The sequence below is a fragment of the Lepisma saccharinum genome, chromosome 1 (assembly GCF_977018435.1).
Source record: "Lepisma saccharinum chromosome 1, izLepSacc3.1, whole genome shotgun sequence".
Lineage (NCBI taxonomy): Eukaryota > Metazoa > Arthropoda > Insecta > Zygentoma > Lepismatidae > Lepisma > Lepisma saccharinum.
This window is the reverse complement of record NC_139229.1, coordinates 166534695-166606783: the sequence shown is the minus strand read 5'-3', so window position 1 is coordinate 166606783 and position 72089 is coordinate 166534695. Positions and strand designations below refer to the sequence as shown.

The window sequence follows — 72089 nt, the reverse complement described above, 5'->3', positions numbered from 1 at the left end:
AAAGTAACGCAAACCTTACTTACACAGTATAGAAAAAATAAAAAAAGGAATCGCCAACAGACACTTTCTGTTCCAGATGTCTGTTGTTTTGCCTGGCAACGCAGCAAAAAAAAGCTTTATTCACCCTTCTTGCTTTTTCTTGTGCAATAACTGTTTCGCAACAAACTCGCGGTTCTTGCATTCTGAAGCAAATTCGCTGTTGGTATTACTCGAGTTTGTTAGCCTAAGAAAAATCTAACAGATCGTCTCGGTTAATTGTTGATGGACAGCTCTCTGGCTTATCTTATCAGTATTTTATTCCCATTGTTGTTTTATAATGTAGCATTTTACAATATGGTTATTTCATGTGGAAAAAAGGGTAATTTAAATAGTCTTGGTTGGAAACGCGTAAATATTGGGGTTTGCTACGCGTACCCTATAGTTCTGATTCCGGACACTTGATTAGAGCGCCACTCTTATATAAGTAGATGCTCAGGGTCGCGGAGCTTGGTTGACTGCGGGATGCCAACTGCCAAGGACCTGGTTCCTGGGGTGCAAGCACCAGATGAACTTCCCCAACCAGGCCCCTGAAATGGATGAGTCCCCCTTCAAGGACTGGTTCCCGGGTTCAAATCCTGGATGAATTTCCTCAGCCAGATCTTCCCGGCCGTTCCCAACTATGGGCGCTCCAACGGACCTCCCCCCCTCTTCTTCTCTGTCCGTTCCTGAGTAGAGGCGCACCAACGGGCTTTCCTTTTCTTCCTACAGTGTGTTTGTGTGTTCTTGCAATGTTAACCATTTCTTACTAAAAATAACAATAGAATCTATGACGAGCTTCAACTTCCCCCGATTATCGTAAATTTTCAACTGATTCAAGTTATAACATTACATATCTACTGGATCTCTTTTCTATGCTATAGACCAGTGGTTATGAAACATTTTTCTCATTGTACCCTTTAGTCGTAACTAAACGTCTAATGTACCCCTCACCATAGGTTTTCTCTGAATAGTGGGTTTTGGAGAATCTTTTTTTGGCTACCTGATTGGTTGGGCATTTTTGATATGTTGGAGGCGTGTATCTGCCTAAATAAATAAACTTTAGAATCATACGTTTATTATTTTATTGGGTATTCCTACGTTTACAATCTTTATGATTAGTTACAAATATAAAAATGAAACACATGTGTGCTAAAGTGTACATAAAAAACTTTAATTTTCATATATTTTTTTCCCGAGTTGTGAAGAACAAATAAAGTTTGTAAACAAACTGTCAAGGACAATTTTGGAGATTTTATTGTAAATCCTCAGAGTTTGTAGTGAGAAGGATGTGCCTGCACAGCATGACACAGTTTCTTGATGTCTGGGTGTGTACTTGAAACTTTCAAGCAGAGACTCGTCTCCAAATAAAGTCTATTTCGGTACTTGTCTTTTAGGTTCACCATGGATGAAAAACAAGTCTCCGAGCTGATTGAGTACCCCCTTAGTTTATGTACCCCTGGTGGTACGCGTACCACAGTTTGAGAACCACTGGTATAGACGGAACTCAATAAACCGTTTAAATAAAACAAAATTGAAGACACGACCTTGAAACAAGAAAAAGAAAGGTTTCTAAAACATTTGCTAAAACTAATACTGCTGTAGTCAACTACTAGTAAAAACAACCAAAAATTTACATAGCACAGTTGAAATCTGAAACTCCATAGGGACACTCAATACACACAAGAACAAACACAGGACAACGCACAGTCTTACGGAGGATTAAACTTGCCGTAATTCCAGACGCCAGAGCCTCGTTTACCTGAAAGAAGCAATTACCGGGTTGTGCTACGGAGAAGTGAGGTTGGGTGCCTTAGCAGAAGGTACCCCTTACAACACAAATACAGAATTGATTGCTGGAAAAAGAAGGATTACCTCTTACGATGGCAAGTGTGTTCGGACGTGAATGGTGTCCAGATGGAGAGCTGGTGGTAAATCAAACCACATCAAACATTAATTTTAAAGTTTCCTCTGTGTAACAAACAATATTATGTTGTAATAAACCTATTACTTTAAAAGTTATAGGTTTCTAAAATCCTGCAGTACTTTTAAAACACTAATCTATACCTACTGCTTTCTCTGGTGCTCCAAAGTTGAGGGAGACTGGTTTCGACATTTTCAGCCATTCGACCAAATCCAAATGCGTAGAGTAGCGCCATGGAAGAACTGATACAGTCATGCTGCTGCTATTCACACCTATTCTTCATTTCTTCCCCAACTTGGATATTTGTCTGGAAGTCTCCATTGCATGTGCTGCTTCCCCATGGGAAAGAGGCATTTGGAGAGGCAGATTGTAAGTAAATTCAAAACGAACCTGCGTGGCAAAACTGGCGCGAAACAAGGAACATTCATAAGGCAGACATTTAGAGTTCACAATTTGTTTTTCTTATGTCCACTCAGATGAACCAATTGTGACTAGGCCTACCGCTTAGATTGATTAACTGAGTTTGTGTACTTTACTTCGCTTCTCTGCCACCTTTGGCTTATCGTGAAAATTAGGATGGGGGAGATGTGATGAAATTGACGAGGGGACGCTAACAAAGAACATCCATGCCCAGGCTAGGAATCGAGCCCCGGACCTCTGGCGGCGATGCGCGCTGTGCTACGTGGACAATGTTGTCGTTCTTGTTGTGTAACGAGTCCCATTCATGTGTACATACTAAGGCTGTTCGGAACTCTGGGCTGGATGCCGTTAGCTGGTTCGGGACTACTACGGAGTGTGCGAGTTAAAGGGGAGATGTAGGGGATCACCCCAAACAACATTTTATCCCCGGCAAAAAAAAAAAAAAAAAAAAAAAATATCCCCTTCAAAGAAAATGGATTTGACAGCATATAATGTATCATTTCTTAACTATGCAAGAAAGACAACTGTAAAATCATTTGTCCATTAATGGTCCAGTCATAAAAGATTTCCATTCCGAAAAGTACGCATCCTTGTGGATTACAGGAGGATACCATTCTTCAACTGACCAACCGCACCGAACATGTATTAAAAGTGTTCACAAGAAACTTGTAAGCAGGTTAAATGGCAAGTTTGAACATGGTAATGAAAATTTGGATAAGTTTTCGGTGTTGCTAGTTCGATAGCTCTTTTTGTTTACAAGTTTGGGTTTTCTCAGAAGGTAAATATAATGTTTCTAAATTACATGTACATGTGTTAAATACTATTTTATGACCTAGGTTAGGACCAACGATCTAAGATACTTATGTTAGAATCGCAAGGCAATAGTTTAGTTTTCTGACTGGTAACATGTAAAAATTTGCATACCCAAAACAACATACACCCCAAAATGAAATCAGAAATATGCCACTGAGTGGGTATGCGCCCCAAAGCAAAAAGCTTAAATCGCACAGTGCTACTAAGTCTTCGATTGACCAATTCTGGATAACGAGTGGGAACATAACTTCTAACACCATATCCTGTTGCTGTGTGTAGAAGTTTCCATCCAAGGTCTGAAACGAGCTCTCAACATGATACGACCCTGGGGTACGTACTTAACTATACAGTTTATGCCACGGCTACAGACATCTTAATCTCAAGGGTTAATGGGTTCTTGGTTCGAGAATAAGAATAAGAAAGCATTCATAGCCAACAGGATATGTTTAAAGGCGGATCTATATTCTGAAACTTAACAAAGTACAGAGAAATAAATGGTAAGTTTGAGTATACATGAATTATATTCTTCTTATATATGGATGATTAAGCTTTTTCTTATTCTTCTTAACGGCTTCTTCTTCTTTCATCAACTTCTTCTATGGTAAATATATGAAAGGCTTCTTCTTCTAACGAAAAGCTTCTTCTTTTTCAATAGCAAAGTAGGAAAAAGACTTCTTCTTCTCTCATCAATTTACTCTATGATAAATGGGAAAGGTTTCTTCTTCTTCTTTCTTCCTATTCTTCTATATACAAAATGGTTATCCCCTTTCATTCCTCGACGTTCTTATTTCCTCCATTCATATCAATTCTTATTTATTCTTACGTAGCAACTCTTAATTTCTTCTATGTTCTGCAGATATTCTTATTTCTTATATTCTCGATAAATTCTTCTATTTATTCTTTCCACTGCAAATTCTTATTTCTTCTATTCTTCTTTGGCAGCAAAACGTCTTATTTATCGCAAATATTCCCTTTATGATATCTTTTCTCAATAATATAGAATATCATTCATTATGCTGCATTCTGTAACGGTGATGACGTGAATCTGTCATTTGTAAGTCCCGCTTTACGTCATCCCATTACATTAAGTGAAAATTTCCCACCCGGGAAATTTCTCATCCATAAAAAATCCTTTTGAGGTTATTTTCCTCATTACCAAATTATACCGATAGATGTCTCCCCAGTCACTTTTCTCCTTTTTTCTTTCTTCGCTAGCAAATCACAGTTCGTCACATTCCATTCAAGGTTCAACGTCGTATTTGTATTTCATTCTTAATTGGGGCAAGTTTTATTGTATCGTGTGCAACCTTATATCGTAAGTTGAGACTTTGTGAACTTTTCGGCATGCATTTCAAATGTTACGTGTTGCTATTTTGAACTTAGATTGTTTCTTGCAACATCGTGTCACGTCACGAAAACATTAGTAAGGAATTGTGCATTGGATCTATTTTTCGAGAACTAACTTTCATTTATATAAAAAAATCTTGCGATAGACATTTTGTGGTAATCGTCACGCCCAGTTGTTTTAATTTTGTGGTACCATTTTTATATATATATATATATATATATTTGCATGACCAGTATTTATTTCGAAATAATTAAGTGAGAAGTATTTAATGTCGGTATGAACTGGAGATTGAATTTTGGCATTGAACCTTGAAATAACTAGATCCGATACGTCTTGCTGCAGTTTCCGCACGAGCACGTGTCGACCAGGAAGTAACGGCGAAATCTATTACGTAACCATAACACTTGAATTTGACCGCATCAATTTGACGACTTGGATATTACGAACTGTCTGGCTAATTCGCAAATAGAACTTTCGAAGGTACGTAAGAATACGTGTGTTATAGTGAATTGAACTTATGTAACAAAACTCAAATTCATACTTGCCTATTTACTGCAAAAAGGGGATTTTTTCTGAATGGCCCATACCTTACTATTCATGCGGATTCTTTTGAGATTCGTGTCCAATTATCGCTGTTAAAAATTGTGAACTTCAATATATTGATGAATTGCGGAAGTGATTTTTGCATTACTAAAAAGACGTGATAACAGATGGGAATTTTGAATGCATCATGTGTATAAAACAAAGATCATGAGTGAGAAATATATATGTACTTGTGCGTGTACTAAGTAATAGTGTAGAACGTCGCCGCAACAGTAAGCCAAAGGTGCAACCGATACACGTTTGACCTAAGATTGCAATTCTATGAATAATCATTCAACCTCAAGACATCGTAATGAAAGCCCTTTTACTAACAACAACAAAAACGAGACGAATAATAACCAACAGTGTATCTAGAATTTCATGAGCATCTAATTCTCTTAAAAAATAGGCAGAAAATTTAAATTTTAAATAATTACAATTTTATGTATTTTATAAATTAGTAAAACTCGTGTGTTGAATGTTGAAATGCTACAAAACTTGAAATGAAGTAAATTTTATCTGTTATGTTGCCGAAGGTGAAAAGGGCATATTTTTTTAAATTGGATTGTTATTTTTGATTATAATTTATTCTGGCTAAAAAATACCAAAAATGAGAATTGTCTGTTCGAAACATAAACTGGAATTTTATTGTGAAAGCTTATTAAAAATTAGAATGAAATATTGAATGAATGTTGCTACAACTAAAATTGTTAAATAAACGTGTATAGTTAAATGTGATACTTTTCATTGGTGTGAGTTATGATTGGCGACGGAACGGATATAAAGGTTTGTTGTATAACTTGCCGAGTTTTGGAAGAGTAAAGAAGGGTGCGGATATACGCACGTATTATTCAAACTGTTGTTATTGTGGGAATTATTCCGTGTACATATCGGCCAACCCCGTAACAAGTAAAATTTGTAATTGTGGTTCCTCGATTTTATATCGTCCACGCTAAACATACCTCTGCGCGTATTGGTCTCTTGTTTCATGCTTCCATTTTTAGGGACATCGAGGAACGGCGTTACAATTCTTAGACGATAATTGAACCAAAAACTATAGAGGATAGTTAGGGGCGTCTACTATGACAATAGCGCTTCCTCCTAAAACAAGCCAAAAGGGAATAATCCAGGATCGCAAATATCCAGCGCGACTAATAAGGAGTGCAACCGTAAAGTGCTTCGGGGTGTCTAATTTGACAACATCGCCACCGGAGACAAACAACCAAAACCTGGTAATGTTCTCCTCGCCAGAAGTAAATAATATCAATCACGATCTAAAAAATCGGGAAAGAACACATTTCTGTAATCATCTCTTCACTTATTAACTTTTCTTAATCTTACGTATATGAATATATCCTTTATCATAATAATTTGCTATTTACATTGTGTCGTTTATTTCTTATGTACGTTTTTGTACTCTTCACTTATTTATCTTCTAATTATTATAATTCATAATAATAATTTTGTATCCTCTTCCAATTCGAGAATCAACTCTCTTTTCCATTCTTTGGCGCGCTGCCATCTGTCGTCGCTTTTGCGAACTCTTCTGTCTCGCCTTCATGATCGTGTCTGCCGTTTGGGCACGTGACAAACATACCTTGTGTAAGAACGTACAGGCAGAATCGTTGGCAAATTACCACAACGCCATCTGACTAGGAAGAAGCTCCTGCTTGCGTGTGGCAGAAAAAAATGGATAATTTCTCATCTGCAGTCGCGAGCCATTCCAGAATCAGAATCATTTGGAGTTTTCAAGTATTGAATAGCTCGGGTGTAAAGCACGATAAGTGAAATTTTGGTCAATTTTTAGTTACAAAGTAAAATGTGCCATCCTTCAATTTTCCAGTGAAATTGCCATGTTGTACAATTTGCACTGGATTCAGTGAAGCCTTCTGAAATTGGTAAACACAACACGAAAACAATTTATCTACAGTATAGCTTCTAGTAACAATTTTTCTTAATGAACTCAGAATTGACCAAAATGTCACTTACCATGTTTTGCACCCAAACCCTTCAAATGATTTACGACCTGGCCTATTCAAACATGCAACACGGATATGTACCTGATTGATAGGCAGATGGGGCTATAAATGCGGGGGGATACACACATAAGCAGCTCTAGGGATTACCCAGCCTTTAAATGAGTTACCTAAGTGTAATCCTGGAGTGTACAAGCTTCTGTAAAGCACTGATCAGAGGTCATCAGGATGTCCTTTTATAACCTTTCAGGGGTCTCATTTTTTGTGTAAGTTTCGTTGTGTCAGCAATAATTATCCAGGAGCAATTTGGTATTCTACAGCTATCTTCGCTTACGTCCAGTAGAGCGTACCCAGGGGTAGGGCGTGGATCGTCAATTGTTAAGGAACATACTTGTCAACATAATGCGCATGAAAATAGAGTTAAAGCGTTACACACACACACAAATGAATACACACAGGGTCACTGTGCGAATTAAGCTTTTGGCTGGGGGGGGGGGGGGTTGGGAATCACACTCAGTGGCGTACTTTGATTTCATTTCTGGAGGTAGGTGTTTTTTTGGTATGTAAATTTGTATATGGTAACAGTCAGTAAACTAACATTGGTCCATACCTAGATCATTAAATCTCATGATAAAATTGAAACGTAATTTACAAAAACTTGGCACATAATATTTACTTGCTAAGAAATCACAGTTACACACAGAGAGCTAGTAACAACGAAAACTTGATCAAATTTCTATCACCAAATTCAAACTTAAGGTTCCATCTGGCCTACCCGATGGTGCAGTGGTATCGTCGTCGCCTTGTAATCAAGGGGTCCTGGGTTCGATACCCGGTGGAGGCACGTAGTGGTTCGGATCCCACTTTAAACTGTAGGTCCAGTCCTAACTAGCGTTACTGTGCATAAAGTGGACTTAAAACACCAAATTAATCAGTTAACGTCCATTTTACCTACCAACAAGTTCCATGTAAACACTTTAATGCATGTAAAATATCAACAACATGCCACGAGAACTTAAACTGAAAAGAGCCTGTTATTTTCTCGGTTCAGTGAAGTTGGTCAGTTGCAAAATGGCGTCCTTCTTTAATCAACAAGGCTGCATACTTTTCGGCAGGGAAGTCTTTGATGGCTGGACCAGTAATGGACACGAATGGTTTTTCAATTACGTTTTTTACAGAGTTAAGACGTAGTGCTTTCATTTTCATTGAAGGGGATAAAAACATCCTTGGCAGGGGTGAAAATAATTTTATATTGCCGGGGATAAAAAAATATGCGGGGAAAAATCACCGGCATCCTCCCCCCCCCCCCGCGATAATTCGCACACTGCACAGGGTGATTCAAAAAACGTGCGAAAAGCAAACAAAATAGGTGTTGCACCACTGAACAGTTGAAGATAAGGAATCTAGTAGGATCGAAGAAACCAGCGTGACTAGATATGGGATGAAACATGCAGCCACCAAGCATGGATTGACAAATAAGTGACATGTATGGACAGGTAGTGGCACTGCTGAAGTACAAAGAGTAGCGACATCTATTGACATTGATTTAAGCATATGAGTTACATGCTTGACATTTGGTAACTAGTGTCATGGCATTGAAAACATATGATAACAACGTACAATTAGCTCAAAACAGATGTTCAAAATGACGCCGACCAACCAGACAGGAGTGAACGTGATTCTGCCTCATTCTTTAAAATGAAAATGGTGTGTAACGAATCACATCACCAGCGGCGACAATCCTGGCACTGGGATCTCATAAATATGTGATTTGAGATATCCATACAAAAATGGAGTAGATTCAGGTTGGGTGATCTCGCAGGCCATGGAATGGATAGAGTCTCTCCATCCAATCCAGGCAGCTGGAAAAGTATAGCATCCGGATGGTTGTGGACATCCACACTGAAGTGAGGTGGTGGTCCGTGTCTCTGGTACTCTCCCTATCTCAAATTATGCAGTGCATTACCTATTTCCTGTTTATTTCTTGCACGCTTTCACTGAATCACCCTGTACATGTATACTTAAATGCAGGTGTATATATACTTGAAATATTAAGAGGTGGATGGGTGTTTTGTATCTTCAGCTCCTTCTCTTATGCTACTGCTTACGTCTGACACATGGGCGGCCAAATCGCAAGTGGAACTGCATTTTTGCAAAAACACATTTCTCGCAGGTTCAACTTGTGTGAATTTCCTTCTGCTCTCAGTCAAGGCGACTGCAGAATTTTTTAGAAGGGAGAGAGTCATAGAAACTTTTATTATTAGGCTGTTATTATTATTATCACTACTACTACTGCTACTACTATTAGTAGTAGTGCTATTATTATTGCTATATATAGTATTAGTAGTACTACTACTAGTACTACTTGTTATGTTGTTTTTTAAATTACACACATTTGAAATTTTCATATTCTGTATATCCATCTATATACAATTTGCATAACTGTATACTTAACATATTAATTCATGTAGGACAAAAAGCTGTTTTTAATAGTTAGATAATCAGTGTAAAATAAACTGTAAGCTTAAATGTAACCCTATTTCAAATAACAATAACAGTGGTGGCGATTGGATTAAAAAACTGGAGGGAGGCGGGGGGGGAGGGGGACAAGGACAGTTATCTTTCCATTGGCAGATAAGATTTAGCATAGTACGGAGTCAAAAGTGGGAAAGAATGTGGGCGCAACTTGCAGTTTGTCACAGAAAACAATATTTTTTGTTATAAAATATCGCTACAATTTCACCAATCGAATTACACTAACTATTTCCAGAAATCTCAGGGGTTGGAAAGTGCCCCCTCTGCCCCCCCCCCCTTGCGGGTGCTCTTGCTCTCAGTGAATGCAGCAGCATTTTTCGTTATTCTTGTTTTAAAGAAAGGACATGAAACTCGAGTAGGGTACAAACAATTCGGTTCCCCCTTCCCCCACTTGGGAGCGACACTCCTTTCAGCCTACCAATGAACCCCGATGCCTTCCTAGGAGGGAGAGAGAGAGAGAGAGAGAGAGAGAGAGAGAGAGAGAGAGAAGATGTCACCGTAACTCAAACCATCCAGGATTATTGGAATATATATTTGAAGCAGGCGAAGTCTAACTCGTAATTAGTGCGGACAAGTTTCCTCCCCTCGCCCCGATTCCTGGAGGCAACTAGTGGCGGCTTCTGGTGGGTCCCCAGGGTACTACAACTCCTGTTTGATTCCAGCGCTCTGCCGCTGCGGCGCCTTGGTCGGCTTTCCAAAAGGTGAGAGCAGCCGAAAAATTTATAGCCATTCTTATAATGTGATCAGAACTAAAGTGAAATTTATATTGAATTATGGATTTCCAGGGTATTATTCTCTTCCCTCGTAGCTCTGACGCCATTTCTATACTTGGGAAAATGATCCTGCATGCGCAAGTTGATAAAAGGCGTAATATGTCAGTTTAAATAACGGTTTCTCTGTTCCAACAGAAATCAATCTTTTCGAAAAAACATTATCATTCAAATCTCAAATGTCGCAAAGTCTTACGACATTCGATACTTTCAATAATGATGATGATAATTCATATTTAATTACTTTTCGATAATATTTCGGTGAGATAAGAATAATCTTTCTCCAGGTTTGGAAAACCAAAAATAGATGGCGCATAAAAAAATCGGATTCGAAAAATGTTGACTGGGAATAAAAATGAGATAGAATCTTGCGCAGTATGAAAATTTAATAGGAACTAATACAACACACTAAATACTAAGCAGAAAAAGGCAATAAAAAAGCAAGAAGGAAATAATAAAGGGAGAATCATTACGCTGACAAATATGGAGAAATAACATGGGTACCTGGGGGAAACCCTGGGGGGTAAAGGCGGTCAGGGGCGTGATGCTGATCACATCACCCCCGCTCACGACCGGATCAAGAAAGTGTGGGGCGTTTCCCCCACACCCCCTATACGTGGCAAGGCGTGGTGCTATGCACAGGGGAGCACTTTACTTCTTTTTTTTTTAATATGGAGAAATTAGATTTGCACTAAAATGACGGGATGAAACTGTGATTTACGAACTATGTGCATTTAACGAACAGATGGAATGTGCCTTAAGCTGCATCAACTATTCAACTTATCGAACCACCTCACACCAATGTTCCATGACGTTCCAGTGGGTTCCACAGTATTCCAGAACTGCAGTGTTCAGAACTCACTGATACAACGTGCGTTCCGGCTTATTCCAGTGTTTCCAGAACTGTTCAGTTAACCCCAGAATAATCCAGTGTATTGTTCTCGAAACTTACAGTGCACTTCCACAGCCCCTTGGCGTGCAGTGAAATTGATCCTGCATATATTTAGGGACGCCTTGCTCCATTCGGTATGGCGTCTGAGTACCATGCGGGAGACCCGGGTTCGATTCCCGGAATGTATCATTTCAAAGGGGGGGGGGGATGTTTCCAGCAATGTCTCTGTATGGAGCGCTATGGTGTTCACCCAGTCTCTGATATATAAGGGTAAAGGCGGCCGGAGCATGGTGCTGATCACATCATCTCCACAAATCGCAGAGATTGCGAATGTGCTGGTATCTGCCTCCATTTGCCTACACGACATATTAGGCTGTAACTTTCGCCTACATATACACATACTTATACATATCCATCCTCCACGAAATGTTCAATTTATGTAAAACGTCGTATTATACCTGTGTTTTATCATTGGCTTAACTATCAAATTAACTCAAATCAAATTCAATACCAAATATATTTTTTAAAAGGTTGTAACAAGTGATGATCTATTTTGTGCGGCGAGCAGTGCATTGCGCTAAGTGACACCACCACCATTTTTTCAGATTTTGCTGAAAAAAAAACTACAACTAAATATTTGAGAAACTAAAACAATTCACCGTATTTGGTGACACAATCGAGCCTGTATATATATATATATATATATATAAAAGCCTTTACCAGACTCAAAGAAGTAAAGGAAAAATCAGGGCCGATACAGTGCGATTAAAGTTGTCAGAATCTCGTTAGGTTGAAATCAAGAAGCTTAAGATAAATGGATACGAACATCGCATAAAATTGTTGCCCGACCCTGTGGCCGAGTGGTTAGCACATCGCGCTGCGACGCCAAGGGTCCCGGGTTCGAATCCCGGTCGGGCTTGGTTGTTTGTGAATGTCCATTCATCAATTTCATCATTTCATCACTCATCCCCATCTTCGCAAATTAGCCAAGAGGCACAAAACGCGAAGTAAAATAAACTAAATCAATCAATCAATCAAGCATAAAATTGTTACACTAATCAAGTCGCGAAGGGCCTCCCCTATAGCGTAATGCTAACGTCGTAGCCTTGTAATCAAGGGGTCCCGGGTTCGATACCCGGTGAAGCCACACAGCGCAGTGGCTCGCATTCCACTTTAAACTGTATATCCAGTCCAGATTAGCCTTTCTGTGCGTAAAGTGGACTTAAAACACAATTTTAAAAAATCAAGGTACTCGCTACGACAATACTAAGGGCGCGAAAAAAAGCCTGAGAGAATACAGTTTATTTGACATTTGTATGCAGCTTTAAACATTTAATATTGATTTATACAAATATACCCGGGTTCAACTCGACTCCCATATTGTTTACGAAGCTTATCCAAAGGTTTCCTTTCGGGAACCCTCATCTTGATTTTCTCGTTAAAATGTCTTCATTCCCCCGACGCAACTTCCGGCTCGGTTGCTACGTCATCTTGAAGTTTCTCTTCGTGCTAATTAATTTAAAACGCGCCATCTGTTAAAGAAATAATTAAAAAAAAAAGAGGAAGAGGAAGAAGTCTACTCTGGTTGCCCGGGTAACGGAGACGAACGCAGTTCCACATTTTGACGCCGGGTGGTGCTAGAGCGCTTGCACGGGGTTGCCCTCTGTGGAGAAACAGAGGAACTTGTTCCAGTTTCAAAGAGCGTTGAGAAAATGTTTGTTTACCGTGAGTTGACACAACCTTCTTGAATGTAAAGAAATAAAAGTGAGAAGAAATTTGTCAGGCTCTGTTTGATTAAAGAGCTTTGGAATGTAATTATTTTCCTCAGCATACGCTTCGAATTCGTACAGAAAGTTTAACAAGACTATTTCTTAGGATTAAAATATGGTTGCAGGAAGGGGACATTGCGCGTTTATAAAGAAAAACAAACATGTTTCCCTTAGGACACTATTCTACATCCTACAAATTTTTAACTGTGTAATTTTAGGGTAAATACTAATGAGAAAAGATGAAAGAAGTACTCTTGTGTACCCGTCGTGTACACTAGTATTGCTCGGCAAATTGTCCATGACTATTTTCATTAATATTTCTCTTACATCCTGTGTGTTTTTAAGCGATTGATTTTAATTGCTGGAAGAGAATTTGTCAACAGCTTGTTTTGAGTTTTCCTTTAATTCTTTAAGCTCTTATTGGATCAAATAATGTGCACGAACATGGTGATGGACAATTTGCACGGTAATACTCATGGATCTCACTGTACATGCGTCTGTCCGTATCAATTATCGGTATCTAACAAATTACGTATATATAAAGTGTGTTAGACCTATAAATGTACCAAATAATCAGGGTAGACGAAGGTATTCGGCGTTAATCTTATGGTTAATTTGACCTTCTGCCACAATGCGTATACTTTGTACTTTCGTTTCGTTCTTATTTATGTTATTTGACCATTTTCACCAGTTTCTTACCGTCAAATTCTTGTCGTTTCACTTGATCGGGAACATAATGATGTGAAGGCCCACCAGTTGATCAGTCTAACCCTCAGAAATGTGAAGATATGGTTGCAGAACACCACGCTGCAAATGACGTAATTTACAAACCTTTCTAGTGACAATTGTGGTAAATTATCAACGAAGTGTTCGAGTAGACAGGTAGAAACAGCCATAGGTGAATTTATTGCTCAATGTAACTAGTACGGTCTTCTGAGTACCCCCATATGTTTCATTTTTAGTGTTATTAGCAGTATTATTAAAGTTATTAACAGTACTATATCAACTGACAATTCACAAAAGCAATATCAACAAGAAAATAACATGCTGCACTGTAGTCTTTACGTTTAAATGCAATCATTAAAATACACGTCTTATATTTTTTGTTTCAACAACGCCTTATATACTGTAACATGCCTCTTTTATGCCAGTTATGGGTATACAATCATCATATGTATATAGGGGAAGGCGGGACAAGCCGGGGAAGCGGGGTACGGGGGTGTTTTTGCCGAACAAGTGACGCTATTCATCTGATATTCTTGTTATTGGAACTTCATCAGCACATAGTACTCTTTGTCTCGAAAGCCGCTGGTCTGTTCGAGATGGCGTACTAGAAATAACTGAATGTACGTATATTTTTCACCCTCTGTTGCAATAATTCGGCAAACTATTTGCTGCTGTAAGTTACAATGGGGTTATTATTGTTAACGCATGCTTATTTTATATGTCCAGCATTCTTGTCGGATATCATAAAACAGGTCATGTAGTTAGTTTCAATTCACACATTCCGTGTCACGATCGTGTAACCTGATAATGTGACGTTGGGGCATGATGGGGTGGGGCATAATGGGGTACTACCCCAGTTGACAGTAATATGTTTAGTGAAGCAGACTTCTTGCCTTCTGCATCAACCGGCATTCAGCCTTCAACCAGTGGCGGCGATAGGATTCCAAACCTAAGGGGGGCAAAGACTGTTTATTTTCCCTCGTAGATAAGATTTAGCATAGTGCTGGGGACAAAGTAGCAAACAGTGGGACAGGGGGCAACTGCCCCCCTCGCATCCCTAATCGTCGCCACTGGCTTCAACCATTTATGCTCTGCCTTCGACATCTCACGTGCCCACGCCTGCTGAGGAACCAGCGTCATCTTCAATTAAAGTTGCAAGTTCTTGTGCCTATTCCAAACGTAGATCAAAAGAACAATGGAAGATCTTCAGTACGACGTGTTCATGTTTGTGGTTTGTGTTAAACTCGATTGTTTGAGTAAGTTTACACAATTCTACAATTAAAACGTCAACTGTGTTTCATGTTATTATTCTAACTTCATAATGTTACAATTAAGTAGTATGCAGAGGAAACAGTTAAACATGTCCAGCATGTGGGAAAACACGGTGCAAAAGCTCTTTTTCCAAAAATCACAATATACAGGGTGTGGTCAAAAGTCTGGACCGGGCTAAATATCTCATAAACCGGGTTTGTGTGTGATCGGATGTCAGTTGGTATCAATGTTAGTGGGAGGGGGAAACGTTATGACGTGGTTATGGTGGTCGTCCGCCATCTTGGTGGCGGCCATCTTGGATTCAACTTTCTTATTTCAAATGGCAACATGGTCGTGTGACATATCAAAAAACATTAGCTTTTTAAGAGGAATCGAATGGCGAAGTTAGTTTTTCAGTAACATCAACGGTGTTGAAGTTATTCGCGAATTTAGGGTATAATGTGTTAGATTTTGGTTATGTGCAATGTGGTTCTGGGGGCGGTTACGAATTGAAGGACAAGATAAAGAGAAGGTCAAAAAAACACCAATACGTAGAAGAAACTCTGTAATCATAAGAGAAAGGCACCACATTAGGATATTACCAGTCACAGGACATGTTCCACATGTCCGCCGTTCTCTTGTATGCACATACGTAAACGTGCAACCCAATTTTCGTGTACCTTACGAAGCACAGCAGGTGTTATTTGTTCACAGGCCTCAATTATTCTCATTTTTAGGTGGGCAAAACAATATCTTTAAGGCGCCCCCAAAGATATAAATCTAAAGGTGTCAAGTCGGGAGACCGTGCAGGCCAATCAACTGGTCCACGCCGACCTATCCAGCGACCGGGAAACTGTTCATTGAGCCACCTTACAACATCACGACCATAATGTGGAGGTGCGCCATCCTGTTGCCAATATGGAGGAAATGTCCCTTCTTCATTTAACAAAAGTGGCATAACAGTGCTTTCCAGCATATCTTCATACTTTGCAGCATCCAGGTTTCCATCGATGAAGATAAGTCCAATAAGTTTCTCACCCCATATACCACACCACACCATAACCTTACCACCACCTTGCATTTTGGTTGCATCTATCCAATTGGGATTTGTGTCTGCCCAGTACCGAACATTTTGCTTGTTCACTTCGCCTGTGACGTAGAAATTTGCCTCATCACTGAAAACAATGTTATGAGGGAACAATGGGTCACGTGCAATCTGGGCCAACGCCCACTCACAAAACTCAATTCGTCTATCAGGATCATCCTCTGACAATTTCTGTTTCAGCTGTAATTTGTAAGGGTTCCACTTTTCCCTTTTCAGGATTCTTTGAACACTTTTGACACTAACATTATGTTCACGTGATAGACGTCTCACACTCTTTGTCGGACTCTTCACCAATACTCCCAATACGGCTGCTGATGTGTTTGGATCAGTAGCAGTTCGTGGTCGTCCTGATCGAGGTAAATCGTCCACATTTCCCGTTGCACGAAATTTGCGGATTAGTTTTCACAGAGCACTGTCCGTCACGGGTTCGCGATTAGGATGCTGCTCGTTGAAGTCAGCTGCTATTACTGCTGAACTGCGTCCTCCAGCGGAAAGGATGATTTCAATTCTCTCGTCACGAGTTAACATGTTATGGTCCTACCTGTGAAAAAAAATGAAACACAGTCAGTTTTTGTGTCATACAACGCTTCACATATCATACAAATGACATACAAAATCTAACACATTATACCATAAATTCGCGAATAACTTCAACACCGTTGATGTTACTGAAAAACTAACTTCGCCATTCGATTCCACTTGAAAAGCTAATGTTTTTTGATATGTCACACGACCATGTTGTCATTTGAAATAAGAAAGTTGAGTCCAAGATGGCGGACGACCACCATAACCACGTCATAACGTTTCCCCCTCCCACTAACATTGATACCAACTGACATCCGATCACACACAAACCCGGTTTATGAGATATTTAGCCCGGTCCAGACTTTTGACCACACCCTGTATATTGCAAACATTACGTATGTCTTTTCAGTTTTCACATTTTTTTTACATTAAAAAGTAACCATTAAAACTATTTGTGGCTATAAAAATCATATATGAGTTCATTTTGTAATTCAAACATGTGATCAAACATTAGTCAACCCGTCTTGCCCCGCCTTCCCCTACAGTTTTCAACACAACAAAAACCGACTCTACCAGTCGGTCCTTCTGGCCGCGGGAGACAACAATTGATAAAAAGTGACCTGCTTGTATTTCGGAAAATAGTAAATGTGAAGATGAAGATCTAAATATTTTATGCAAATGAAGACCGGTGAATTCTAGTTTAATTCGATAGAAATTATTTTGATTCGCACGTCCATCTGTCTGTGGGTCGAAACAACTGAAACTCAGCAGTCCACACATTTTTAATGCTTCTACAACTCCGAATCAATTCTAAATATAAACACACGTTAAAATAACTTTGAATTTTCTACGCGAGAAGCCCACCTTCTCTTTCGGCTCGTCCATTTGCGTGTGGTTTAGTTAACAATCGAAACCAATCGATGCCTATCGATTTCTCAGTGGACAGACACATCTACGTAATACACAGTTAAAGTGATATAAAGGATATCGATGAAACTGTCTGTCTGTCTATGGCAGTCAAACAATCGAAAGTCAATATTCGAAATGTTTATCTTTCGATATCTCAGGATCAAGTAAAGCTACAAAACATGTAATTTTTTTTGTACTTAAATATATACGGGGTGTATCATAAGTAATAGCGCAAACTAATACAGTCGAAGTCCTCCTCCGTAGCCGAGCGGGTTAAGGCGTTCATTCGTTTTGAGATCGTTCGCTGCGGGACGGCGGAGGTTCGAATTCTGGTCGGAATTTATTCGGCCTACGTATAGGGCCGGTGGCAATCCACCATCGTGAGGAAATTGGGGAGCTCCGAGTGAGTGAGCGTAATCCGGTCGCGAAGTCCTACAACGGCTGGGGGTCGGTCGGGCTGACCACCTGTCCCCCTAGTCTGGCTGCAGATCTCCACGCCCCCTTGGTGTGTCGCGTGGGAGGGAGGCCTGCATGCGGTAGGTATACCGCGTTTGTTACAACCTGTCCCGGTTCCCGCGCTAGTTGCTCCCTGGCTTTTCTCGGTGCTGGGGAAAGTCAAAGCCAGGCAGCCAATTAAAATACGCAACGTCGCAACAGCGTCTACGTAAGCGCCTCTCTTCTGGCTTCCATTCGCTCCTCGCTGCCCAGCAGACGATTTTTTTCCTCGTTTCTCATTGGCACCGAAACTGTCGAGCGCTCCCTAGCGCGGGAAAGGGGACAGGTTGTAACAAACGCGGTATAAGCCTTGGCCCGATATTGGGCTGTTGCGCTATAGGATTATAATACAGTTGAAAGTACACGATAATAGAAGCAAAAAAGTCTCAGTAAACATCGGTCCGCAAACAAGCCGTTTTCGAGAAAATTGCGAATGTGTGGTTACAAGCAGCCACTGACTTCATTTTGTAAACGTCGTCCTAGTTTGTAAAATGCTAATGATGTGTGCGAATGTGTGGTTAGAAGCCGTCACTAAGTGCATTTTGCAAACACCGAGTGCTTTACTCCTTGCGCGGTCCGAGGTTTGCTCTTTGTTTACAAAACAGAACATTTCCGAGAGGTGGCGTTGTAATCAAACAGGATGGATAAAGTATCAACTTAATTCTAGAAAATTTTCCAGATTAGTTCGCCACTTTCGTGTTCTTGTCAACAATCAACCATTCGGAAACTATTGCCGATAAAAAATATATTATTTAGTTTACTGATAATACCAGGTGCGAATATATGGATCTATCCGTCCGCTTGTCAATTTGGGTCACAAATGGACAATAGTTGACATTATAACGACCTTTTCCGTAACCAACAAAAGGCAGATATTTATTTTGTTTGTAATAATGTCCATAAGATAACAATTTTAAGAAAACATTAGTTATCGATTTGATTATTTAGGAAACTATAAATGCTATAAAGATGAAATTTTGTAACATGAATTTTGATTGAAACGCTAATTAATTATTATATAGATTATCCTGTTTAGCAATTGGTTAGAAATCTAGAATCATTAAACCGAGGATGTGCCAAGGTGAACATGGTGCACATCGTGGTTACGTAGTAAATGACGGTACAAGTTGCCTTGATTTGGTACATTTCTTGTATTAGTTTTAGTAGGCACATATGCCGGCCTCCGTGGCGGAGTGGTCAGCGTAGTGCTAGTAAGCCAGAGGTCACAGGTTCGAAACCTGGTTAAGGCATGGATGTGTAATAATGTTTGGTCCATCGACTCATTCATTAGTGCTCCTCATCGTCGCTTTTAACCCAAGAAGTAAAATAACCGAAATATAGCAAGAAAGAAGACTGCTATATATTGATAGTCTGTAACCAACATAATAAAGTTTCATGTCCTGTAACAATAATTGTTGATTCTTCTAAATTGACAGTTTCAAAGGCAAAAAAATTTAGGTGGGCCTTATTGCGGTAACTTACCTTATTATACTGCACTCAAGTGCTGCTGCAAGTTCCAATTATTTGGTTTACCGTCTATAACCACCTTCTAGATGCCTCCTCACCGTGTGACGATTCACGAAGACTGAGTAAACAAAGGGGAAGAAAAAGTTTTACTAAATAAATGTTGTCATTGTGTCAGTCATTTGTGAATATTAGTTTTTGGGAAGATGAAAACAGAACTTGGTACAAGCAATTTCACCACAGATAAAAATTTTTTTTGGATGTTGTGGACCACTTACTGAGAGTTATTTTTAGAGAACGCGTATGTTAACAGCTTGAAGTAAGCTGAAAACAAAATTAGTTCCATTTTTTCAAGAACGTTTTGATGATTTCTTGAATGTGAGGGTTCAACACGACTGTGACAAACAAGTGAAATTCACCAGAGGTTTCATTGTGATACAGTAGAAAAGATGCAGATTGAATCCAACCTTCAAAATCTGTTAAAAGGTAGGTAAGATATAAACTTGCAACACTGCCAAAATGTAATAACATGTCCTCTAATTCATTACCAATATAACAAAATTAACTGTGTTCTGTATTTATAAGAATTTCAATAAAGTATTTCTGACTAACATCCGGCTAAGGCTTGTAGTTAAATGTAAGGTATATTCACATTTCGTCAAATAACTGTTCAAAAAGTACAACAGTGCCATCTCTTCAGTTAAATGTCAAAACACAGAAATTAAATATAAAGCTTCGTATAGAATAAGCTGGTGTTACTTACACTATATTGTAAATATAACAAGCAATCAGTGACGTAGCTATCAAGGATGAATTGGCTACACATTCCTTACAAAGGTGTTATGTAGAATATATTTTATATTATAAAAATTAGTTTGACTGCCAAATTACCATGGTCTCGTGGAGTGAGGGGGAATAAGTGTCTGTCCTCTGATCACATTGGCATCGCCGTTTCTTTTCAAGTAATTTTCGGTGGTGAGTGCAACGTATGAAAATGAAACTATTCATACTTGTATAAATTCAATTATAAATTGATCAAAATTTTTACTGAAATCTATTCATTCCAAATACAGTAAAACCTCGTTAATCCGGACTAATGGGGGAATAAGTTGACCTGAATAACAAAAGTCCGGATTAACTGAAATAACCTAAAAGAACAGTAGAAAGTGCATTAAAACTAGCAACAAAACAACAACAAAACACGTTATTGTGGCATTTTTAAAGGGCATAGGCCTAAGTACACTGTGCAGTACAGTAAAATGTAAAGCAATACAATGCAATACAATGGAGTCCGTTACGGAGCAATTTGACGAATGCGATTGTTGACTTCTAGCCACATTTAAAACCTTGCATTATGCTTTTTCTTTTTTTGCCTTTTGCCTGTCCGGTTTGGATTAACGAGGTTTTACTGTAATGTTTAAAATATGGAGACAATTATATGAATTTCTCTTTTCCTTCCCCCGGTGAAAATAAAATATAATATTCATGAATAAAGCGACAGAAATAAAATATATAGGCTAACTTTAAGTGTAGGTCATGATGAGAATATTGTCACAGAAATATGGATACAAAGAATGGGAAGGAAATTGATGAAAAGAAGAGGGTCAATTTTTATTTAAACCGATAGAATTAGACCTAAAACAGCCAAGATAGATTTCGCCCCTTCCCTCTAAATACACTATCCGTACATATTAACTGCTACGAAATTAAATTTGCCTACGTGCGATTCAAACCTCCAGTCCACCAGAGTGACATACCAAACGTGAGAACCGGAAAACCATATATGGTACTATTTCAAACCATCCAAAATGTTTTTTCGCCGTGAACAGAGAAGTAGGTTTCTAACAGGGGAGATGGAATTTGAGAATGGTTTCTGATAGAATCCTCACGAATAAACGTTAACTCACCAGACAATGTAAATAAGCCATTAAGGTCAGTGTTCGGAAAGCTACTTTTTAAAAGTAACTAAGTTACAGTTATTGGTAGTTGAAAATTACAGTTACTTTCTGCTGGAAATTTTGTTGCCAACAAATTAAACACGATCAATGATCATAAACTGTAATAAAATAAACAAATGAGGACTTACACGGGTTTTATTTATATTCTCTTGTATGCACTTAATATAGGTCTTCGGATGTTTACATTATTGCAACAAATAATTGATCAAGGAGTCAACTTTCCTTGAATGATTTTAATTTTCATACACCAGCCACAGTTCTTTGCATGTGGAGGCATCGATCCGCTTGCGCCTGTTTCTTAGTCTTCCATTCAAAGCTGATCAAGATCCACTTCCTGAACAATGACTTCTTAGCTCGACCATAACTTTCCAAATGAACGCGGCAATCCACCTAAAAAGCTGGAGTCTTCGCGAGCAATTAGAAACGCCAGATTTAAATAATACGTGGATATTCTACAGTAAGCATGAAACGAAGCCTACCCTCGTAGCCTTAGGCGATTCCACGAAAAACGCTTCCACCTTAGCATCCAGAGAAGACGCATAGCCAGAGACAGAATTGACAAATCTTGCTTTTCCTCAGTGTTACACATTTTCATGTGAGCAATTCAAGTGTCGTAAAGTAACTCTGTTACTGTCACAGCCACTTACTTTTAAAAGTATCTAATTTAAGTTAGAACTCGACGACCTCCGTGTCGGAGTGGTTAGCACACATCGCTTTGACGCCAGGGATACCACAGCTGGAAAACCCGTGTATTATTTGCCCCTTCATCAATTTCTTCATATCATCACCCATCATCATCTTCGCGATTAGCCAGAAGTGGCAGAAAAGCGAAGTAAAATAAACCAAATCAATCGTTCAAAAAGTAACTGTTACTTGTGAGTTGCATACACTGTCTTAGATCCTCAAATTTTCACTTCCCTGTAATGTGTTCAGTGCGTTGCCTAAAGGTTGGTACTGATCGCTCATCTCCTTAAAGTTAGGCAACCCACATAGCGCAATGCAAGGAAGCGAGCATTGCCGGATCCATGAATGCCAGTTTTATTGCGCGTGACTGTACCTTTGTAAAACCTCTATCAAGATGGCCCTGAAAAGGATAATTTTTATTTACACACACACACACACACACACATACGTACACGTACGAATCTAACGTGCACATCCTTCCCGCCTCTTGAAATTACGGGGCGTTACACATTACAGAATTTATACCCCCATGTCCGGCGTTATTTATTTATTTATTTAACGAAAACTGGGCAGTGTTTGTCCACCGTAAATCGCACGTAGTGGCTTCATATTTATGCCGCGCGGAATATCAAAAGAGAAGGTGGCCAGCCCTTACATCGTCGCCCCCCCCCAACAGCCCCCACTCTGAAACTCTTCCAACCGCCCTAACCGAAAAACTATTCCTCGACCACCCCCTTCCTCCCCGCCTCTCGCGCTGTTTGCTTTGTGGCTTGAATTATCAGTTGTGTCGCAGTCTGTCCTCACCGCTTGTGTAAAGTTGGACGCATCAGATTCAACGTGCTTCTGCATTAATGAGGTGGGGCGTTGTGGATACGGAATTCGCGTTTAATACCAACACCAGAGGCTTTTCCAAGCTTCTCAGCGATAATGTAAATAACAGTTAAAATTTCTCCTCCTCCCACCTACGACCAATCTTTGTGCGAAATTCCTACACCCTGTTTTTGCCTATCAACAGTTTCCCCGTGTTAGTGATGATCGGAATAAAATATCTAACTAAACACTACAACTCCTCGATTTTCATATATATGATTTCTTGTCACAATTAGTGCACTATGAAAGCTCGTTTGTAATTGCAGGGTTTGCTGGAAGAAGGGCATAACTCAGAGAACAATTTGGAGGTAATCGACAGGGGCTGCTCAAGATAAAATTTTCAACCGGGCGAGTTGGAGTTTAGCGTCCCCACCCACTTTCCACCCTTGTCCTCCCCTACTTTCCACCCCCAATTGAATCTTGACCATGTTACATATTCACCGTTTTAAATAATAATAATAATAATAGCCTTATATTAAAATACTCTAAGTATTACTGTTATAGGATACGTTTATTGCAGGTTCGTATTTATGATATCAAAGTAACAATAATCTCTTAACTTAGATTGCTACATGAGTTTGCAATGCATATAATATGTTATGAAAGAGTAAATTCAAAACTCTCTTCCTTGGAAGGAAGGTAGCAGTGAAGACAAAATCTATACTGAATTATGCTTGTGAACTGACTGACTGAGTTTTCTTGACTTTTGGTGTTGTGGAGTATTGACTTGGCTCCAATTTGATCTGCCTTTCCTTAACCTCTGCTCCTGTCGCTTGAAGTGGTGGTCTTAAAAAAGGTTCTCAAAGACTACCATTTGTTTAAAGTGCGTGTAAACGTGTTGACAAGTACGAAGCACTTTAAAAGACGTACATAACTAACATTTTTATTGCTTTTAATTGTTCCTTGTTGGTTTTCAGCTCTTCACCAGCAAGCACCAGACCGTTGCACACCGTAGTCATAAGGTAGACAACACCCCCTTCCCCCTCTCTCCCAAACTCAGGCAGTGTCGTTAAAACAGCAATGCATTTGCTTAAATAACCTATACGAGAGAGAGAGAGCGCGCCAAACGTGGCAACGCAGCAAACATATGTGAGCTCAGGTGTGCAGCCGTGCTACGACGATATGAAGCGAACATTGTGTCACTAGATATTGCGAGGAGAAATGGAGAAATTAGCTGGTGTGGATGCAGAGTTAAATTGTATTGTGCGTCGTGGTATATGGCGGTCATAGATGGGGTGTGGTGCAAGCATTGCCATTATAGTTATCTCGGGAAAGAGACTTTGCTGCGTGGCTAGACGCTATCTCTCTCACATTGTTGTTGTAATTATGGGTGCCGTATTGGATGTCTTTTCAAGGAATAAGCAAGGAATATCACCATTCAAACGAAATAAACTTCTGCATGAATTCTACACGTTTTTCGGTAAGTTTGTTTACAACGTATAGGAATACTTAAGATAACCAATCGCAGTTTCGGCCTTTGGTTGCCAGGCACTCTGTACATCTCAGCACCCTTTGCTTTGCTTTTCACGCATACAGGGGTGGAAAATATGCTTTGCGAAAATTTTGCTAACTGGGAGTTACCATCCCCACGTACCCTCTCACTTTGAGCACTGTACAGGTGAGCTGGGCAAACTTCTTAAATTTTTCTGGCAACCTCTCTGCACGGAGCTGCTCTGAGGTTCACTCAGCCTCTTTAAATGGGTAACTGGAGATGAGGGTAAATGTGGGCGAAGCGTAGTTACGTCGCTTTACTACCTCTTTGGTTAATCGCGAAGATGGTGATGAACTGATGAAATGGACAGGAAGAGTGAAACATTCGTACCTGACAAGGGTTCCAATCTGGTACTCGTATTTCTGGCTTTGTAGCGGGTTACGCTAACCATTCTGCCTTCGAGGCTGGGCATAGATACATATTGATGGAATGTTGCAATGAAACAGTGGGTAGTTTATATCAGGGTTGTTAGAGGTCCAGGAATTTTAAATAAATGCAATTCCGGTCCAGGAGAGAAAATCAGTAAGCGTAAATGGATTCTGGACCGTAAGGAGCCTTTTTATCTGTAAAGAATTTCAATTCGGTCCAGGAACATTTTTTCCTGATCAATTTAAATTCGGTCCAGGAACCTTTTTTCAATGAAACAATACGCAACTTAGACCGAATTTAAATTGTACGAGAGAAAAAAAGTTCCGGTCCGGCAGCGAAACCCAATAGAACTTATTAGAATTTATGGGTACCAAGATCTTTAACAACCCTGGTTTATATACCTAAGAAAACGCCAGCATCCGTGGCGGAGTTGTTACCACAGCGCGCTACGACGCCAGGCGTCCCGGGTTCGAATCACGGCCTGAGCCTGGGTGTTCTTTGCGAGTGTCCCTTCATCATATTACCGTCACTCATCCTCATCTTCGCGATTAGCCAAAGGTGGCAGAAATGCCAAGTGAAATAAACCAAATCGACGTGACTCTGCATAAACACACACGTATAGAGAGAGGGAGAGAGAGGAGGGAACAAAATGAAAGATAGAGGAGATGCAAGAGCTCTGTAAGGGAGAACAGGAATAGAAAGAGACAGGAAAGAGAATTGATAAGGAAGAAGGAATAGAGAGAAAGAACGGAGCACAAGGGAAGGAATCTTAGCAACATGTGTACCGAAGCAGACCCCACCTGGATGTCAAACCTTAAGCAAAAATTTTCTTTGTCGACGCCAGTGCTACTAAGCAACCAATTTCCATTGAACAGGCAGCACTTCCATAGTAAGCCTTCCCTTGTTTACCTTCCTCGCAGAAGATTGAGTTCATCAAGAAGACACGGAGGTAAAGAATGTCACGGCAAAAGAGAGAGAGGGGGGGGGGGTAGACTGACTGAGAGAAAAGACCCAGTAAATTGGCTGGTCGTTTTCGCTACTTTAACATTACCTGAGCTGAAATAATTTGATAAATTGCACCTTGTCAGAATCATAGTGGGATGGAAGTTTGCTGCTTTCTTGGGTGGATGGGGAAATGCTCGAATTCATCTTGAGGAAACGCTGGAGTCCTTTTTGGTCTGTCCTGACAGCATTTATTAAGAGAGAGTTATAAATTCCGGGCAAAAAAAAAGACAGAACCGCTCGCATTTCGCCGATTAAGTCTCTTAGGGAGAAATATAATGTATGGCGACATGCACCGGCATGCATTGGGAGGCATTTGTCACGTCAGGTGGAACAGAATTAGATCCAAACGAGAAGTGTAATGCCATCTGGTGAATGGCTGTTTCTACATCCCCAGTCCCGGAAACAATTCCGTCCGGGCTAAGACAAATGATGGATAATTTTTGCCCTCGGTTTTGGTTCGAAATATTGCTGAATTGACGTGCTGAAACTAGTTGACATTTTTCTTTCAGGGTTAGATGAAGAACTAGTAGTATGGAAAATGTGGCCCATGCCACGCAGGATTTTATTTTGCAGTGGCGGCGCTACTGTGGGGCTTGGGCGGCTTCCACCTTCTTTGTTATCAGTATTTAATGACTTTTTTTTTTCAAAGGGGGTTTCTAATGAAGATTAATTTCATTCCTAGGTCTTAAGGTGTATTTTCAGCATAAATGAGCTACGAAGCAACACTTTAAAATCATTTAAGGGTTACTTCCATTATCGTAGTGTCCTTGTGAATGGGCGACCGCAGGATGTTTTCCAGGGAGGGGCAAGCATGGTTATTTTTTCACAGGGGGGGGGCAAACGAGACATATTCCCCCCCATAATAGTGTTGCCCTCAAAAAGCACTTATTCAGATTTAAATTTTTAATGTTTCTGCAACATGCTTAATTAATATAAATTACTGTGAATGAAATGATGTATATGTGTATTATATATAAGTTTATGGTAACATCCCTTCCCCCCCCTTTCGGGACGCCCATGTCCTTGTGGCACATATTTCGTATATTTCCCTCGTTCTATCCCCTCCCCATCACACTCACAGCCTCAGATATTTATAATAATGTAAAACCGTACTCCTCAAATGTAGAAGTCTTGTTTTAATGTTTGGTAAGATTGTCTCTCTTTGTATAATTAGTTAATTCAGGTGACCTGCTCAAAATGATGATATTGTTTAGGGGGGTGTCAAGTTTCAATGTCAAATTTAAGTATAACCATTTTCACATCTCTTCGCATCTGTCAACTCCGTGGTGGTTAGCACATCGCGCTACGAAGCCACGGGTTCTGGGTTCGAATCTCGGCCTGGGCATATGGGTGTTCATAATATCACCCGCATTGTCGCGAATGGCCAAAAATGGCATAAAAGCAAAGTAAATAAACCAAATCAATGATGCGCACCAACAAAAGATATGAAAATACTAAATTGAATTTTAACAGTCTCTCTAATGTTTCTAACCCCATGTAGCAAACAATCATTTGGGAGACATTGGAATAGATCATACACATAGTACACTCGTTTCAAATCCATCTTAAAGTGTTTCTGTGAAATGTAAACTAAAATATCCGTAATCATTTTTGAAGTTAATACCGAGTCCATTGACTTCTTCATCATACGGTACCAACCTCTATGCCGAAGTGGCTACCGCAACGCAACCTAGTTTTGAATCTTGGATAACGCATGAGCATTGTATTGTCTTTATATCTTTATCTACTGTATATATTCGCAATTTTTCCCCATTGTGGTTAACCTACAATGCTAGAAGTGACAGTGGAATTTACAATATTCAACCGTTAAACAATGAGCCTGCTAAATTACAAAAACTGGACGCAACCATTTTGTACTTAAATTTGTAGCTATAGCTTACCATGCATAAAGATATATAATGATTATAAATTACAGTTGTGCGTGCCTAGAATCACATTATTGATTGATTTGATGTTTTAAGTCCACTTTATGCACAGTAAGGCTAATTGGAACTGGACCCACAGTTTACAGTGGGATCCGAACCACTATGTGCTTCCACCAGGTATCCAACCCGGGACCCCTTGATTACGACACTACCACTGCGCCATCAGGAAGGCATAAAATCATATTAATTAGGACAACTATGCAATGGCCATAAACGATTCCAAAACTCCAATGGTCATTCCTAAAGTAGTTGGATAACAGCGGAAATTAAGGGTCTTGGACGGCCAAATCCTCAGTCAACTTTGTACAGTGTGAAGAGAGATAAACATTATGGAAATATGATTGTATCATTGGTGCTTATTTCCCATCCCTAATGTCTTTACTTTGAGAGTCAAGAATCTGATTAACTGCGAGATAAATTTGATGTCTACATGTGTTTTTAACGCAGATACCAACAAGGATGGTTCTTTAGATGCCCAGGACCTCCGCCTTGCCAAAGCGAGGATATGCCGCATGAGCGGGTTGAGGCCAGGCGACCAGAAGTACCAACACTTCGAGGAGCTCTTTCATGAAATGTGGAAGTCGCTGAGCAACGATGCGGACATGGACCACGACGAGAAAATCACGGTGGACGAATGGGTACGTGTGAATGATGCACTGGGTCTTAGGGCTTAAGTCACTGAACAAATACCGTGTTAATAGTGGGTTGTTATGAGATTCTTTGCTGCATCGACAATGAGGGTATGCACCTGATAAACAAACAAAAATAGAATATCATAGGATTTATTGCATAGTGTTGATAAACATACCGTTTAGAAGTAAAACTAAAAAAAATATCACTGTTTCTACGGCGTTAAATAACAACAAACTATTTATCCGGGAACACTTGTACTTCGTTTGTGTATACAGTGGCACTTAGACGTGTTCCAACATCCACTCAAGTGAAGTGGGACTTTATAAGTGTCACTTAACGTTAAGAGAACATTGCACAACTGCAAAATGGTGTTAAGTGTGACTTAAGACGTTAAGTGGAGATGGTGCAACCGGTCCACAATGCCACAAATATGTTTATATCGTCGTCTTTTGGCACTAAGCCTGGTACATATATCACTCCACCGCTACTACCTCCTTTCAAACTCTGAAGGTACAATGGTGCATGACCTACTAGGATCCTGCTCTAGTTTCCGATTTGCCTCACCGCAAGCCATCAGGTAAGAAGTCACGTAGACACAGACTTCCTCGCGAGTTCAGTCCGCATTCAATTATGGATCTTACTTGTGTTAGCGAAAGTTAGTGTGATAGCTGTAGGTGGCAGCTGTGCACCATGAACAGACAGGTATTGGTTTTCGTTGTGTATGAATCCGACGTGGTTCAGTACTTGAGTATAGTTCCCGAACATCTTTGGCGTTCACCGCCTCAAAGAATTCTGTACAATACATTAGTCATCCAAAGGTGATCATATTCATAAATACGTACAATACACGTTACGTAGCTATCAGTGGCGTATGTTAGGTTCGAAACCTAGGCTATTTCATAATTCTGTAACGTTAGAGTGGACAAAAATATACTGAAAGAAGGGGGTAGTTCTTCCCCGTTTTTGAGATTCTGAAACTATTCACTTTTCAACCTTATACCAGTTTCCCACACATTTACTCAATTGTTGCAAAAGGTTTATTTGTATTTAGTCAGGCAACAAACAACCCATGGTAGATGAACACATTTTAAAACGTTTCTCCCTTTTTCCAGAAAATTTCCCGTTCCTGGGAAAATTTCATTCTGAGAACAATACTGAATGCACCTCATATTATACGTCAGAAGATTTATGCTGGTGCAGCTCCACCCACTGAGAGGAGCCTGGACCGGTACTATCATCTTACTATAGACATTTACAATTCCATTTTTCTTCTCTATTATATTCTTTGGACTTCGGGCTTGGCAGATAGCTTCGCTAGCCTGGTCATATTATGACCTCAGCGCAGAGATTCCACATTCGAATCCTGGTCTAGGTATGGCGTTTTCTCGTGTGAGTTCGTCAGTTTCAACTATTCTTAATTCATTCTCATGTTGTTGATTAGTCTAGGGAGGCAGGAAAGCGACGCAACACACCTTTTAAAATGATACGTAGCTCTTATTTATCATCCGTTGACGAGAGCGCTCAGTTTCCAAACAATCGAAGAATGAAGCAGTCATCCAACCCTGTCCCAGTAGGTGTGGTGATCTAGATGCAACTCTAAATTTATTTTGAGACAAGTGTTCTTCCTTTCCAGATCAACATGTGGGAAGGACTTGAGAAGCAGATGGCGCGGCGATCACCGAGCCAAGTGAAACGGGGATTCCCCTCAGCAATTGATGCGGATTCTCCCAGTACTACCTTGTCGAGTGAGTCAGAAGAATCTCCCTGTCTGCCGAGCTGGCTTCGAGCATATCTAAAGTATAAATTCAACTTGTTAGATCGAACGGGTAAGTTGTATTCATCGCTCTACTAAAACGTTTCTTGCAGCTTGTAAGTGAACACTAGATCAGCAGACGGAGCTCATAAAACTTTTAATCAATTGCAAGCTGGGTGGACCCGGAATAATAAATAAGAAAACAACCCTGGTGAAAGAACAATTAAACATCCTAGCACAAGAACGAACTAAAGCGTCATTTGTTTCTCCTCTCGCCCCCCCCTCCCCTCCCCCCGCTTGTGCTCGAGTGTCCACATGTTGCTGCCCTATGACTAACATCCCGTCCTTGTTTCGTTGTCAAACACTTCAGCAAGGTTAAATATTATGCAACTGCTTGCGCTGTGGACGATATCATTCTTGACATATTATTTTTGTTATAACACTTGTCACTGAATACAGGTGCAGCACATATTGGCAGCACAGGGGCAGGATTACATGGCAAGCAACTGATTGCATCATCCAAGCTGTGCGTTTAGCTTAGTGTAGCCTGGTCCATTAACGTATTAGTTTGTATAACTTTAGAGAAATGACAGGGGGAAGTTATGGTGACGGATATCTTCTCCTTCTTATCTCACCTGGTCAATAAAGCATTTGGTTATCTCTCTGTTATGTTTTGAAAGTTAAATGGTAATAAAAATTCAACTTTTTATTTCCATAACATAGTCAAGTGGGATGAATAGGAAATTGTGGCCGAGTCAATACGACAAAGGAGCATACGAGTCATTACATGCCAAATCAACACAGATATGTGCAATTTCCAACCTAACCATCTCCGATTTTCATGCAATTGGGGAGTTGAAACTATGTATGGAACTTAGTAACTATGAAAATTTTTAGTCTCGTGCGTCTTGTAATTGTTAAATTATTCAAGGTCAAAGTTAGCAAAAATTGCCCTTTTTGAGCCCGCTTAGCTGTACTAAATGTGCTGTAACTCCGCCCCTATTTCGCCAAGAAAGCTCAAATAAAGCTTGTTGTACAGGGAATTGAACAAGCTTTCCAGTGATATATAACAAGCTTACCTTTTGATAAAAATATAATTTTGTCACGTGACCTTGACTTTTGACCTTGAATATCTCAAAACATGTATTCACCAAAAATCGTGAAAAAAAATATTTGGTACCTAATGCCATACTCTAAAACATATCAAAAGATCATTCTGAGACTGCAATGGGATCAGAAGATACAAAATAATATGTGTAACTATGTGACTGATAAAAGCCTCATTACATGAACTATGACGAGTCAAATGTCCCTTAACACCCTCTACAAAATGTAAAGGAGTTACCCTGGGTATAATTGGTCATGAAAGAAATAGGTTAGACACAGGTAGATCCCTAGCTGTGTGTGTCAAGCGCAGGTCCGGCATATTGTTGACCGCCATCTTGAATTCAACGCAAACATTTCGAAGGAAAGGGGGTGATGTGACATATGAAATCAGGCTAGAATTTAGGCAGCAAAACAACGTTATACGCATATCTTTCACTTACGATATATGCACATTATAGTGTTTTCAATATTCCTGTGAGCACACTCGTTGACGTCTCTCACACTCACATAGAACATTTGGAAATGTAGCAGGTTCAACATCATCGCAAGCAGCAACTATGCTCTCTCTCAGATGGTCAATATCACGGACTTTTAGTGCATGCACCATTCTCTTCAAATGTTTCTGAAGATAAAAGTCCTCCTAAGATGTTAGATCTGGGGAATGTGCAGGCCTTTTAATAGATCCCCATCTGTACATCAATCTACCTAGAAATTTACCATGACGAATGTTCACATAGTGTGGTCACACACTGTCCTGTTTCAAAACTCTGGAAAAGTGTCATACCCCGTAAGTAAGGATGAAAAACCTGTTCACTTAACATAACACATCCAAGAAGCCCTCACCATTTAAGGTTCCGTAGTTGAATATGTACCAACCATTCCCGTTCTCCATACACTATACCACATCATTAGCTTACCATTCGGCTGGGATCTGTCTACTGTAGATTATCAAATCACAAGTATTGCGTATAATTTTTATTTACTTTACCGGGAACATAAAAATTAGCATCGTCACTGAAGAATTTTTCATTCCAAAGGAAGTGTCACGTAATTGTTTGAGATACTTTTCCCAATATTCTTCACTATGCAAGTATTTGGTGAATGTTGCTGATTAAAATCATATGCAATGGTGCGTATACTTCTTTCTGTCCCAAGATGTCAGCGTGATCTCGACGAGTTCCTGACACGTTAGGAGCATTCTTAATACTTTGTTTTTAACACCTCGAAAAGGAGAAAATGATTACAAGCATGCAGTAATAATTTTTTGCTGGTTAAATATACTTTGATAAAACCTTCGCCGCTTCATTTCTCGTGGAATTCTAACCTGATTTGATATTTCACATCACCCACTTTCCTATGAAATGTTTGCGTTGAATTCAATATGCCGGACCTGCGCTTGACACACACAGCTAGAGATCTCCCTGTGCCTAACATATTTCTTTCATGACCAGGATAACTCATTTACATTTTGTAGGGGGTGTTAAAGAACTTTTGACTCGTCATAGTTCATGTAATGAGGCTTTTATCAGTCACATAGTTACACATATTATTTTGTATCTTCTGATCCCATTGCAGTCCCAGAATGATTTTTTGATATGTTTTAGAGTATAGCATGAGGGACCAAATATATTTTTTCACGATTTTTGGTGATGACGTGTTTTGAGATATTCAAGGTCAAAGGTCAAGGTCACGTGACAAAATTATATTTATATCACTGGAAAGCTTGTTCAATTTCCTGTACAACAAGCTTTATTTGAGCTTCCTAGGCGAAATAGGGGCGGAGTTACAGCACATTTAGTACAGCTAAGCGGGCTCAAAAAGGGCAATTTCTGCTAACTTTGACCTTGAATAATTTAACAATTACAAGACGCACGAGACTAAAAATTTTCATAGTTACTAAGTTCCATACATAGTTTCAAATCCCCAAATTTCATGAAAATCGGAGATGGTCAGGTTGAAGGCTGTGTTGATTTCGCATGGAATGACTCATACAACCTTTGTAAAATCTAATTAATGAAATTTTGTAACTACGAGGGATGCTCATAAATTAATGCCCCATATTTTCTTTCTCGGAAACTATTTATTCAAAATGTATGAAAATCACACAGTATAACGGAAGGTTTCCTTTATATATGCAATTTTTCTACATAATCTCCATCTGCGTCTACGGTCTTAATACTAAACCTTGTCTACGAAGGAAAAGTAAACATGTGCTCCCCCCCCCCTTTCAATTTTGGTACCCAATCGCCGGTACTCAGTGCATCCTCTGATAGCTTCACCATTTCATGATCTTGAGGGGTGTACCCATGCGACTTCAAAAAACAGGAAGTCAATATACGAGTTTCATGTTTTGACGTATAAGTGGGAAGTTTGCGAGAGGCAAATACAGTTCAAGAGTGTCAACATTTACATGCTTTCGATTTGTATATATTTTTTTGTAAGCCGCAGCGCTCAGGAAAAAAACAACATGATAACTCAGTTTGTACAGATGTTCTGCATCGTTGGTTACATTGTTCCATGTGCGATGCGATTGCTCGAACCGTTCCTTCTAGCGAACAATGCATTTCAGTCCTGCATTGACGGCTATCATGGTTCGTTTTCGGATGCGAAAGATATTTGAAGTATGTGGACGTCGGACATGAAATACGATTTTTGAACAGAATGCGAAACTCATGGTTTTAACGCAATGATCAGCACACAATGACTGACAAATGTGTGGATGTATAATCGCGTGTTGTATCCAAGTTGATCACAATATGCTTGTGTGTTGGAGAGTTACAGAGCGTCTTGTGAGCAGAAGTTAATCTAAATTTTGAGTTCGAGTTTTGGGAAGTTTTGTAAATATTGACTGGAGCTACTCTTGTGAAAATATAGCAATAATTGAATGTAGCGCTCTAATGAAATAGTTACATATAAGTATAGGGACAGTCAGAAAGGTTGCTACACCTTGATAGTATGGTGTGCTGACGCATAACAGAATAGTGGCATTTGAAAGATTGCCTTTCCAAGAAGACGCCACGTGATGACTTGCATCAACAGCGCTTAAGTCATCATTCAAGATGGAGTTCTCAGTAGAGCAGCAAATTGCAGCTGCAACATGAGCCATTGCTTACAAAAAGCACTGGGAGTCTAAGAGACTGGGAAGACATAATTTTAATGTCACGTCGAGACCTTCAACCACTCGAAAATGAAGGAAAAGTCTCCTAGCATTGGGAAGCATCCGTACAACGAAACAGTAGCGCTCAACTGTGATGCAGACAAATCGGCACGCCAGTGGGCACGTGAAGTAAACATCAGTAAGTCCAGTCTTGCTCCTGTTTTTCGACGTGGACGCTACAATTCAAGAAGAAATTAGCGCCATTTCTCTATCCACGTTCCATAATGCAATGGCCGATTTTCTACATCAATGTCGGTTATGTGTGGATGTAAATGGAGATTAGCTTGAAGCAATGAAGTAAATGCACAAGTACAGTCATTTGCTTTCATCGCTTGGCAATACATCGATACACACACTGGCAACACTGGGAGAGAGGAAGCTAGGCACGAGACTTTGAGGTGCATTGTGCACGCCCAGATCACAATGCACAGAGCGCTAATCATCTTGTATAAGAGCAGATGAGTTGCCCAAGATTGCTGTAGATTGTTTCCGCGTAGAAAGTCTCTGTCAGACTGCATCTTGAACATCAGACATACTTGATATTTTCTGGTGCCAGTGTTCAGTTCTCTCCAGTCAAATTGCCGTACTGCGCAGGCGCCACTCGATTGTCTTGCCAACAGAAGAACTTCCTGCTTAGAAAGCCGTGCGGCAAGATCATACGCGCAATAGGGTTCCCGCAAACCATCATCTTTCCGCTCTGCCATATGGAGTTACCTTTATGCGTCGTAAGTTCATACGTATATAACGCCATAAGGTATAACAGAAGCATTATTCTTCATTTCTAAATGTTTGCATCAAGTTGATTACTTGATAGACAGCAACTGAACGATAAAAAGTATTTTTGGATAATTTCTCTGGAACAAAAGTGCTGATGTAATGCCCATAGGAGAGGGAGAATAAATACAATAACTGAAGCAAGGAGAGAGAGTTAGAACCAAAGAAAATCGAACCACCAAGAGAGATTGTGCCGCATCTAGCAATATCCTGCAGTACAGCAACAAGAACAACACAGCCGTTCGGCGTATTGCATCATAGTAGGATAACCATCAAGATTTAATGAAAACTAGTAGCAGGGAACATTTACAGCACGAGTACGGATCAGCAAATGAGAGAAATTGGTCGAAAGAGCCACCTGGTACGTATCTGAACGCACGTTTCTCAAAGAAAAGTGGCTTTTAAATCGCATAATTTCCTGTTGTCAAGTCTAGCCAGCGTCTAAATCCTCACTGGCTGCGGTTGAGAGCTTCGACTGCTGCGTTGCTTGTGGAGGCGGGGGGTGAAGGGGATGCGAAAAACATAAGTCACCGCTCGAGCTTTTAGCCGGCACCTTGTGTTACTAAGTGGCGTGGTAATGCCTACCGTTCTGGAGCTAAAATATGTTATTGTCTTATCGCAAGCATTCCTCCACCTCCTGCCGGTTGGCACAATGTATTCTGCAAAAGGTAGACGAAGGCAAAAGGAGCCGATAAAATATGTAGCGTGCTAAAGGAACCACATTAAGCTGTGTAATGCATGAGAAGTATGGCGGTCGTGGTGGGAGAGAGAGAGAGATGATGATGCTACGTTTATCCGTCGTCCTTTGTATTTGCTTCTGTTCGGTTCCAGGCTCGTATCATGTTACCGAAATAAAAGGACGGAAGAGGGATCAGAGAGGATGCTCTTCGAAGGCGATGAAGATGCTGTGGGGGAGATCCGTGCAGATGTTATCTCCTAGCTTTCCTTAGAGATGCACATCGAATTCAATTTTTACTGCTTCGAGCACAGATGTTTTCTTTCCAATTAAATTGGTCTGAAAATTACAGACATTCTGTTAAAAGCCTTTTTTATATCGGGTGCTGACACACGCCCTGGCCAGGATTCGAACTCTGATTCTTTCGCCGCTACGACGCCAGAGGCCTCGAGTTCGAATCCCGGCCTGGGCATAGATGTTTGTGAGTGTCCATTCATCAATTTCATCATGTCATCACTCATCCCCATCTTCGCAGATGAGCCAAAAGTAGCACAAAAAGTGAATTAAAAAATCAAATCTGATTCTTTCATTGCAAAGACTTGATCACTGAAGTTCTTTCCCTGTGATTTCGAGCACAAGTCTTTGCGAATGCTGGGTTATTAGCTTTGACGAAGGCAATGTCCATCACCATTGAACACGAGAGATGCCCGTTATAAGGGGGAATACCTAACAGTATGTTCAGCGCTCCTATTATTTTGTACTTTCTTGGCTTAGATTCCCTTCGGATATATAGAGTTCTGAATCATATATTCCTGATTGATCCATTCGGTTTATTTTATTTCGCTTTTCTGCCAGTTTTGGCTAATTACCAAGATGAGAGTGAGTGATGATAGGATGAAATTGATGATGGGTAAACACTACAAATGAACGCGCGAGTGCACGAAGAGGAAAATCCGGCTGAACTGAAATATCTTAATAAACTTACAAGTTATTAATTTTCTTTTATTACACTTTTAAGCCGGACACACTGCATTCATGCTGTGTTTAGAGGCGTGAGTAGGATTTTGTTGAGGGGTTGACTTTATTTAGCAATCTTCTAGTTTTCTATCTTTTCCTGTACTTGACATACCCTTTTCTTGGGTTTGTGGATGCCAATCAAAAAGGGGATTGGAACTCTACCAGCCGCCCATGGGCACGCCACTGATTGTGCTCGACAGATCGCCCTTCCACTTGTCCTCAATGACTATACTCGTTCAAACGTCGCACAGCGTTATCAAATGATTCTTTAAAGAAAAAATGCATGGCAGTAATAAATACTACAGTAGTGGAATGGCCTACAATAACCTATGGTAGTTTACATTCCTTTAATGAGTTCCTCCGCACGAACCATTGTCTGCAGTCTCTTAATGTCTTCCCTTATCTTTACTGCTCTTTTTCACGATCCAAACTAGAGCCGGTGTTATATCCAATGTGTAATTCCAATAAAATAAACTTCAATTTAAAGTGTCCATGTACTGGCTCCATTGGAGACACAAAGTCCAATCCGTACCCTTAAAACCGTACTCGTGTTAAAAAATCATTACTGCGCCATTTGTATTGAAAGCGAAATTGCAAAGCAAATATTGGTTCTCGAAAATATGTTTTTGAATCAGGAACAACGAGTATAGAGAATCTACAGAGAGCTGCAATTCAATTTTAATTTCCAAAGACTTTGAAAGTAGATCGTAACATTGTCGCTATAATACGTTAATTTTATTAATAACATTATGATTATTGAGACGATGTACTTAAGATAAGAAAATATCAAATATTGTATACAAAATGTATAGTTGTGAGTCACCGTGTCTAGAACAATAACCTGTAGTTAAAGCATGTAAATATCTGACTGTAAAAATCAAACAATAGTAATTTTGAAAGTCTGTTATAGTACTGAAGGACAGCTTTGCCGACTTGGAGAAAGAATAAAAATGCTTAATTAAATGTTAATGAATCTATGAATGTTTCCATAAAACTTGGCCGAATCAATGCTTGGACGGTCATTAATAAAGGTATAAAATTTCCATGTTTCTCCTTCACGCTTCTGCGTTATTTCAGATAACCATTTCGCAAGAGCTGAACAGAATTACGTATTGTGTTTGACAGAGCTTGAAAAATGGTTTCCGTGCTTGAGGATGGATAAGTTCATGGTCTCGTTGTACACTGGCGGATTTAGCGGGAGGGGCACGAGGGCGCATGCCCTTCCCAAATGGGATGAGAAAAAATATTACAGAAAGTACTGATAACATTATATTACAACGAACAATAAAATGTTCGAGAAATATTTGTTTCAAGCTAAAGAAATGTAGTGGAGTTTGACATAGATACATTAATCGAGACTAGATTCACTAGACAGTTAAATAAGTCGACAGCGGAAATCGAATCCGTAACTTGTTTAGTACAAGGCAATAACGTTGACTGGTGGACATAAATGTTTCCCATGTTTGAAACAGTTTTGCCTGAGGAAATGAATTCTCAAGCTCATCCCTTTCAGTAATCATTGTTAATACAAATAACGTATAACTACTACTGTTTTACAAAAATTTACTAATGCTATCACTTTATTATCAAAGGGTCTTGGGTTAGTTTCATGTTGGAGGTATGTTCTAAAATGGTTCGGATGATTTCACTTTGAAGGCACAATCCTGATTAGTTCATATGACCACAAATTGGACCTAACATGAGCACTTGTAATTGTCTTCATGTGATACTTTACTCACACATACATGAAGATGTTTTGATATCTAAAAAAAATCTGCTCATTATATTTCGAATGTTACATCCTACCACATGCTTACAGTATATTATGGGCCCCTCCCTGAAAAAAATCTACGTAAATCGCCTATGATGTATTCTAAGGGCTTCATTACTCACCGCCCGAATTTTTCTTAGTCATAAAGGAGAGTAATCGTTACGAACATATTGGTGAAGTGGGTTCATTAGCCATGCTAATGTGAACGTGTAGGCTATCCTCTACTGTGCAGATGCATTTTTTTTTTTACAAATGTGGTCAGGAAATTTTAAGGATATTAATTTAATTTTGTTTTTTTCCTAGCAAGTCAGTTTTCCAAGTACACAATGTTCTTAATATCTAAGGAAAGATGGAGGAAGGGAGAACTCGTATGAACCCATCAAACTGATTTCAAGAGCGAAAAATCGCCAGCTTCTCTGGAGCGGTGGCTAACATAATTCAATAGGAAGCTGAATTATTGCGTTTATTACATAATACATTTCACCAATTCATCCTTACGGTCCTTTATAAAACTAATGTAGTAAATGCGAAACGAGACACAATATGACCGAAATTGAAAATGACTGAAAAATCGTTAAAAACAAAACAACAATATTCTCCCCAAAGAGAAAATATGCGAACATCCCTGCGAGTATTTTAAACTAACAGCATGTCTAAGTTTGAAACGGTAATTTCTCCTTGTGCTTTGGTATTGGAAGAAAAAATTAACACTTTTCACATTTTTTTTCAGGAGATGGAATTGTTGATGATGAAGAATTCGCGTACGTATTATCATTGTATGATGTTCCAGAGAAGGATGCGAAACGTGCGTGGTTAATATTTACAGAGGTTTGTATTCCATCTAACCATGGATTATTTTACATTATTCTTGTTATTGGGTTCTAAACCACACTAGAAAACGGTATCATATAAGCAACAGCATTTTATTATGTTAATATTAGCAAGAAGCTATCCTTTAAGGATTATCGACTGCGGAAGGGAGGAAACGCACCGCAATAATGAACAAACCTGGGTATATTATACATTACTATAAAAAAAATCAGTAATTCAAACTCAGGTGTGTCCAGTGGGGTGCATATTGTAGGACGAAAATATACACTGTCTCCCCCCACACAAAGTTGGCACCTATGTTGATGCCTAAGCCTAAGGCACTTTCAAGCTTACGGAACAATGATAAACATTCCATCTTAGTATGTGAGCATTGAATTATGTAATTTCTTACAAGGTCGTTATATTTGTTTAGAGGTTTCAGATCACATGATTCCTTCGTCAGGTCCATATTTGAAAATTCAATATATATAATTTCAATCTGAGTGAAAATACAAGTAGTCGATGTTGTTTGATGATTACTGTTTCCTTGTACAAAATAATGTGTTGTGTGCCACTACACGTTAATATTAAGTTTCATGACCAGTTAGGATAACGTATAATTTACTGCTTGATACAAGTCTAGTTTATCACAGAAATATATAAAATACAACCAGCAAAAGTTGTGAATATGTAACTTACCTTAAATTATAATCATATTTCAGAACAACACGAAGGTGGTAAACTTCCAATACTTTTGTGAGCTTGCAGAAGATTATTTCTTGTCAGATGATCCGGCAGCTCTCGGGAACTTCATCACTGGAAGGCTTGTGTTCGATGACCAAACTACCCGATGACGACACAGCTCTCACCCTGAAAGTGAATTGAGAATGTTAAATAGCTACTACATTCATTCATCAACGACATGCGTGTGGGATATAGGCAGTTTATATAGCTACACGGCAGCTTCCCGGTGTTGTGTGATGCAAATTTGCGAGTTTCTGTACTTGTAGTTGTGTAAACAATAGCCAGTAACAAAAACTATGTATGTAAACAACTTGCCCAAGTTGTCTAACTTTCAACCACACATGAGGGACATTTCCAACAACAGTATCAAGCAAATTAGTAACAATCACTATGGGCAATCATTTGACTGCTATTGCTGCAAAATAAATTCTGATTCATTGTAAACTGTATAACAATAAATGTATAAAACACTTGTAAATTTTTGTAATATGCACAAGTTGGTTCTTGTCCATAATTTTCTAATATCGCCATCAACACACAGCTACTCGGAAGACTTTGGAAATATAGAAAATGTGTTGAGATTGCTATAAATAATGGATCAGTGATATGTCCTTTCTAGGTAGAGGATATGCAATAAAACCATACATTTTCATGACGTATTGGTATAAACATACTTGATTGTTTCTAAATGCTTTCTTTCACTTTGCCCTCTTATATGTCGTCTGAATGATACTCTTTCCTTGGCAGTGAATTTTACGCTCGGATGCATTATTTTGTAAGTCTTCTAGCGATTATTGTTTTCCTGCTCAAAATGTCAACCAGTATGTTGCAAATGACACATCCTTTTCTGCAGATCTATGTTCGATGTTCATTTATGCGATGTATAAATATATCTCATTAATCAAATGTTAATATATTTATTACTAGGTCATGGGCTTTTATGTGGAAAATGTTTATTTTTTATGTTCTAGATATGTGTACTGAAATTGAAAAAAAAATTGGCCTCATTTTATAATTATCTTACACATGTTCACTTAACACTGAAGTTTCGTCTATTCTTACTAATTATTTTCAGCATATGGAATGTATTTGTAGGAAAGTTATACTGTCAATTTCGGGAAGTTTACCAAGTTTTCAAGTTCCTTAGCTGTGGTTGTTTCACTTTAACGTAGCCGCATATCAGATGATAGAAACGTCCTGTACAAATGTGCACAAGAAGAAAATTTGGAAAAACATTCGGAATAACTCAGAAATGTAATTTGTTACCTGTGTGTCACAAAATCACATTTATCAAACGGTGTGACACACACACCATTCCATTAGAAACGTCAGACTAGAGTAAAATTATAAATTTATATCTGGCACATGGTAGGTTTAACTAGAATATCAGACGGACTGGTTCACACCTGAACACTGTTGCTTCAGTTTTGACAACCTGCAAAATAGGTACCTGGACTTCGAAACTGTAATAATTCTACCCATTTCTGGTAAATTGACAAAAATTAAGAAAATTTACTTGGAATTTTGTACATTGTAAGCAAATATTAAGAATAATGTATTTATAGACGAAATTGGGAAATGTGTGTTTCTATGCGAGAGAAAAAGTGGTATTTAGGCTTTGGTTACCAGGATCAGAACTTGTGAGCTCGTATTTTAAATGCGAAAAATGATTTACCTAAAATTCTGAGCCCCGTTTATTACTATGTAATAAGATACATTAGTAATCTTGACGTAAGCAAATGTGGGAGCTTAGAAATTCCTCATTACCTATTGCAAACGTACGCGCCCTCCTATAGAAAATAATAGTTTATATTCTTTACGACAAAATGTTTTGTGACATCAAGTTATAGGTGCGCGTGTGGTCTAATAGTATCATACCTCCAGAGGATTATATGTGGTGCCATTAATGGAATGAGAAATAATTTCAATATTTTCTGTAGACTTAATGGACCGCGAGAAATGAAGTGACATCAGATGCCCTTCATTATGTCGACATTTAAGGGTTTCAGAGCGCAAGTGGCGTAACTCCATTCAAGACAGTTTTGAGAAAAAGGCACATTTACATAACCTAGTACTATGTTTAGCTGTTAGAGCACAAACATAGTAGTGCCTCCATCAACAAGAATTTGAAACTTAGGTACTTACTTCTAACACTGAAATGTTGATATTTCACAGTTCTAAGTTATACATGTATAATGTATAATATGGAGTAACGCCACTTGTGCTCTGAACCTCTTAAACTGATAAAATATTTTCTGTGAAGTTGCATTGTGATTACTAATGTGGCACTAAAGTGCGCAGAAGAGATTCGTAACCAAACTTAAAATTCTCAGAACAGTAATAGGTGGAACAATTTCGAAGTATGTATCATCTTTCTTTAGCTGGAGGTCAAGCTATGTTTAGCACAGCTCGCAACGACGCCAAGGGTCCCGGGTTTGATTTCTAGCCTCTGCATTGGTGTTATTTTCCAGTGTCCCTCCATCAATTTCATCATATCATCACTCATTCTCATCTTCGCGATTAGTCAAAAGTAGCAAAAGAGTGAAATGCAATAAACTAAATCAATCAATCAAGCTACGATTGTCCTATGTTACACCCAATAAGTGTATTACTTTTACCGATTTACAATTGAATTATTAAAACACCATGTAAATATATAACTCTCATTAAACGCTAATTCATGCACTGCTCTTTATGGGTTATCGTGAATTTGTTTCACTGTACATTTAAATTGCCCAACAATGAATTCAAATATTTGTATAAAACTAAGTAAAACGGATAGCACTCCAATGAATAAAAATAAAAGCGTTAAAACACGTTTGTATTGGTTTTATTTGAATAACAAAAACAAGTCACACCTTTTATAAAATATCATACATTCAAACATACACATATAAAACATATATAATTTCACTTCTCGTAATGCACACATTTAGAAATATTAAACAATAATAGTTACAACATTTATCTTCTCACAGAACATTCACACAATCTATAGTTTATGTTTATGATGAATACAAAGTTTTATTTGTTGTGAATCTGTAGAAATATACACAGTTCAATTTGTGGGTAGTTTTGTAAATTTATTTACAGCGGAGATCAACACGTCTTTATTATTTGTCGTTTATTTTTTTTTATTACATTCCTAACCTTTTTCAAGAGTAAATGTGTTTTTAAATTGTTCATTTTAAAACCTCACGATCTATTGATATCTAATTTGTTCAAATATCTTGATATTTATTGCCTCAAGTAACTTCATAGTTATATTTTTGAAAAATAATTAAGTGTTATAAGTTATTTATGTATGAAATATCATAACAACAAATTTAACTTATGACATAAGAAAATCATAGATTATCCGTACATATTCTAGATTCAAGGGAAATACAAGTTGTGGCTCTTGTGACAAAATCTAAAACTTTTATTTGTAATGGGGACTCTCCAATTTTTATTCCTCTTGTTATTGCTAATTGAAGGAATCTTTGAATCACTCTGATCAGTTTACATTCCTTTGTCCTGCCCACTAGTTTAACATCGGATCGCCATATCTCTGTCATCTCATTGTGAATGTGACACCGATATAATTGGGAATAGTTTCATCTGAAGAAAACTTCATTTCCGCCTTCAAATCTCTGGAGGAAACAAAAGCAAAATTAGTGAGCACACAATAATAACATGTAATATATAAATTAAAATTCAACTCATGTTACATTTTTTTATAAAACTGAACTATCAAGAACTTGGCTCTTACAACTTTCACTATCCGCAGTCCACTATTGTCTGAAGACATTAGGTTTTTCTGTGGCATGATAGTAATTAATAATTATACAGAAATCTTATGACATAATATCACATAAATTTGCAAAAAACTTTCATATGTATATATAAATGCAATAATGATCATACATTCTAGAACACTATTCTCAGTTGTGACTGAATTTCTCAGCGTATACATTTGATTACGTATTTGCTCCACATCATCTTCAACCAGTTTCAAACCTGCTTTTTTTTTAAAAAAATCCCTTTATTATAATAAAAAGAAAGAGCTTCTGAAGAAAAGAAAAAAATAAAAGTTACAAGACTGGTAAAATTAAACAAAAATATAGGACGGGATAAAACGAGAAATTTATGATTAAATCACAAATGAAGTTCAAAGTACCAGATTTGATTTGATTTCAAAAGATGTGTGCATGCATCGGCGATTAGGATATTAGCACCCATTACACAACATTGAAAGTAGAGCATTTGTCCGATTTGAAAAAAGGAATACATTATAAAGAGATTCCAGATGCAAACCGGCAAGGACGATCAAAGTATAAAGAATTATAACATTTCATAATGAAAATTACAAACTGAGGTTACATGTAGGGACACATAACATGAGGTAAGTAACAAGAAAGATGGAAAACAGCAAACGTCATAGACTAAAGTGACGCTGCAGCTTTGGTCTACTTTGTCGACATTTTCCCCTAGTTTCATAAAACCTCTATTCTCCACGATATACCAAATTGTGAAAAACTACATGTTCCTTCTAGAGCATTCAAGAGAAATCCTTGTGTGGTTTAGACATCTAAACAACAACGAGAACAAAACAGAATTAATTACCTGGAAGGTCCGTAAGCAATTGAATAAGAGGAAAATCTTTGGAAAAGTCTTGATTGGGACCAGCGACACTTTTGTATCTACCTGTATCTCCAATTGCCATAACAACACATGTGTCCTAAGAGGAGGTTGGGGCTTGGGACTTGGTAGGAAGTGTATCGAGACTTCTCTTGAAATTATAAAATAGAAGAGAATGACCCGGACCCTTCAAGACGAGACGAGACCGAAACTCTGTCTCGTTCGAGGCTTAGGTATGACATTTGTAAATTTTACCTAAACCTTTACTTTACTACACGACATGTTCAGACATACCAAACTGATATCTACCTGTATATTCATACTTAAGTAATACTTTTTTTCAACGTACCTGCTAAGTTAATACATTAGTAGGAATTCTTAACCTGTGCTGCGTTGTTGCACAACTTGGAGATAAAAAAATATTAATTTTTCGAGGGTTCGTAGCGTCGAAACGGCACGTCAAAAGGAAAAGTTTATTTTAAAAAGTTGTTTGTATCAATAGCCTCTATAGATTGCGAAAATTGATGCGGTGATAAGATATATATATATTGTCTGTACTACATATTTCGAGTCTCGAGAAATGAAAACGGGACGATTTCTGTAAATCTATACGAGACCGAGAACAAGATATTCATTCGGAACTCGAGACGAGGCATTCATGGCGAAAACCAGACATACATTTACAGCTCGATACAACACCCAGAGACAGTAAAGTTTCGTCTCATCTCAATACTGCATCTAACTCTATGTACAGTCATGGACACTTGTTGGTTGTAACGATGTCATTGACTTATAATGGGATCGTTACAACCCAGACGTGTTCGTGACTATACGTGTCGAAGGTATGTTACAAGTGAAAACACACGATGAGCAATTAACTTTAGTTTGGGAAGAGGGGGATGAAATAAGAAATTATTGCTTTTTGTGCAGCAATCTAGAGAAAAAGAATTCTCTCACTAACCTGAGCAAGTCTTCATGCAATCGTCGTAGGAGAGGAAGTTGTTTCCGTTTCCGTCGCAACCTCCGAACTTGAACTCGTGACAGGTCTTACTTTTGACGTCATACCTCCAACGTGGCAACAGCGCCCTGCAGTGACCCCTGAGGGGCGGCAACTTGCACACCACTTGCGGATCTCCTGCAAAATAGACAACAAAATTAAGAGAACTGCACCAGAGCTTGCGGATACAAGTGTAAACATTTGTAGCGGGCTGTGCTAACCACTGCGCCACAGAAGTTGGCTATTTAGTAGTTCTTCTTAACCCAAGTTGATTATTTGGCGGGATAATGTATAACCGTAAATATTGTTACAGCGTCGTTAGCCTGCAAGGTCATGGGAAAAAGACTTCCCCCATAGAACCTTAATACAAGAAGACTTATGGGGGAAGTATTTCTTTCCGCGACTACACACTACGTGGGGGGAGAGAGAGAGAGAGAGAGAGAGAGAGAGAGAGAGAGAGAGAGAGAGAGAGAGAGAGAGACAGACAGAGAGAGAGAGAGAGAAAGAGAGAGAGAGAGAGAGAGAGAGAGAGAGATATTGATATTCGAGAATACAAATTTGTATACCTAGGCTTCTTGATTGATTTAGTTTAATTAATCTTCCAGTTTTTTACAAATCGCGACTTCGGGGATGAATGGTGATAAGAGGATGAAGGGACATTCACAAACGCATATGGCCACAACACAAGCCGCACAGAGGATACTGGCCATGTGTACAGGCGCTAAGGCCTCGTTAGTATGCAAAATGCAGTCCACGGTGTCCTACGTAGAAGGGAAGTTGACTTTGGATGCCTTCGCAGAAGGCCATTCTCCACTGTTTTTGGTTTACGGAGAAAGGAAGCAGAAAATTAACGCAAAAAATACAAATACAATGATTTATCACCATTAAGGGTCAATAGAAATAGAGCGATTATCACAGACCAAAGTATACATTGCGATTCATTTCACAATCTTGAGAAAGTAAACGTGCCATGCAAAAGGACTGTGGTAATTTGTGAAATGAGTCATCATGTGGCAACCAATCAGATGATTCCGTGAAAGTTTCAGCCAAGAATGCAGGAAGCACCTTGCATACAATTCGCGAGGTGGAAAAAGTTGAGAGGTAAACAGCACGCGTTGCGACACTGAGCTGAAGAGGATTTTCGAGTGTAATTGTTTTAGCTTCTTCCGCGTCTGGCAACGTTACAAGCCATGCGACCAAGTGCTGGGTTGGGTTGGGGGAAACTTATTTTCACCTGCAATTTATTTACGGGGCTACGCCTTGTGGAGAAACGGTACACTCATGCAAGCATGCAAGCCGTAGCTTGTGATGGCCGGGAGCATTTCTCTTTTAGTACAGTGGGATACACAAGTATTGGAAAACATATCGTCCCTCGCTGTGTTTATTTTCTTTCCTTTACGCACTATGAGCTTCAAAAATTTCAAACAAGCTGTTGACAGCCTCAACGCCAACATATGTAAAAATCAATTCCTTATAAACAAGTAAAAGTTAATGAAAATAGTCATGGACTATTTGCCGAGCTAAACTTGTGCATCGTACTGTACGTGCCCATTTAATTACAAATAACACATACCGTACGTTAGACACCAATTACCACATTTGGTAAAGGTTACCTTTTCATTTAAGGATTTGGTACCGATCATCTCTTGCTTTATTCTTTAAATCTTTCATCTCGCCCATCCTTGAATACTGTTCCTCAATTTGGGCAATGGCCTCAAAAACCAATCTCACCAGAATAGATTCTGTTCTCAGTTTCTTTCTTGCAATTGTTCGCCATAGAATACCTTCCTTTCGACATGTATCCAAATCCGACACCATGGCTGCTCTGAATATTCACTCTGCATCCTTTCGTCGTGATCTAGCTGACATGAAATTTTTATACAAGATAATAAATGGCAAAATCAGAACAGATCTCCTAATCAGTAAATTCACACTTAGGGTACCCCAAAAGCAAACGCGCAACCTGCAACTCTCCACAACCCAACCACTAGGCTATCCCTTCTACAACGCTCCTTGTTTTACAGGCTCCCAGAAATCTACAACAAACTTCCCCTGAATGTAGATATTTTACTTCCTGAACGTAATTTTTGTATATTACTGCCCAAGAAAATGTAAATCTATTCCAACTTGTTATTGTTTTTATCTTTTGTTATTTTTGTTTCTACTTTATGTTGTTCCAGTGTAAAATGGCCAAAGAAGACTATCTGAAACTCTGAGTAAATAAATAAATAAACAAATAAATAAATATGCTCAGTCAAATGTTTTTAGTTAATTCCAGCTAGTTGGTTCAGTTAGGATTTTCATGAGTTTCTATGTTGTTTTTTGTATCAGTGATACGTTCCGCAAATATAGGAAAGAAATTCATGTTGTCAGGAAACAAAACTAAGATGCTTCGCAAAAGTAATGTACAGTGTGGTCCATAAACATTACCAGGTAGTAAAATAGTTAACGCTCTCGCCTTTGGTTCGTTTTCCGGTAAATTGACCCAGAGTCGTGAGGACAATTGGAGAGCTACTTGGAAATGATAATTAGGCTTGCTTCGATCTCGAAAGCTAGGAAATTGCGGCGATGGTATTCGATGCGCTGACCAGGCGTCACCCAACCAAGATCTGTTTGCCAGGCCTCGGCTCTGAAACTGCTGTTGTTCGGCTTAAATTGCTCATTCATATTTGAATTCGTGTTTCGGATACACCCTGCGTGTTTTAAGGAATGGAATTGTAATGATTCTGGTACACAAATTGTCCACTATCTCTTTGGCATTTTGCATCAAAATTGTTGAATCTGAGCATTCAGCATATTATCTCCTGAAACACTTATCCATTTTCTAAGCAGGTTTTTAATTCGCTCTTAAGTGCCTTCCGATGGCGTAGTGTTCATGACGTCCTCTTGTAATCAAGGGGTACAGGGTTCGATACCTGGTAGAGGCACATACTGGTTCGTATCTCACTTTAAACTGTAGGCCCTGTCCAGAATGGTCTTATGTGCATCAACTGGACTTTACACAAGCAAACTCAAATTCGCTCATGATGTGCCAAATTAGAAAGAAGCTTGTTTAGGCACAAAACTTTGCTGGCTGGCAATGTAATTTACATTTGAAAATTTGCAGCAAGTGGTGATCGTATATTGCAAGTCAGGGCTTAGTAACCGAAAAAGAAGTATGTGAAAATAAATCAGCATATGGTAGTTAATAATTAAACTCTTATACTTTCATATTCTTTACATTTTACTTGGTTCTATTTGCCTATACATAAAAATAAATCATCCAATGAAGTCAGCTATGTGAGATAGAAATAGGATGTCCGAAAAGTCATTCCATGATTGCAAACTTTATTCATATCCGCTATATGTACGGTAGAGATGTGAAAGTGGTGCCAAAATGTTGGAAAACTATCCAAGTTTTTTTTTTTTTTTTTGCAGGTTTCAGTAGTGTAGCAGTGTCAGTGTCCAGGAAACCGGAAATGTTCACAAATCAAGAAAAAGCTCAGTGTGTTCTCTGGTATCACGAGACCCGGTCACCAATAATGTGCTCTTAGGGCACATTGTATGTCTTGGGGTATATGTATGCATGTTTGGGGTTATATGTGTAATTGTTAGCAAATATCTGTGATATTTTAGGATCATATTAATAATATTTTAATGTGTATAAAGTTTGTAAGGAGTGTGGTAGCAAATTTATTTGCTGCGTTGAAGAAACAATATCTCAATCCGGAGAATGAGAAGGAAAAAGTGGGTAGAAAATTTAATGAAGCATGTATATTTTTAAGCAATGGTAACTCCCAAACAACCATAATTATGAAATTCATAAATATGTTTGCCTCTTCCAAACAGAAGAGCCAGTATTCCACTTTTGATGAGGGAACTGCATATTAAATGCATCAACATCAACGTGACAATTAGTGATATTGATCTGTAGTAAGTTTGTAATGTACATCGCATTTTTAGGTTAAACTGCATTCTGAGGGTGAATAATGAATTTAGAAAAAAATATTAATGGACAATCACACATAATAAGCACTAAAACCTTCCCGGGGATTCAAACCCTGAACGCAGGCTTTCGCAGCGAATCAAGGTAACCACCACTTCAAGGGGTTGGTGATTGACTCATTAAATAAAATTTTGTTTTGTGATAGTTCATTAGTCTAAGTTATTGAAGGGGGGGGGGATGTCCTGTTCTACGTGGAAAAACCTTCGATTTGGTTTTCCGTGATGGAGGGAGAGAAGACGCGTGTCTCTCTCTCCTGCATTGAGGAAACAACATCAATCCGGAGAACGAGAAGAGAAAAGGGGTAGAAAGAGTGAAAGAAATATAGAATGAAAACGTCAGAAGCACGAGTAGCAAGTTATGCTTGCTGGTGGCGGGCAACAAATCAAGGGAAATCGAAAGAGTGGAGATGACCAGGGGAGCGGAAACTCTTGTTCTTACTTCGGGAGATAAGGGCCAGACGGAGGAGGGAGAAAGTAGATGATGAATTGGAGAAGTGCAATGAGGAAATGAAGAGTAAAAAAAAAGTAAAAGATGATGGAAAACATAAAAGGTTTCATTTGCTGGAGAATTAAATTCAGAAAAGCAACAAATGGAGAACAAGTCGAAACTTACGCGTGCCGAAGGGGGATATGGGGGGGGGAGGTCAGAACCTACATTTGGACGTTATCTTCTTGAAGAAAATAGAGGTATATTGATATACAGCTCCTTTTTTCTACACATAATGCTTCTTCAACAGCTTTGGGAGATTGTTGGTAAAATGTATAGATATTTTGGGAATCAATTTCCGTCAGATTTTCATACACGCAGCACTTACTCACAAAACATCTGTTTGTGTAATTATAGAGTTCGTTGTTTAAAAAATGTTAACATTCCATACTTTAATTGCAGTGGCGGTGATTAGGGGGGGCGCAGAGGAGCAGTTGTCCCCTCACTTTTTGCCCCGTACTATGGTCTCTTAATGCTAACCTTGTCTACCAAGAGAAAGTTAACTGTTCTTGCCCCCACCATTTATCACACACAATCACGGCCACTGTTGAATTGTGTTAAAGATAAACTTGTTATTGCATCTGTGAAGTATTGGAATTCTCAGCATGTGAATATTTCACTAATGGATATAATCAAGCCGCTTTTTAATCAAGATATGTTCCACCATTAATGATAAAGGTCACTTCATAAATGTTAATGTCAATCCAATTATCTTTTTGATAGTATTTTGAAAGGTGATAATTATATTGTCCACCCCGTAACAATTATTCACATTGATCAACATATTACGGGTACACAGGAGCTCTGTTACTAGATCGATTATACTGACGAACAATGCCGAGGAAGAAATTTAGAATGGAATTTAGTCTGTCTAAATTTGTGAGACATGCCATGGACTAGATTGGAGAGTAGTGTTCAATTTTAGGTGACACAAAAGCTTTGTAATAAGTGCTGAGAGCAGAGAGGTTGTTTATTTCAGTGAAACGGTAGACTACACCCAGCATATGCATTGATCACTCTAGATTTACTACAGGAGTTGGGCGATGACATAGTCTACTAGCCTACCTCTCAGTGAGTGTAAGGTTAAATCAAAGTTTCTATCCAGAGTAGGTTCTTCTCTATTCTTGAGCAGTCTAAATTGATCATTATTCAACAGAATTTGTAGGTGGATTTGTGGAAAGCAAATACTACTCTTGAGTTGAAAAGAGCTAGTTTTTCCTGATACTACCCAAGACAGCCCAGTATTCGGTTATAGATTTTGTAGACACTCATAAACCCATAATAATTTACCAATATCTATACAAGTTGAGTTGTTGTATTAAGTCCACTTTATGCACAGTAAGGCTAATCGGGATTGTACCTACAGTTTAAAGTGGGACCCGAACCACTATGTGCCTCCACCGCTATACGAATGGAGTACTTAACCAATAAGTGTTGATCAAATTTATTATTAATTGATTGTTTTGCTTTATTGTACTTCGCTCTTTGTACCCCTTTTGGCTAATTTGCGAAGATGGGTATGAGTGATGACATGATGTAATTCATGGACATTCACAAACATCCATGCCCAGGTCAGGATTCGAGCCCGGGACCCCTGGTGTGGTAGCGCGATGAGGGCCACTCCGCCACGGTGGCCGGCAAATTTATTATTAAGTTGAAGCAAAAGCGCAGACTGAGAAGTTAAATTCTAAATTTGAAATTAACAAACGAACAGTTACTTACTGACAGGACAGGAACAGTCGATGCAGCCTGAGCTGTTTCTGCTTAATTTGCAACCTTGTTCACAGACAGGAGCTGGTTCGGGGCAGAGCTCTGCTTGCTTCTTAGCCTGTTTGCACTTTCTGTCGCATTCATCTCTAGATTCAAACCTGCAAAGGAAAAAAACATGTAAAAACGGAACAGGACTCACTGTTTAATTTTGATATTACTATTATTGCTATTATTATGCAAATTTTGTTCTATCATTTCTGCCAAATAATTTTATCATGTTAGTCTGCCTCCATGGCAGAGTGGTTAGCAGAGCATGATACGACGATAGGGGTCCCGGGGTCTGGGTGTTCGTGAGTATACCTTCGTCAATTTCATCGAATCATCACATCATCATCATCTTCGCGATTACCCAAAAGTGACAGAAAAGCGAAGTAAAATATACCAATTCAACCAATCCGATCATATTAGTTCTTAAATGCATATATATTGGTCTTGTCTACTAAAAGGAATCGAATAATTCAGTAACGGCAAAGTAGAATTCAAGATTCTGCATGTATGAAGTAGACATAAATGAACCTTGATACTGTTCTGTCGCGGAAGATGAGACTAGCCCGAGTAGACCAATCTACACGTGATAGGGGGAATAAGTACAAAAATGCACGAAACAACGCTGTAGGTTTCAGATCAGTATTTAGTTTGCATACGTTCGCTTCATTTGTTTATTATCTCTCACTTGGATATATTTTTTATAACTCGTAATATCCGCTCTTAACGTATTTTGCTAGCGACGTTACTGTGTGTGAAACTTGGAATGTTGTTTCAGAAGCTAACGGTTTTCACGGAACCTAGTTCGCCTATTCCTTCTACCCCTATTTTGGCACTAGACTCGTCCAGTTAGCGCATGAGCACTTGAATAGATGGGCGAAAACTAATCGAACGGATTGTAACGGTTTTTCTATTTCTTTATCATCAGCACAGCTTGAGGCCATAAAAAAACCTGGTTATTGTTACAAAGTTTAGTTAATAATACTACTTTTTCCTACTGTAGCGATTAATTACTGACAAAATCAAAAGCAATAAGCTAACGTGTTCAATAATGACATAATTACATGATTTTTAGTATGTAAAATTGTCCAATTTCCTACAGGTGAGTAATAGTCACATTGGTACACTTACAAAATTATGCACTTCTGGAGAAACATCTGAAATTTTCGTTGCACGAAGATTATCTCTCAAGGAATATTATCCCAATTGTTGCCAAAAAAAATGTCTCTGGTGAAAAAAATTGGCGGGCAACAAATTTTCACAACCCCATATCCCGGCTAAAGTAAATACTAGAGAGATGAAATTGCTTTTAAACTATTTTAGTTTTAATGCTTTACACTTGCGACCTTTTTCTTTCGCTAAAAGACATTTTTTTTTAACAAGAAAACATGATTAAATTGGCGAGAATGGGTTTCAGTTGATCAGATATTATAAAATATCTTGAAAATAATCAGGAATGTTGCAAAAATATTCCTCTGAAATCATCTAAAATGAGGATATAATTTGAAATCAAAATCAACGACCTTGGTTTGGGAGTAGAAAATATATAGTCAGTTTGGAAACTATATTTTGTTATCAAACAGATGTTCTACGCAGCATGGTGACGTTTGAACGCTAAGTTTTGTCTCGTTGTTTCGTGCATGATTAAATATATATATGCTGTTGTCACTCGAACGCAAGGAAACCTCGCTCTTCTAAGAATCATTCATGGAAAACACCTACGTACTTCATGAATAAATGATGCCTTGCTGTGGAAACACTATACAAGAGTAGAGGCCAAGAAGGAATTGTGGATTTTAAGAATTATCTGAAATAGTGTCGGGAACTGTGAGAAGTGATTGAAATATCCTGAAACTGTATCTTTATTTAGCGTGATAACTTCTGCCACTTCTGGTTAATCGCAACAACAAAGATGAATACTTAGATAAAAGTGATGGACACTCGCAAAGAACGCCGCCATGAATGGGACTCGAATCGAGAAATTCGGTGACGAATTAGGATCAAGCTGGACTAAGCTGGTGATTGAAATGTCCTGAAAATACTGTAACATGTTACAGAAATTACTAGCATTGCAGGTCCCTCGGCCCAAACGAAAGCACCTTTCCCTTACAAATGCACAGTTCCAGTGGAAATTCGATGCGCATTTCTCAAGCATGAAAGTCTCTAAGAAGATTGTTCGTCAGCCCGACTCTATATAAAGAAATCATCACGTCTATGCTTTAATATTTCTTTTCTTCCCTGCCCGTCTATAAAATCTTCGCACAATTTCGTTAATATAGCTCCCTTTACATAAAAGAGGGCTTTAAAGGAGAGAGAGAGAGAGAGAGAGAGAGAGAGAGAGAGAGAGAGAGAGAGAGAGAGAGAGAGAGAGAGAGAGAGGGAGGAAAAAACGGAAAAGGCCAACTTTTTTTCTCTTTCTGGCAAATTTTAAGTAAGCCCTCAAGCTTTGATATTTTTCTCTCCATTTTGACTCCACGTCGTTATACACTATCAAAGCACACTCCTTCCTCGCCCCTCACCCCCTTCCTCCCTCCTGCCAATATCCACCTTTCTGTCCTCCTCCCCCTTCCCTTTCGTATCGAGGTCCGATACTCGGAGCGTCAATCTACTGAGGGGAAATTGGATAAGGAATTTTTGAATGTGACTTTCAAGCAGCCACTACGTCTCACGGCGGAAGGGCCCCAGGACACGTGGAGGATCTGGATGAGGCAGTGTTGTCACTCTCTCTCCGTGATATTTCTAACTTTCCATTTCATATTCATCCCCCTCCGCTCTTCATCCTGCATTAACATATCCTTGTCACGCGGTAATTGGAGAAAAATATATGTAATTGGAGCAGAGAGAATGTAAGTACGGTTACGGAATGCAAGTCTTTGCACCATATTTTGAAACTGGTAGCACATCAGCTTTGTACCCTCGCAGTAAAAAGTAAATGCCATTAATAATAAAAAAAGACACATGCGGCCCGTATCCTTGTAGATATGCAAATGCAACCCAACATACACTGCAGTCGTATAGATTGCATACCAACAATGGTGAGCAAAGTAAACTTTATTTTTTGTTACTTAGCGTCACATTTCTGCCACTTTTGGCTAATCGCGGCAATGAGGATGAGTGATGAAGGGACACTCACAAAGAAGACCGATGCTCAGGCCAGGATTCGAACCCGTGAACTTCAGTGGCGGGATCGAGGTAAGTAAATTAATTGATTGCACACCGATTATACAATGCAAATAATTTTTCATAGGATTCTTTTATATATATATTGATGAGGTATAATTTGAGGTTACTGAGGGGTGCAGCGCCACACACAGAGAGATAGGGGCATGGAAATAATGGATAGAACGAGAGAAATACATGGAGAAAGAGTTAGGGGTACAGGGGAGGGAGAGAGAGAGAGAGTTCGCCAAAGTGTGAAAGATGTAGAGATAAGAAATTATGAGTGATAAGTATCGAGAGATAAATGTAGAGATCAGTACTCACAGAGAGGAAATTCAGAAAGACGAGTTTACAGAGGAGAGAGAAAGAGAGATGTAGAAAAGTAGACAGAGGGGAGTTAAAGCAGGGGAGTGTGAGGGGAAGGAAAGAGAAGTGTGCGCGCAAGATATTTTGCTTTTTTTTGCAACATTGCACAAGAAAATATCAACCTATCAAAGATCCGATAAAACAATAAGTGCCCTTGAATTTATATCTCAAAATCTAAAATAAACATGCTGAAACAGAACTTTCTCACGACTCTGGCGAATGAAACAAAATCTCAGATTACAGACATGCTGTGAAATGTGTTGTCATCGACTCTTGCTTTTCCTCAAGGTGAGTGAATTAACTTAATTAACATGCATAGCGTAGTGGTAGTGGTCCATGATTATTTTCTTTTGGTTAGCTCCATTCCTTTGCGATTCCTTTATATTCAATCATCGCTACAAACACAGTAACGGTGCTAGAGGTTGAACGCCCCTTCCCGCCATCAATTAGGCTAATCAGACCGCTTCCTTAAATATGCTGTCAAGGTGACCTGAAACTTAGTACACTCATCTCGCTGACAAATACAGATAACGCTGTCACCATAGCGATAGAGAATTATCAAACAAATTAAGTAATTGTACATCCGCTCCACTATTATCTTCTCTAGTTTACGTAACCATGAGAGTAAACAAGAAACCTCAGCTTCAAAGCCTGTTTTTAACCTCATTTCCTTTCAAACGTCTCTTAGACTTTCGGTCTGCTTGCTACTACCACGAGAATGATGAAGAAGACAGATAATGAGTTTACTAATTAATTAAAGATATTATGAAGATTTAAAGAAGAGAATATTCATGATTTTATAATAATATGTGGTCGCGCATTATCATGCCGAAAGATCAATATTTATCTTTCATGAATACTCATGAGAAACTACATACTTATATTATTATTTTAGCTTTTCTATTAATTAATTTTTCGTCTCACTTGAAAATAGTATTCTGCCACAGTCGATATGGAAGGAAGAGCATAAAATCTTCGAAAATAGTGAACATTTGAGATGTTTGGAAATATTTTTATTCCGCTGTATGGCTACTTCCTGTCGAGGAATGAAATAAGCCGACAGGGATTGGAGGAGTTTTGAATATAGCTATTGATGTACTTGTAATTTGAAGCCCCCAGCTTTCAGTTCAATCAATTCCCCAGAATGCGTTCTTGAAGTGCATAGTGCGAGGTATTTATTTGTCTTCACTTCAAAAAATGTGCATATTCTCACTCCAATATTTATTTTTGCCTAAATTTGAAATAGAAATACGGAGCTTCGTTTATTGCTTTGTACACCAAAGTTTATCTGCTCATTTTTATGATATACTTGTGATCATTTTTAATTACGAATACAGAATAGGAAATATTTATCTTGTGTATCGTTCTGTGAATTTGAAATTGTTCATCTGTCTGCCTAAACACACGTACTTGTGCAGTTTTAAAATAGTAAGTTTAGTTACTGGGTAGTTGTCTACCACTGTTACTCTCAATTGATGAATTCAGTTAGAAAATAGTAACATTCAGTGGCGGCCAATGGAGTGCCAAAACTGGGGGAACAAGGGAAGTTTACCTTATCTTGGTCTACACGGCTTAGCATCAAGAGGCCATAGTACAGGGGCAAAAAGTGGCAAAATTTGGTGGGGGCAACTTCCCACCTTGCGCCCCTTAATTGCCGCCACTGGTAATTTTTTTTTTTAAAAAAACTCACACATTTGGAAGACATGCAAAATAGGGATCAATATGTTAGGAAACACTGCACGTAGTTAATTAAATGGATAAAAAATATCACGATAGTTAAAATTATTCAATTGCCGAATTCTTTGTCTCCTTTTACATTACTTTTTAGAATAAACATTCTGCCTGCAAATATTATTAAACTTACATTTATAACTTTTCAGCTTTAGAGATAGAAAAGTGGCACGCAATAAGCATTTTATTAATAATGTAGAACGAGAAGTTGTAATGTAATTATTACAATGGCTTACAAAACATCCTTGTAAACCTAAGCGTACAATGATGAATGAAGCTTCAGAAATAAATAATTCAAATGCATTTCAGTGACTTATTTTAATATTGATACACTGTGTAGCCTGATGCACACATTTCACTACATTCTTATAAACCAAGAATTCTAGTTGCTGAGACACTTATCTAACGTGTATTAACGAAAATTTCTAATACATTGAGCTTTATTCCTTTGGTTTTATTAAGTCTTCTCCATCTTTGTTCCCCGATTAGGACTTTTTACTAACCTGTTCTTGTTCCCCCCGCAGCCGCTCCAGACAAAGGTGTCGCATCTCTTTGTGGCAGGGTTGAAGTGGTACGATTGGAAGAACCCCCTGCAGGGCCCCGTGGCTTTGGGAAGGAAGCAGTCGTCGGGGTTGAAGGGGGCCGTGTCCTCTCCCCTCGGACCAGGTCTGGCATCAACTGTTGCAGGGAAAGATAGAATGACATTGTCATAACTGCAGGAATAAATGTTTTTTTACCATTTTCAAACCGTATATTTACTTCAGGTTAGAATAAACCCTAAAGAGAACTCAATGAAATATATTTTCCATTTTTTTAAAAAAAAAATCATATTTTTCTGTTGCTTTCTCCTCGATATGTCTCCTATCTGTATCACATTTTCTACAAATTACTAAATATGGTATTTTTTAGATCGTCTGAAAAAAGGGCCATACTGGCAAACTAGGAATGACTATGATAGACTCTGTCATTGGTAGAGAAAGGCCTGATTAAGAAAGTAAACATTGGTGCATGAATATTGCTTGTACCCTTGCTCACTTTTAGACAAACTCAGTAACCTATGATTCAAGAGTACAAATCAAAGGGTCTTGATTTCAAGTAACGGTGGAGTATATCTTTAAGAGGTAATCTACCTGCGCATAAAGCGGACTTGAAATGTAAAATTCTTCTCTACTTCAGCATAAACCTGCGATTTTCTATTACCATGAAAGTCGAAGAATCAGAAATCCTTAGATTGTTGACAAAGGCACGAACATATCCAACCACCCTCCGTGGCAGAATAGTTAGCGCAGCAGACTACGATATCGCGACGATGAGGTTGCATGATGATTACATGAAACTGATAAAGGGAAACTCACCAAGAACGCACATGCTAAGGCTTGTATTCGAACCCTGAGAATTTGTGTGACAAGATCGAAAGACGACCACCAAATCCAGTGTAGAGCATGACCATTTGTTTTTGCTACTGCATCTATTTCATCATTCATCTTCATCGTCACGATCAATCTAGAGATGTAAAAAGGCGACGTAAAGTAGCGTAAATTGTTCGATACGTTCCCTCTGCGTTTAAATTATCGCGATGGCTGTGTTATTAAGGGGACGGGGTGTAAGGAGTGCGACCTTCTGGGAAGAGGTACTAGTACACCCTAGATGGACTTTCTTGCAAGCTTGCTCTGGCATCTGGAGCAACAGCCAGAATAGGTTGGTTGGTTGGTTGATTTGGTGTTTTAAGTCCACTTTATGCACAGTAAGGCTAATCTGGACTGGACCTACAGTTTAAAGTGGGATCCGAACCACTATGTGCCTCCATTGGGTATCGTACCCGGGATCCCTTTGCCAGAATAGGCCTCTGTAAAGTTGTGTGTTGCCCAGTGCCACTTTGGAGCCTCAGCTTTTATCAACGACGTGGTGATTCTAGTTTTTCGATGGGTTTTAATTCGTTTTGAACGACTTCATCTCCAAAATGCTTTTTCTTTTCATTCGCTTGTCCCCGTATTAAAAAAAGGTGCGAATAACCTTAGTGCTGATGCAACCATCATAATTGGTAATAGACAATTAAATCATATGGCTTCGGAAGGCAGCAATTGTCGAGCAATGTCAATGGCGTGCGACCATCAAAAGGCCTTGCTGAGGCTTCCCATTCGCACTTGGCCTGACCTCCATTCCCTAATGAGGGCAAGATCTTCCTGTGGGTGGGAGAGGCTGCAGAAATAAATCAAAGCAAGCTGAAGGTTAGAGTCTTCAAGCAAGAAGCCTAATGACGCTTTGTCGGAGGTACAGAATGGGAAGCGGGTAAGCTGTCATGAATGTCTACTAACACCTACCAAAACAAAATGATATTCAATACGGGACTCATGAGGAATCGTGGGCACTTTGTGATGCAAACTTCCAACAGCAAGGGATACATTCTAAAATGATGGGCGCGTCACTACACCGGCTATTTTCACAGAACCCTCTAAACCAGAACAAGACACGGGACCGGCATTTGTAATGAAATAACATTTGTACTTGGTGCAGAGTCTGAAGAAGACCTTGGTAGAAGGTTGAAACCTTACGTTTGGTTTATGTTTTATAATAAAATAAATTTCTGCCTTGGCCAGCATATTGAGTTTTTCATATCATGGAAACAAGACTTAATGGTGTTATAATAAAATAACGTATGCTTATTTAAAATAGCTACATGACTTCCGTGGCGGAGTGGGTATCACAGCAAGCTACTACGCCAGGGGTCCCAAGTTGGCGATGCTGCTCTTACTGCTAGTGTTTATACAATTTATTAGCAACCTGATTCGATTGACAGCGAGGTAGGATTGACCCACGAATATAATTTCATCTCCAGAAATGTCGAGTATATCACACTTTGAGTAAGCTAGTCTGACGGTCCAACAGTACACGCAGTGCTTCCATACCGAGAAACACCCTACCCTCTTTTTTTTCCCTGGGATGACAGCTACGGGGAGAGGGGAGGTAATTCTGGGATTTCGGGATTTTCTTTCACACAGGCGCATAAGGTATTAGTCATAATATGCTGTCAAATCCCGTTATTAACAAGGATCGGAGTCAGAATTTGCAAACTAAGTCTGCAGAGACAATGCAGGATGAAGCCAGCTCTCTCTACCAATACGGGAAGCGTAATCGATGCCAAACTGAGGGAAGAGAATTTTACCGATCAAGGTCTTTGCATCCTGGGAATAGGGATAAAGCTGGACTTGGAAAACAAGTATGAACCTGTTATGGCTAATTTAGAGTAAACAGGATTGGTTCAAATGGGATTTAATAGAAATAGGCTGGTTGTGAAATTACTGCGTCAATGGAAAACAGGGTACCTCAAAAATACCTTACGAGTTTTTTTTTATACACGTGTACAAAGATAATCACCGATTGCCTTATTGGTTTAGTATCAACTAATTACCTCAGCGTTTGAGAGATTTCAATATATTTTCAACAATGTAGACGAGTCCCTATAAAAAATATGATCGTGTAGTATACGTAATGAGAATTTTAGGATAGCAGCGAAAAAGTGTTCACTTGTATGTATGAGAAAATGATTGATTGATTTTTGTAGTATGAGCACATCAGCGCATAGCTAAGATATTTTTTCACGTCACGCAATACGGGTATAACCCCTAACAAGAAAATAGAACATCGCTCTTAAAAACTTCCTAACTCAATTCATTCATTAGAACTAAAACTAGACTGCCTCTGAGTACTAAAATCTCCTTACCTAGGTTAAAAGCTGAGGCACACGAAGGATAAAAAGGACAACACGACCCCACAAAATATTATCCTGACCGTCGGTCCAGGCGCCAGAGACTCGTTGGCCCGCAAGAAGCAATGACCGGGTTGTACTACGTAGAAGTGAGGTTGACTTTTAGGTGTCACCTCTTACGCCGTATGAGAAAATGAGTGAACAAAGACGCTCGATTTCTAGCAAGTCTTAACCCAAGGTATCTACGTATTTTGAAAACGCACATTTAGTACTAGTAAAGGGTTTTCCAATAAGAATGATTTGATTTTGAAATGAACTGGCAACTGTGCTTCAAATGTTATAACTGTCACTAGTTGTCATTTATGTTTAGTATACTGTGACAATTCATCATAAATACACGCTTCAAGAACGTTTGGTTATTATCAAAAAATGTTATGAAAGTAGATGTTCTATTGAACTTAAAACGGATCATAATTTTGTTCAAAAAAATATCTTCTCAGGTGATGCTCATTTCTGGTTAAGTGGATATGTTAACAAATAAAATTGTCGTTTTTCGTGTGAAAACAATCCAATAGAGATTCACAAGAAGCCCTGTCACTATATGGTGTGGTTTCTGGCATGGTGGCTTCATCGGACTATTTTTTTTAGTTGGCCTCCAAGAAGTTGTGATTTAACTCCTTTAGATTGCTTTTTGTGGTTTGAAATCTATAGTCTAAGCAAACAGACCACGAACCCTTGATGCATAAGATTGAACATCGAACGCTGGATTCGTGACATTAGGTCCGAGTTATTGCACAAAGTCATCGAATTCACTCGTGTGCAGGAAGTCGAGGTGAACACTTCAATGATGTGTTATTCAAAACATAATGTAATAAACTATGCTTCAAAATAATATAAAAAGTTTGGTTGTATCTGAAATAGTTTTTATTTTATTTAATTGTAAAATCATATCGTTCTTATTGGAAAACCCTATATTATGAATCCTTGTATCAAAAAATATGCTGTAATCTCAGTTTAGCATGTTGGTTTAATTTTCTTTAATTTGACTAAGTTTTCCTGAGCCACATTCCAAGTCCTTCTTGAGATTTCACTGGCGGATTTGTCTCGTACAGCAAAAACTACATTCCTTCTTGATTAGATGGCACCGTCTTAAAATGGGACGTATATTTAGATACCGGACATTTGTTTATACTCTGCCTTGAGCAAGCAAACGAAAACAAGTCTCTGCGCAAATAGTGACGCGAGACGGCTCCACCAATGAACACGTGAATGGAATGGGATTGCGTTGAAGGGGGAGCGACTGCGGTTATAGTGCTAGTCTTGGAAGCAACGTCAGTTCGGTATCCTTGACACAACCCCAGAGGAAGCCGACCGGACATGTATCTGGTTTCGAGCCACCACCTGTTTTTTTCTCTTGGGAAAAGCACTGTTGTCACTTTTGCCTGCAGTGTTTATACATCCATTTACTCACTGGGACATTATACTGCCAAGGTGTTTATATTGCATCAAAGTAGCACAACAGAATAACACAACCTAGCAAGGATAACATAATCGCAACCTCACGTTCAGAAATCTCCAAACAAACTGAATTGGCAACATCTTGTATACTTCACGTGAACTTGACACGTTCTGTCATTTCTTGGACGGACGCTATTGGTGGGAAAGGTGTCAGGGGACGATTTACTCGCCTCCACGTAAACCTGACATGTGGTTGTTTGAGGGTAAACTCATCTTTCGGAACTTTCTTTGAAGTAAAGTGGTCGTCCAAAGCGAACGACCACTATACCAGCCTTCGCAGCGACATGTACTGCTTCGTCTGCCCATTCAATTCCTCCCCTCCCCTTCTCTGTCGCTATGCGCGGCCTTGCTCCACAAATCCCGGGGATAGAATATAGATTCGTATGTGTAATTTTTAGAATGCACTACTACGGCGGCAGGACCAATTATATGCAGATGACTCACGATTTCGCTAACGAAGGTTAGACAGGAATGAGGGTCCTTTGGTTAATTTTGTCTAATCATGATTCATTCTCATGGTCGAGATTAGCAGAAACTGGCAGAAAAACGATGCAAAAAATTGAAAAAATACATTTTTATGGGGTTACAGGGTTTGAATTCTTAATAAAGCACGGACACGTAGTTTACGTTTCTTCTCTCATTCTCCCTTCACACATGCTTCATTCATCCTTGTTGGAGCCATGAAAGCACAAATATAGCAGTTTAGATTCCTTGAAGGCGCACAGTGGTAGTACCATGCTCGCATACATGCATTAACAGAATGCCCACCTAACACACACATTCCTCCTCGGATATACATTTACCGGGCTCCTGTGACACGTGGTTTGCTTCCAAGCACATTCCTCTTCCTCCCGCTTTCCTGGCAAGGTTTACTCATTCAATTCCTACTTCTCCGTGCATTCGGTTCCAGGTCAGGACTGCGTACGTGTTTCCAATTAGCAAGTCCACTCCCCGCGCGTCCCTTTCTCCGGGTTTCTCCTAATTTGCTTGCAAGTCATCCGCCCGTATCTCCCTTTAACAAGAAGATACTGTCTGCAGCTCATTATATTTTTTTTCAGCTTCTGCCTGTCGCATCCAAGTGCTACAATGCTGGCTTTTCACAGAAGCTTCCCAACAAGCCACAGCCAAACGGCGAAATGATGCAGAATTAGTTCGAGGGTTGGTAAAGATGGGGGTAGTGGGATTGGAAGGAAGCCAGGGAAATTTTCGAAGTCCTCGTTCAATTTATATGCTCGCGACAGCCACCGCCCTACGTGATGTAGTGGCTATGGCAGCTACGGCACGGTTCCTATGTGCTTTTCTTTGCCCTTACCCATTTCTTCTATTCATCCTCAAGCTCACGATAAACTATACTCTATCCCGGAAATCTCTGGAGCAAGGCTGAAAAAGAGAATAGGCGGAGATGAAGTATACGCTGCTGCAAAGGCTGGTAACTGCAGTCGGTTTTTCCTCCGCCTGTTCCCTCTCACGTGTTCACTGATCGAGCTGTCTTGCATCACTACTTGCGCAGACTTGTTTTCGTTCGCTCGCTCCAGAGATTGCCGGGACAGAGTATAGGTTAAATACGATCCCAATAGAGACGAGATGTCTACGTTTATATTAACAGAAAGCCATGAACGCATGGAACTTGGTGTTGAAAGGCAGCACCTTATACAACACACACAGGCTCACCATGTGTGATTATGGAAAGTGACTCGAACAAAGGGTCCCTCCAGTGTTATATACGACAGTGGCATCAGTTCTGATCAGCATACTATACTTCCACCTTCAGCAGGCCTCATTCTCCGGGATATCATCCACACTAGACAAACCCAGACACCTGGCGACCCGATGGATGAGAGTGAAGTAGGAGAGTGCAGACCTACTTCAATCTTCCAGCTCCACCGGCACATAGCTAACCTGTGACAGTTCTAGGTAGTACAATATGATATACCAAGATGTGAATTGTTATAACATCAGCATTGCCAACGTTCTGCTCACGGACTACTTACTTTTCCTCATTTTTCACAAATCTTTAGAAGTTCGATATCTAACTACAAAATGCTAGTCATTGCTCAAATATCAAATCTTTAAATACATGGACAAAAGTAATTACTTATTTTACTACTACCGCTGTTTTACTACAAATATATTCGTGTTGTTTAGTGTGCCATCTGTAGCTAACTAGTTATAGCAACTGCTGAAAGTGCAGAACGTGGGGTTAGAACGAGTTTCAGAAACACACTGCAATATTTGCGGAGGAAGACGATGTCGTGATTGGCTCTCAGGGGGGGTGTATTTACAACCAGGTCCATAGAGCAACCAACCAGATAAAGACATTATTGAAATTTGCCTGCTGTCTTGTGCTTCTATATATCAAATTTCAATATACTGGAAAGAGGTTTTGAAAAAATCTCATTTCGAAATACCTGTTCTGCAATTTGGAATAGTTTTCGTTGATAAATATATTATTATTAAATGGCGAATGGACTTGTTTGCAAGGCATACAAATAGCAGATATTGCGGATAGTAATGAAGTGTAGTAGTCCTGATACGAATCGAGGCCACAGTCAGGTAGAAATTCAGCAGTATGCAAAGGCTATCAAATACCAAAAGTAAATAGGACCTCTACCCCATTTAATTTTAGTTCACACCACTAATTTCTTCATTTGATAAATGGGTTCTAATTTATTTCAATCAGCCCGCCTGATTTAGTCGGTAGTTAATATCTGGGCGAGTGAATATTTCGGTTAATCTCACACTTTAACGATAAGGAGAAAACCTCTTGCCTGGCAATTAGGTTCAGTACCCATTGCCGTACAGCTTGTAGTAGATTATAAAAGTGGAAAACTTATTACATACACTATATTCCGAGTGCAGTTTAAAACATTTAACGTTTCAGATTTAAAAAAAAAACTAAAGCACATCCATACGTAGATCACCTTGACAACAACCTCAGTCACCTGGGTCTAACCTACATTAACTGCAAATACACGTAACTGAAAAGAAAGATCGCCACTGTAATATCCAAACTGTTTCAGCTCATATCACAGTATTACTCATGCCTTTGAACTGTGAAATCAGATAGCTTCGGTTAAAATTCAAGTCCTTTAATATGTTTCAACATAATCACCCATTAATTAAAATTCGCAAGGTTAAATTTGCGATTTTGAACTGTGAAATCAGATATCCTTTGTTCAAATCCGAGGCCATTCACCTGTTTCAGCATAATCATCCATTAACTAAAAGTCGCAAGGTTAAATTTGCAATTCAGACATGCGAAGTAAACAAATTCTTCACGCCATGAGATTCTAATCCAGATTGTACTTCAGGTTTTATGTTTCCTGGAAGAAGGACGTAGAGAAAAGCCTCCATCCTTGTCTTACTCGTCAACTCAAGGTCAAGTTCAGAAAGGAAAGAAGATTCTGCGTGGAAAACTTGAACTAGACTTCCTAGAAGGACAACTCAACTCACCACACAAGGAGGCATTTGGGGCGTCTCCAAGAATGCAACGATGTTACATGACCAATACAACTAGACTTTTGCTCGTCGCTCGTGAAGACCAGAACTCATTAAAACTCCCGAAAGATTTCCACGCTGCAATTCAAGTTCTCATGCTCTATTAGGAGGGAATCGTTAAGATTCAGTCGCTGCTTGCTGCACTTCGGAATCGAAAGCGGTTGATCAGATTGATTTTTTTTTCCAGATAGATTTACACGAAAGATAGCTTTCTACAGCTCATAAAAATGACAATTACAATGAGTGAGAATTGAATTCTCTACGCTTTTGCCTCCTTTCCAGTAGCTAGCCTCTCGCAGCGTAAGAACAAAGGTTCCCGGGTTCGAAACAAACTTGCTCAAGCATTCAAATATGAATAAGATTTAGTCCCAGTTCAGTTGTGGAACTGTCAAATAAACCGGTAACTGGCTTATGGATACGAGATTTACTGGAATTAATCGAAACAAGCAACTCTGCCCAAACTCCGATGATTGAAAAGGGCACTCTTGGAAAATCAAACAAAGCAATGGCCCATAGTGACAAGCCATAAAGTGATCATTTTAAATTTGTCTTAATATACTATACAGTATACAATGTTAACCCAGCACATATCCTGTTGAACTGTCTTTTATAAGTCGTAAATTGTGGAATAATCAAGGAAACAGCAATATTTATGTACAAGTGCCGAGACCCTTTATCACTTTTCGGTTCTAATTCTAATTAATTTAGTAATTAGTGATGCAACATTAGATACTTTGGCATTCTTGTTCCCTTTTAACAGAAAAGAACATTACTAGGCAACAATACTTAAATATTGAGCTGTAAAACTAATGATTAAGGCCAATCTAGTTCGTAAGTACAATTTCGAGATAGCAATGTACAGTTACTTATGCCTTTCTGTCACATTTTAACGCATGGCTGAACATTTTTAACAATATTGAAGTAGCAATACTTCTAAATTACTTGTCTAAGTGAGCCCTTATTGATTAGAACAATATTAGAGCGACAAAGCTGTTTCTTCAGCTTTCCCTGCCACATTATAATGAATTGTTCAGCTCTCTGAATTGTCTCTTAATTTTGAGACAACGATGTGTCTTTATTTAATCATATTTTTATGTCCTATTCTGAAGCTTCATTGATATATGTATGTCATTACTGACAGCAACAAGAAGTAGTAACTCAATCAAGTATCGTCGAGAATCATAAACTCTTACTGGTATAAACAAAATTGAGGTAAGAAGAAGGTTTAACTCAATCAAGTATCGTCGAGAATACATAAACTCATACTGGTAAAAACAAAATTGATGAACGAAGAAGTAGTTACTCAATCAAGTATCGTCGAGGCTACATAAACCCTTACTGGTATAAACACAATTAAAACAGGAAGAAGTTTTAACTCAATCAAGTATCGTCGAGGATACATAAACTCATACTGATATAAACCAAATTGATGAACGAAGAAGTAGTTACTCAATCAAGTATCGTCAAGGCTACATAAACTCGTACTGGTATAAACACAATTAAGACAGGAAGAAGTTTTAACTCAATCAAGTATCGTCGAGGATACATAAACTCATACTGATATAAACCAAATTGATGAACAAAGAAGTAGTAAGTCAATCATGTATCGTCGAGGATACATAAACTCTTACTATTATATTACAAAATATAATTAAGGCAAGAAGAAGTTTTAACTCAATCAAGTATCGTCGGGGATACATAAACTCATACTGATATAAACCAAATTGATGAACGAAGAAGTAGTAAGTCAATCATGTATCTTCGAGGATACTCGTACATAAACTCTTACTATTATATTACAAATAGAATTGAGGCAGGAAGAAGTTGTAATTCAATCAAGTATTGTCAAAAATACATAAACTCTTGCTGTTATAAACAAAAATGAGGCAGCAAGAAGTAGTAACTCAATCACGTATCGTCGATGATACATAAACTCTTGCGTTGAAAACAATATTGAGGTAACAACCCTTTCTTAATCAGGCCATTTTTTTTCCATTACCAAGAATCACTTTGCTAAACACTAATACAACTTCTAATAAGTCATGCTGTCACAGAACATGTGTACTCACCTACAACTGCATCGTGAAAGGCTTTTGCTGCAACTTCACACACAACAGCGACGACAACAACAACAACAGGAACTCCTGTCGACACCATTCCGCTTACAAATTCAGAGCTTGAACAACGATACTGTTTCGTTCTGGAGGGAGGGGGATACCGGCAAGAAACACTATGTTATGTTCTTCAGGGCAGGTGCCTTCGTGGATTGAGCGCTGTTCCTCGCAATCTGTTACCTTCAGTACCCGACCTGTGAGCGATCTCACTTTTTATACTCGAGCCACTCTACGTGGGAGAAGGTACCAGAAGCCAGGGGGAATGACACCGTTGGACGGGATCTCCGAAAGGCGGTGGGGGGAGGTGGAAGAAAGGTGGAGGGGAGGGGGATAATTACATCGAAAAGTCAGTTTAGAAAAAAAGGCCGTCGATGACGACTGACTAGGCTACCAGCAGGTGTGCGAGCAATGCGGTTCATTGATGTAGGAGAGATGTCCTTAGTTCACCTTCCCCTGTGTCAATCATTAGCTCTTCCTCATGTGTGCGGGCGGGTGTGACTATGAGGTGACGTCAAGCCGTGGCCCGGATTTTTTCCTCTTTACATTGGTGTTATCGCCATGGGAAAGTGGGATGCGCTGGAGTTATTTTTCTGGTTGGGGAAAAAAAACGTGATCTTTTCTTTTCTCTCTCCCTCCCCCTGAATATGTTGTTTGGAGACAAGAGCAAAATGTCTCGCTAATCGTGAAAGTTGAGGTGCGTCACAAGGTTAGAGGTATTTCCCAGCTGCGAGGTTGATTTTTTCCCCCTGTAGAATTTCCTCAGGGCGTCCAGGTGAGTCCAATTCAACTTTTCGTCCATTCAATTTACGACCACCGTATGCAATTAGGTAGATGAACGACACTTTACGATACGCTCTCCTCGGCAAAGGTTTCTCTTGTTCTAGAAATAGGTTAAACCAGACGCTGTATCGCATTAGCCCCTTGAAGGTCAAGGTCTTCCAAACAACTTTTGGTTAATGACGATTGTCAGCGCCTCTACGCGTATATCACCTGACTTTCGAGTTTCTCTACGATATCCACACTTAAATTTTGGAATTCTTCCTGGCCCTCAAATCCACACAGGGCGAGGAGGTTAATAGGAAAAAACTTTTGTTTCAATATTCGGTGATCAAATTAAATTCTGGTCAAAAGATGTTCTCGAGTTCTTGAGAAAAATATTATCATTTTGTGTCTTAAAACTTTAAGATGTAAACGATATTGTAGTGTTTATTTTTAGACATTCTTGAATTCGAACGACTGAACTATGAGTTTGAGAGCCGAATTGGGCAAATAATCTAGATTTCCAGTAACTTTTTTCAAAGCATCGGGATATTATATCTGAACATTGTCAATGGCCAGAAATATGCAACCAGATACAGAGATGTAGTATCGTCGTCCCTTTACAAATATTATTCTGTATAGCATCGGTAGTATCATATAATTTTCCCGCATAATCATATACTCTTCGATATTTTTCTTTGTGGGGTTAGGTGGTAGATCAGCATTTGCTGAACCTCGCCTAAGAACAAAGACTATTGAATTAAATTGAACTATTTGACTAATGAATACCAACACTATTTCACCCAGGTAGTCAAATCCTGGTTTGTACATCTACAAGAGAATCGAATTTGAGACCAAAGGAAAGAATCCTGCATTGAAAATTTGCCATAGATTTCTGTAATTTAGATCCTGATGGTGAATCTTGAATTCGACACTTGTCTGGGAAATCTCAGTTTGGGGACTGTTAAAACTATCCTAGAGGCATTCACTTTTTCTTCCATTTTATTCTGCATGGTATGTCACATGAATCCTGCTGAAAGTCAGAACTCTCGAATCACGTCTCGCTATCCGCTAGACCAAGGCGGCGACCAAGAATAAAGAAGTTACAGTGTTAAGGTTTTCATTCGCGTTACACGCTCAAAGAAGCGCATCGCAGACGTATTTCGAGCTCGCCCGAAAAATAATTCTCTTCGTGCATGGCGAAGAAGAAACAGTGGACTATTATAGTCTAAGATTTAGAGCAACGTCTTTCAGTGTCAAGAGTTCACGGTTGGAATCTAGGTTAGGGCATGTCTTGTCCTTTACAACCTTCCAGACTTGCGACAATGGTTAGCTACAGTATAACGTCATAAGGGAAAATCCTTATGCCAGGAAGGAACATCAAACTTTTCCCAATTTGGATTATTTCCTTATAAGATAGGACTTCCTAGACTAGACTGGCCCTTTCTTTCTGTAACGTGAATTTAATTTGATTTTGTTTGTTTTATATCGCATTTATTCCACTTTGGCTAATCGCTAATCCACTCTGCAACACACAGGCATATCAGTCGTCGTTTTCATATTTTGCTGCAAAAATATGGAGTGCCCTACCTAAGACCATATCGAGCATATCTGAAATAACATCTTTCTGAAATGAAGTAAAGAATTTTCTTTTGGCAGAGCAGAGATTGTGTTCAAATACTATGATGTAACTTGTATGTTTGTGTTATGTATTTTGTCTACATCTTTTTTTTTAATTAATTTTTTATTCATTTTATTTTATTTTTTATGTTGTTGTCTTTTCACAATTTTTGTATCATTTTATTCGTACATTTATTACAATTACTATATCAATAGATTTTGTAATTAAATCATACAGTTTATCGTATACTGTATTAATACTGTAATAACATATGTATAAGAAATGTAAATTTAAATGTTAGGTGGCAGAACAGCCTCAGGCTGAACCTCGCCCACGCAAATAAAGAATTTGAATTTGATAATGAATGGTGATTAAGAGGACGAATGAGCAATTACAAACGCACATCAACACAACTGATCGAGACTCCAGGCGCTAGATCCTTGTTAGTTCTGCAAGAATGTAGTCCAGGGTGAACTGCGTGGAAGAGAGGTTGACATTTGGGTGTCTTTAGAAAAGGACACCATATTTATACCCCTTCTGTATCGTGAAAAACAGGGATGATAATGGAGGAATAGAAAATACTAGGATTAACAATAATTTCATAAATTTCATATTGGTCTAGCTCTAAATCAATTAATGAGATGGTTTTTAAGTTCAGTTTATGCACAGATAGGCTAATCTGAACTGAACCTACAATTTAAAGCAGGATCTGAACTTCTACGTGCCTCCAGCGAGTATTAAACCCGGTACACCTTGATTATAAAACAAGAATGTTCATTACGCAGTCGGAGAGACCCTCTAAATCAATCAGGAGGAGGTTTCTTTTGAATATGACAAGACTATTTGGAATGAATCAAAGTTGAAAATTGCAAGAGATTGAACATTGCACGCTTAGTTTTCAAATCTTGATTTAAGGGCTTCCTATGCGAAGATTGATTTGGGGTTCGAACCACCGATAAAGTAAGTACTACCGAACTAACAAAAGTAACAAAGCATGATAAATAACATTTGGTATACTTCTGTTATATTACAATATTTAAATCGCAAAGTTCCTTTCTTTCCTTTACATGGAGTTGAAGTGATGTTGTTTAAGTGTTTACAATTACATCATTTTCAGCAGTCGTGACCACCAAAGTACCGGCTGGCAACACCCTTCCGGAAGCCGAACGAATGTTTGCGAGATTTTTAACAGCCTGATCTCAACCTTTTTTTTTCATGCGATATATCGTGCTGAACAACCAAATTATGACATCGCTGGACATGTGGCACCTAAATTCTTGCACGTGCCATCAATCATGTCTTACCAAAACTGAAAGTTCGAGAACTCGAATACATGGTGGTGAGGACATTGTCCCCGTAACAGGGAGTTGCAAGTTTAGAAAGGCGGAGCGAAAATTTCTCTAATTACAGAAGACTTACACGTGAACAAACATGTATGCAACATATACTACTTCACTCCGTGGCGTAACAGTATTTTGAGGGTCAAGGC

At 39.0% G+C, this 72089-nt stretch overlaps 2 protein-coding genes across 2 annotated transcripts; one reads left to right on the top strand and one right to left on the bottom strand.

Moving 5' to 3' along the window:
* The first annotated feature begins 24062 nt into the window (after positions 1 to 24062).
* On the top strand, positions 24063 to 40757 carry LOC146003730 (calexcitin-2-like). Its single transcript, XM_083142128.1, has 5 exons — positions 24063 to 24451; positions 28291 to 28481; positions 30110 to 30302; positions 39462 to 39559; positions 40264 to 40757. Exons 1-5 carry the CDS (start codon positions 24262 to 24264, stop codon positions 40393 to 40395), a joined length of 804 nt encoding a protein of 267 aa, XP_082998254.1. The 5' UTR covers positions 24063 to 24261; the 3' UTR covers positions 40396 to 40757.
* Positions 40758 to 43100: 2343 nt separating this feature from the next.
* On the bottom strand, positions 43101 to 68396 carry LOC146003740 (BPTI/Kunitz domain-containing protein-like). The gene is made up of 5 exons (XM_083142139.1): positions 68176 to 68396; positions 57888 to 58062; positions 52096 to 52241; positions 45867 to 46040; positions 43101 to 43917 (listed from the first exon to the last, which is right to left on the bottom strand). Exons 1-5 carry the CDS (start codon positions 68261 to 68263, stop codon positions 43910 to 43912), a joined length of 591 nt encoding a protein of 196 aa, XP_082998265.1. The 5' UTR covers positions 68264 to 68396; the 3' UTR covers positions 43101 to 43909.
* Positions 68397 to 72089: the final 3693 nt, after the last annotated feature.

Coding starts and splice junctions, on each gene's coding strand:
- LOC146003730 (XM_083142128.1), top strand. CDS start 24,262: ATGGGGTGTGGTGCAAGCATTGCCATTATAGTTATCTCGGGAAAGAGA. Junction 24,452..28,290: donor TGAATTCTACACGTTTTTCG/GTAAGTTTGTTT, acceptor TTTTTAACGCAG/ATACCAACAAGGATGGTTCT. Junction 30,303..39,461: donor CAACTTGTTAGATCGAACGG/GTAAGTTGTATT, acceptor ATTTTTTTTCAG/GAGATGGAATTGTTGATGAT.
- LOC146003740 (XM_083142139.1), bottom strand. CDS start 68,263: ATGGTGTCGACAGGAGTTCCTGTTGTTGTTGTTGTCGTCGCTGTTGTG. Junction 58,063..68,175: donor CTTTCACGATGCAGTTGTAG/GTGAGTACACAT, acceptor TCCCTGCAACAG/TTGATGCCAGACCTGGTCCG. Junction 46,041..52,095: donor CGACTGTTCCTGTCCTGTCA/GTAAGTAACTGT, acceptor TCTATTTTGCAG/GAGATCCGCAAGTGGTGTGC.